At 47.3% G+C, this 71,065-nt stretch overlaps 3 protein-coding genes across 4 annotated transcripts; 1 reads left to right on the forward strand and 2 right to left on the reverse strand.

Annotated features, from left to right (window-relative positions):
* Positions 1–9,457: 9,457 nt before the first annotated feature.
* On the reverse strand, positions 9,458–33,762 carry cry3a (cryptochrome circadian regulator 3a). The gene is made up of 15 exons (XM_085344718.1): positions 33,615–33,762; positions 31,571–31,734; positions 22,695–22,803; positions 22,445–22,587; positions 22,109–22,293; positions 18,434–18,522; positions 16,552–16,692; positions 15,421–15,732; positions 14,974–15,125; positions 12,005–12,207; positions 11,507–11,605; positions 11,296–11,424; positions 11,118–11,195; positions 10,917–11,041; positions 9,458–10,693 (listed from the first exon to the last, which is right to left on the reverse strand). The coding sequence occupies exons 1-15, from the start codon at positions 33,639–33,641 to the stop codon at positions 10,685–10,687; spliced, it is 1,965 nt and encodes a 654-aa protein (XP_085200844.1). The 5' UTR covers positions 33,642–33,762; the 3' UTR covers positions 9,458–10,684.
* Positions 33,763–42,632: 8,870 nt separating this feature from the next.
* Positions 42,633–46,688, reverse strand: LOC146611491 (ras-related protein Rab-29-like). Its single transcript, XM_085344568.1, has 5 exons — positions 46,571–46,688; positions 45,081–45,152; positions 44,427–44,608; positions 44,173–44,294; positions 42,633–42,762 (listed from the first exon to the last, which is right to left on the reverse strand). Exons 1-5 carry the CDS (start codon positions 46,686–46,688, stop codon positions 42,633–42,635), a joined length of 624 nt encoding a protein of 207 aa, XP_085200694.1.
* Positions 46,689–51,633: 4,945 nt separating this feature from the next.
* tmem81 (transmembrane protein 81) lies at positions 51,634–52,961 on the forward strand. 2 transcript variants are annotated; one of them, XM_085345462.1, is made up of 5 exons: positions 51,634–51,888; positions 51,962–52,107; positions 52,294–52,409; positions 52,600–52,793; positions 52,866–52,961. In XM_085345462.1, the coding sequence occupies exons 1-5, from the start codon at positions 51,643–51,645 to the stop codon at positions 52,959–52,961; spliced, it is 798 nt and encodes a 265-aa protein (XP_085201588.1). In that variant the 5' UTR covers positions 51,634–51,642. The 2 variants fall into 2 exon arrangements, with proteins under 2 accessions (XP_085201588.1, XP_085201587.1); XM_085345461.1 differs by having other exon boundaries at positions 51,643–51,894.
* Positions 52,962–71,065: the final 18,104 nt, after the last annotated feature.

A 71,065-nucleotide genomic window follows, 5' to 3' on the forward strand; every position in this document is an offset into this window, starting at 1 on the left:
CCTGGATTATTGAGCACTTTCAGACTTCTTCTCTGGTTTTCAGGCTCTTATTTTGTCAAGTCAGCCTTTGGGATGATCAGTCAGAATAAATACTGACATTTATCACGGCTTAAGGGAAACGACATTTGACCTGATGCAGCTACAACTGATACGACCTGCGTTTGGTTTCATGTCCAAACTGAGCGTCAGTGTTCAAATGTCTCGTTATCCAGTCATTTCCCTCGAGGTTCAAAATTCCCAGGCTCGGGACACCGTGACAGGGATTTCCTCGTCTTCTGCTACATCACCAAAGCGCAGCTTTCCTGGAATTTGACCCGGCCTGACACCCACACACCGATAGAAGTCCTGATGCAAGTGTGGGTTGGAACAAGTAGGAACAAGCCTGCTGCCTACTCTCACTACTTTCACAACACCTGAAGCGCTCACCTAATGAAATTCCAAACAGGCAAAGCTATAAATAGAAATCTTGGAGGGCAAGCAGATACAGGCTTTGGAGCCAAGCAGCTTTGGATTCAGGAAATGTGCGTGTTCATGAACAAAGCTGCACACGCTGAGTTTCATCACTATCCCACACACCTTACAGTGAGAGCAACAGTTTTCTGTGAATGAACCTTATAGTGCAGATTAACTTGAATCCCCAGATTAACTGGGATTGTCTTTTTTTTGTTGCCTGTGCCATTTGGTTCTTTAACCGTCAGAATTGTTGTCTGAAGACCAACAAGGAGACCCAATGGATTTACTTTGCCAAGTGGACCATCACGGCCTTGCCGTATTGGTCCATTTGATCGACCTTTGTTGTTATTATTTATTTTATTTTCAGTTGTTACAGACGGGACAGACATGACTGAGGGACAGGAAAGGGAGAAAGAAAGATAAAGGAAAAGAAAAACAGAGCAACATACTAAACACAACACCATCACGTTAATCTAGCTAAGTGTAAACAGCAGTGAATACTAAATACTGAATGTTGTTGTGTAGCAAGCAGGACCGACAGCGCACAATGTGCTTGTGTAGTTTATGTCTATGAACAGTGAACACCCGTGTGCACACCTGTGTGGATCAGCGCGCTTGTATTCAAAAGGTTTCCCCATGTAACGGTCTGCAAGAGGATGTAGAGAGCCATAGCCCCGTCTCCCAGGGCATGAATCAGGCACGGTCCAGGCTCCAGACATCCAGAGGCCCCAGAATACGAGGACACAAGGAGGACCACCAGGGGGGCATCAGTGCCCCCCTCCTGGGAAGAGCTGAGGAGAGCCCCAGACGAGGGGTCACCCAGCAGCCACGGAGCAGAAGCCAGAGGGGGCTGCACTGGTGCGTCTATCGGCTCTGCCGGCAGCCAGCTGTGCCAGAGTGAACCGAGCCGCAGGCCCAGAGGCCCGAGGGCCCCCCACGCTCCGGAAGAGGCCTGACCAAGCAACAGGCACCAGGCCCCGCCAAGTAGTCACTGGGAGTGAGCTGGTACATACCTGAGCGCCCAGCCCCGGACACCAAGAACCACCAACGCACCGACCCCTGAGGGCATCAGTCACCGGCAGGGAGTGTGGTGAGGGGAGACAGGCCGTTGGAGTGCCTGGGAGTTCCCAGAGAGGTGGAGTCTAAGACCCGACCTGACATATAGACACAGACAAACAGGCACACACAGACACAAACATGCATTCCCACCCTCATGCACACATATACAAACACTCAGCACTCACCCAACGTAAGGATGGACATAAATGGACATGTACACACAATCACACTCCCCAAACAAACAAACAAACTCTATACCCTGGGTCCAGGTACCCTCGGCACCTAGACCCAGGAGATGTTACCCTTTCCCCCGGGTGGAGGCAAGCAGACCGCCCCAGGCTCTGCAGCAGCAGGGAGGCCCCGCATCCCAGATCCCAATCGGACGGCCAACACCTCCTCCCAGCCCCCCCGCCCCGATGGCCAGCAGAGAACGGGGGTGTGTGAGGACCCCATACCTCCCTCCTCCCGCTCATGTGTAGTGTTGCTGCGTGTTGTTCTAAAGTGCATTTAAAACACGGGAGGGCATGGTGCTGCTGCCAGAGAGCAGCAGGTGTTAGCACGGCCCCTCCCGAGAACCCTCAATGCCTACAGGTGGGCACCGGCGTCAGAGGTGGGGTTGAATACACAGACCGTCCTCTGGACGCCGTTAACGTGCCCGCCCTCAAGGCCCTATATGTATGTGTTATGAGAGTGTGAGTAATGTGGATGTCTAAGTTGTGGAATAACTGGGATTGTCATAAAAATAATTGCAATGATCCGACTTGTATTTGTAATCAGACCTTTGTGCTCATCCTCCTGTGAGCTCTGAGTGATTGCGGTTTCACGATAGTTTCATATTTGGACATATTTATTGTAAGATGTCATAGCTGTGACCTTTCTTAGCATGAAGCACAGTATTGATGAATTTCATCGCTCGGGTGTCTCCTGAATGTCACCGATTGCTTCATCAGTGCAGACGAGTGGAGGTGAGTGTGCTTTGACTAACATGCACACAGCCTCCAAACAGCCAGTGTGACCTGTGCTTCTGTAGGAAGTCAGTAAAGTTTATTCAAGAACTAAAGTGGCAAAGTGCTTTTGGGTCTGCAGCACAGTCTCCTTTAGTCACCTGGACCGAGCAAGTCCTGATGAGCAGACCTCAGAGACCTCGCAGTCAGGAGTGGATGTAGGACCTCATTAATACTCCCCAAGATCTGTAACAGTGATCGCCAAAATCTGACAGTAACCCTGAACTTTATGGGGAGCCGGTGTAAAGAGGACACAGTCAGGGTCACGTGGGACCTTTAGGAGGACCTGCCGAAGCCTTCTGCAGCCTCACAGCAGCATCCTGGACCATCTGGAAGTGATCCAGGGATGATTTCCTCAGGCAAAGGAAACAACGAATGACCAAATCAAAGCTTGTATGGTTCCAGTTTACATGGAGACGGATAAACACACGTTTGTACAAGACGGCCAAGATGCTTACCAAATCTGAACAACAGTAACAGCCACACTCCTCACAGCACAGCCCCTTCTTTTAGCTTCATTGATTCTCCTGATGCTGAATTAGTCCCTCTGTTTGTACATCAGTCCTTTCTTTGGGTTTCCCCACAGCACACCTGGAATTACTCCAACAGCAACTCTCCCTGACATTTCAGCTCAGTTGTCCTGCACAAACTCATAAACTGAAGTAATTATCTATTGCAGGAGTCAGAATAATTTTCCTCAAGCTGCACTATATTGTAAAGACCCTACAATAACACAGAGAAACCCCAACAATCATATGGGGAGGAAGAAACCGCCGACAGAACCAGGCTCAAAGACGAGAGCCAGAGATCAACAACAGGTACGATTCAATGCAGAGAGGTCTATTAACACATAGTGAGTGAAGAAGAAGCACCCAGTGCATCATGGGAATCCCCGGCAGCCTACACCTATTGCAGCTTAACTAAGGGAGGATCCAGGGTCACCTGGTCCAGCACTAACTATATGCTTTAGCAAAAAGGAAAGTTTGAGCCTGATCTTGAAAGCAGAGATTTGTTTATACACAGGTAACTACCTTTTATTTAACATAAAGAATCTGTAAAGTTGAACCTACAAAAACTGAATTTCAGCTTCTCATATAAAACGAATGTTGTGGATTTGAATTTGCTCTAAGTGCTGGTGTTTTCTGAACACTTCAGGTGTTGAAGAACATGTCGACATGTTGATAATTCCCCTCGTTGGAAGAATAAAATAAAGGAAACATCTTTCTGTGTATTCCCTTCCTTTGTTCCTCAAATGTCGCGCTGCTCTCTGTGTTCGGGAATCCTGGGGAAGACCTCGAATGTCGTATTTGCATAATGAAAGGTAAACAGGTGGGTGGATGGAGGAAGCAGGAGAGGGCTGGACAATGGGAGAGCGGACAAAAGGCGATCCCACATGCAGCATGGAAAGCATATTCCACAGCGCTGTTCTGTGTTGTTGTCCAGATATGAGGCCTGTGTGCAGGCAGGGAATCCCTCCGAACACTCCCACGCACTTGGAAAGTAAACCACAGGACTTTATGACTCCAATAGGAACACGAATGTTGTTGGCTGTTTGTTTCTCAGGATCTTTGACTGCAGGCCATCACCGACACAAGCAGAAGAATGTATAAATATACACCTACAGGAGTGATTCAGTTTAGGGAACGAAAAGTCACCCCAGACCTTCACACTGTGCACAATCTGTTCATCGGCTGCTCTGTGTTCTGCTATTTTCTATATACAGTATATAAACATATATAAACCACATAGCAGTTGTGTTTGTTTTAAGCACCGTGTGCAGTGTTGATGCCGTGGTTTATCAGCTCACAGCTTAAATGAGCACAATGGTTTGTAGCTGAGTACAAAGATAACGTTATGAAAGCACACGTGTGCAATCTGACACCAGCTTGAAGCCGCAGCTTCTGTATTTGGTTTCAGGTGATTTAACACTACAAGCTGCTGAACGAGTTGGCGTGCTGCTCCAGGCGCAATAACATCCTGACATCGGCGAATTGTGATGAGGCGCTGACGAAAGCGGCTCATTTCTTATGATCCAAAGTGATTTTGAAATCGTGAGTGGAGGCAAATCAGATCTACTGCAACCGTGCAACCCGTCTCAGCTCGTTTACAGCGAATGATTCAGCCGCCGCAGTTTCAGTGAAATTGTTTATGTGAGCGGATTCTTTTAAATCAAAGCATCCACATTCGATGAAAGAGTAACACCAAGTCCTTTGGAAGTTGTCCCATTGTGTGCCTTTCTCCTCTTCACATATATTCCTCCCGTTTGTTATTCATTGCTGCTCTCACCGTGCACATTCCCATTCGTGCAGGTGTGGTGACATCAGTAAAGCCACAGCTGTTGTTGCCGTAGGATCTGATATGCTGTCAGTTCCTCCAACTGGCTCACTGACCACACGTCTGTAGCATTTATGGAGCTGTTAATCAACAGTGTACTTCTTCCCTGCATGTGTCACTTTATGGTTCATATCTAAAGAAGAAAAACATGAATAACGAATCTCCCTCGGGCAGCGGCCCTGAAAACAGGAACAACCAGGCTGCCCGCCTGCAGAAGGGATGAGATTGTTCATTTGGGTTGAACGCAGGACTGTATAGGCGTTGGCTGAATAGCAGTGGTGTTCACCTTGGGGTGTCGGTCAGAACACACAGGACGCACAGATAAAGGTTGTACCGTCTTTACTGTGATTCCTCAGCTTAACAGCACAGTACAGCAACACAGTAATGCAACCGCAGGCTTACAGAGTGGTGAGGGGTGTGTGTGGTCTGTGAACAGAACATATACAGAATACTGAATGTAATAAACATCGAAGTCATGAATTATGATGCATTAGCGTTCTTCGAATCTCACCAGAACTACAAATGGGAATTCCTATATGAACATCTACATGCACGAGTTTCATACACTACTCCCAAACCCTTACAGTACATGACATTGATTGCCAATACACCCAACAACAATATATCACAAACACCAAATCGTTTAGCTTACAGCTAGCAGGTATGTAGCATAACAGGAAGCATTAGTAGCATGAACTAGCCACATAGCGAACAGGTCGATACACATTGCACTTCTACATCCACTAAATGTCTAATTGGCATAAAAGACTAAAACTGTCCTTTTCAGGCATGGCTCCACGTCTACTCAGTTCTGGCCGCTAACTTTCTGCTTCTTAATTCAGATCAAACTGAGGTTATTGTACTCGGCCCTGAAAAGCCTAGAAATATGGTATCTATGGTATCAGATTCTTACTCTGGATGGCATTACCTTGGCCTCCAGTAACACTGTGAGGAACCTTGGAGTCATTTTTGACCAGGACATGTCCTTCAATGCACATATTAAACAAATATGTAAGACTGCGTTCTTCCATTTGTGCAACATCTCTAAAGTTAGAAATATCCTGTCTCAGAGTGACGCTGAAAAACTAGTTCATGCATTTATTACTTCCAGGCTGGACGACTGTAATTCATTATTATCAGGATGTCCTAAAAACTCCCTGAAAAGCCTTCAGCTGATCCAAAATGCTGCAGCAAGAGTCCTGACAGGGACTAGAAAGAGAGAGCAGATTTCTCCTGTTTTGGCTTCCTGTTAAATCCAGAATTCAAAATCCTGCTCCTCACATACAAGGTCTTAAATAATCAGGCCCCATCTTATCTTAATGACCTTGTAGTACCATATCACCCTATTAGAGCACTTCGCTCTCGCTCTGCAGGCCTACTTGTTGTTCCTAGAGTATTTAAAAGTAGAATGGGAGGCAGAGCCTTCAGTTTTCAGGCCCCTCTTCTGTGGAACCAGCTTCCAGTTTGGATTCAGGAGACAGACACTATCTCTACTTTCAAGATTAGGCTTCAAACTTTCCTTTTTGCTAAAGCATATAGTTAGGGCTGGACCAGGTGACCCTGAATCCTCCCTTAGTTATGCTGCAATAGACGTAGGCTGCCGGGGACTCCCATGATGCATTGAGTTTTTCCTTTCCAGTCACCTTTCTCACTCACTATGTGTTAACAGACCTCTCTGCATTGAATCATATCTGTTATTAACCTCTGTCTCTCTTCCACAGCATGTCTTTTATCCGGTCTTCCTTCTCTCACTCCAACCGGTCGCAGCAGATGGCCCCGCCCCTCCCTGAGCCTGGTTCTGCTGGAGGTTTCTTCCTGTTAAAAGGGAGTTTTTCCTTCCCACTGTTGCCAAAGTGCTGCTCATAGGGGGTCATATGATTGTTGGGTTTTTCTCTGTATCTATGAAGCGCCTTGAGGCGACTTATGTTGTGATTGAATTGAACATGTGCTCAATAGTGCAACTGTGCTCTCTCGCCACAAGCCCCCCCCCCCCCCCCCCACAGCTGACAGCCTTTCCAACAGAGATGCTTCACAGTAAACTTGCACACGTCTGTGTCAGCGACAGGCAGAAGCACATCACACATGGACATCACTGACCAGAGGTCAGCCATGGAGAAACCCCACAGAGTCTAACGTCAACCCTGTACTCACTCTACAAAACACAGCTTTAACATTCTGCCCGGTGTTTCCTTCAAACCAGAGCCACAGCACTGTCTGCCCAAAGACACCTCTGAAACACAGTCGGGCTGAAAGCTGAAAGGCTGATGTGTATGAGCCAAGTCACTTTCTGCAGTAGATGTCCTGCCTGTGCAGCTCCACGCTGCGACGTGAGGTGCGCGTCATGACTTACAAAAACGAGTGTTTACACTGGAGTTTAGTCAGGAACATTATTCACACCTGCAGGCTTTTGCTCTGTAAATGTAGCTCAGTGAGAGCTCCCAGAGTAAGGTCTGGGTCTTTCTCTGTATGTATTATTGTAGGTCCTGCTGACAATATAAAGCACCTTGAGGCGACTGTTGCTGTGATTTTGTGCTATATAAATAAAACTGAATTGAATAAAGGTAAACTCTGGGTCACATGTTTATCACAGACAGGTGTGTCCACATCAAAGAGCTCCTGGTTGCAGGTTTCTTCAGATCATCAGCCTGAAGGTGCTTCAGGTGTTTGAAATGAGGATGAGTGCGAGTGCAGATCTAACGTCAGGGCCAACAGGGCAGAGAAAATAACAGATTTACCCCTTCTTCACAGGGTAGGTCTTTAGCATCAGTTACCATGGTGATTTACCAGGAAAGACATGAGCCATGTTCACCGTCCTAGAATGACACTGGATGGCCATGAGTGCGTCTGGTGTTTGGGATCAGTGTGGAGAATGACAAGACGTTTTCAGGTTGTAATAACTTTAATTTCCTGCCATGAACTTGATCACAAAAAGCCTTTCACATCACGAGGAGACAGAAAGAGCAGAAGGTTACAGAGACGAAGGATGGCGTCCGTCTTCGCCTTCGCGAAGGGAAACCAAACATAACAAAGAGCGAGAATAAAAACTTGGATCAACTTTTCCCCCACAGTGATAAAAGCGATCAAACCTAACAATGTACAGACAGAGCTATAATACAGAAACACTACAATACTAAAGGCCCCCCCTCCCTCCCCGATATCAGCCCCCCACGTGACTGCTGAAGCCGAGGGCGCACGACCACGACGCACTAATGCCGACTACTGTACACCCGCCCCTCCCCTGGGTCCGGTAACGGTGCTGTGTGAAGCCCCGCCGCGTCTTCAGTTCTTCACCTGTGCGCTGGACATTTAACCGACTCGAGTCCACATTCTGATTTCAGCCTCACATGCTTTTTATTCCTGTACTAGCCAGAAAAGAACTTTAATTTACCCTGTAAAACACCTCAAACACCTGGGCTCTGTGAGGGCGGGGCAATGCTGCCTCATTTCCCACACTTGTTTTATTAACACGTCAGATATCATCAATACCAAGGTCGGTTTGGGCATTTAGGTCAAACATATATTTTATTATCATTATTATTATTGTTAGCATTATTGGCCAACAACGCACACATAAATGCGACAAAGTTCCAAACAGCCAACTTGCTCGTCAGCGATCGCAGTTACACTGCTTAAACAAAAGGGGGCGCTGATATCAGAGGGCAGGCTGGGATGTTCTCTCCTGGCTAATCATCAAGAAGGCTGTGTGTGTGTGTGTGTGTGTGTGTGTGTGTGTGTGTGTGTGTGTGTGTGTGTGTGTGAGAGAGAGACAGAGATATGGACTATTGTTTTTTTAATGAACACTTTTCACAATAAAGGCCTCTGACTGTTCAGTAGAAGAAGACTTTTATTGTGAAACAACAGGAAGTGAGTTATCTGAGTTTACAGTTGTGGGTGTGATTACAGTTTAAATACAGATAAATTAGCCCGGATTCAAACTCACATGAAGCCTGGTCCTTACTCATGTAACTGTACGCAAATACAGTGAAATTACCAGATGTTTACAAGTATTTACTCTGTACTTTACTACGTTTCCTGTGGGAAAAAAGCATATTTACTGTATATATTTACTCTGTAATGACATGAGAAATACTCGGGTAATCACACTGTAAACTCAAAAGAAAACAGGGTAACTGTAATGAAACTGCGCAGTAATAACAGGTGTGCGTATCTTTGTGTATGTGCAGATCTTTGTTTGTGTGTGTGTAGCTGGTGGTGCTAACATCAGCCACCGATGCTGCTGTGTGGATTTTATCATACATTCTCTGAGTGGGAGTGGCGGTGCTGGTGGAGGGTGGAGGATCCCCACCCCCCTGGACGCCAGCGACCGTTTGTTTGTCGGCCATGAAGCAGATGTTGGGCAGATTTACAGTTTTAATGATCCCGAACAGCCGTGCATGCTTCACGTGTCCCTCCGTGCAGCGCCGCAGGAAACCGTGTGAGGAATGTTGTCTGTGACAGAATGAGGCTCGTTTGGGTCGCCCGTCTCAGCGCGTTGACTCAACTTGGTTTTTAGTCTTTTTTCCTTCATTTTTGTTTAGCAGGTTTTTGGTTTTTATAAGAAATCTTAGAAAAATGTGATGCCTTGGAGAGGAGTCTGAACGACCACCACATCTGCAGAAGGAGGTGTGTGTGAGGGGAACACAGAGGTGAAAATGTGACTGGCCAGGTCGGACCAAACACAAGTGCTAAAGCGCAGCGACCTCAGTAAAAATGTGGGAAAAGCTGCGAGGACGATGGTCCAACAACAGAAACAGAACAAGTCTCAGATCAGGACCTGAGTGTTCAGCCATGCTTCGCCTCCTCGTGCATGACGGCGTCACACAGAGGGCTAAACGACGCCACGGCACGAAGGCTCTAATCTAAGAACGTCACTGTAAACACGACTCAAAGACCAGGAACGGGCTCGGCTATAAATATATAGAGACCTCTGACACTTGTGACTTTAATGCATCCAAATTTCACTTGCATTCGATGTTAGCTGCCGATACGAGTGAGCACAAACCAGGCAGTCGAAGACGTTCCCACGAAGCCAGCGTCGGAAATAAAGGTAGTACGTGTAACATCCTGTTTTTCTAAACTGCTTTAAAAATGCTCAAAGTTAACTGGAGCATCACCAGGATGTGAAGAAACTCCACATCCAAAGCCCCAGCGTAGCGTGCGTGCGCATGTATGGAGCGGTGAGCCGCGCTCATTTACAGCGTGAAGACACGTGCTGGTGAAATGCTGCCCCAGGTGGTGAAAGGGGGAATCACAACCAGTGCCGTTAAGTAGGAGGTTTCGTGTTTATTAACCCGCTGCACCTCCAGTATTAAAAAAAGGCTTTATTTACACAGACAGGAAGTGAAGTTGGCAGGCTGCGTTTGGTGCTTCGGGTCACTCGTGTTACAGCTGCGCTCCTCTGGATGACCTCTTTGTTCGAGGCGTGGCTCGTGGGCGGAGCTTTAGCTGCGTTTCCCTGTTTAAGCCTGTTTGAGTAGAAGAAGACTCTCCGAAGCCTGTGACGAAGGCTCCGCGTCGTAGCCTGGCAGCTGCGTGGCGGTGGCTGCCGTTTAAGACAATAAAGTTTTTATTGGTTTATTTATTTTATTAGAAATAAAGTTTGAGGTCATTTGTTTCTTTGCACATTCCTCTGAGGTCAGAGGTCAACCGATTCGAGCCAACTGACACATTTTCACCTCTGTGTGTGCTCCCTGGGATTTTCTGTGTGTGAGGAAAAGTAGGAAGAGGAGGAGGCGCCTGTCTGGAGCTGCTGTGATTGGAGGACAGGCGGTGATGTCGGGCGTTCCTCTCTCTGCCGGCTCCATGGACTCCGCACGGTCTCTTCTCCATCTGCTCTAGGTTGCCTGCAATGAGACGAGACACACCTGGATTATTGGCAGGCAACCGAGCACGCCACAGGAGTTCTTCATATCTGCGGGGTGGAATGCCGCTCTCTCTTCCTGTTTCACGCACGGCCTAAATTTCCCTCAACAAGGAATAAGTCCTGAAATACGGGATGCCTGGCTTTACGTGTCAGGACTGTTTTGGCAGCTTTTGGACAGAAGCTCTGCCGAGTGGTGGGCTGACCTCTGCGCTCTGTCGCTGCATCTTGTGCACGGAGCAGGACGCCGGCTCTTCTTCCCCCGACCCCTCACGCTCCGACTCGCGCTCCCGTTTCCCTGTGATGCCGCCCCGGGGGTGCAGGAGGAGTCCTGAAGGAAAAGGAGGAGAAAGGTCTGAGCCGAAGCTGACGTGAAACACTTCAAATGCTTCCTGCCCGCGGCGTACCTGGGTGCTGAGGCACAGCAAACTCGTGGTAGAGTCGGCTGCTGGTGTTCTGGCTGGTGTCTGGCACTGAGTGGTATCCTGCATCGCACACACACACAAACACACTATAAATACGACATCGTGCCACTAAACTGTGACTCTGACCTCAGTCCACACAGGAAGCTGCGGCGTCATGTACCATGCTGCTGCAGGCGCTGATGCTGCTGTCCAACGCCGCTGGGGCCGGTCTGTTCTTCGCTGTCAAAGTTGAGAAGGATGCTTCCGCTGCCATTTCCTGTTGGAACGGGGCTCCCCGACACTCCGGGCGCTGAAGACCACAGAAGAAGACGTGACTCAACAACAGAGCTGCCAGAGCAGCTGGAAGCTCGGACTGTGTCCAGAGGCCTTACTGTGTGAACTGTTGGTCCCTGGGTGCTGCTCTCCAGGGGAAAAGGCCATCATTCCTCCATTCCCGTTCCCGTGGGTGGACGGCACTGATGCCAGCAGACCTGAAAGACACACACACACTTATTACTCGTAACTTTGACAATTTGAAACTGTAATAAATCTGAACACTGCTGCTACACGTCACAGACATCAAACTACTGCAGGTTATTCCATCACATAAAACCTGTTTGGAGGAGAAAAACACTCCTGCAGAATAAAAACTAGGTTCAGCTTTGAATTCGTTTTTTTCATGTGCATCTCTCTTAAACTCCTGAAGCTACGACGACTCAAACCTCTGGAAAGAATCACATGAGTGTGTGAACTGAAAGTTTGCGCAGCACGAAGACAGAACTTGGCCTCATTAAATATTCTAAAGTTACTGATAGCTTTAGTTCCTGGAGCGACCGGGGCGTGCTGTGCTGTGGTTTAAGGCTAACGTTTCATGTTCTCTGATCTCGTACCCAGTCCTCTGTATCGGCTCAGCTGCTGGTAGATCTGCTTCATCCTCTCGATGTTGAGCCGGCTCGCCTCTGCGTGGTGCACCATGGGCTTCGGGTAATGGACTCCAATGATGCACTTGGCCGCCGCCTGCACAGACTCTGGAGCGTTCCACGGGTCGTAGATGAACTTAGCAGGAAAACCTCGGAGGACAGGTAAGTATCGTCTGGAAGCAGATGGAGACATTAGACATGCTGGCTTCTGTCAGCACGAGGAGGGGTACAAAGTGCATTGGGGTGGTGGTGATGCAGGGAGGTAAAGGGTTAAGAGGAAAAAATGTCATGTCTGAATGTTTCGGAGCTACCGTCTCAGATATGAGCTGAAATGTGTGTTTCCAAACTTTAGCTGCTGCTGTGTGAAGAGCTGGCTGAGGTTTAGGCCTGCAGCCGGAGCACGCTGGTCTGCAGCCCTTCGTGCTTACAAGTTTTAAGGAAGTCAGCTGCTGCAGAACGAAGCTACAAACAAGCACAACACTGCACAGTAAGGCTACAGGACATGAGTCAGAAGCACTGCGGGCAGTAACCGTCACAGGGCGCTCAGAGAGACGTTAATGCTGCCAAACGTGGTGGAAAACCAGGGGCTGTGGTCCCAACAACATTTACTGTGAGCTGGTGTGACGGCAGCCATGCCACGCACACGCAGAGCGACGCTGCGAGAGCCAATCAGACTGCAGCAAGAGGTCAACATCTCACAACGTGCAGAAGATTCCTTGGACTGTCGTGGAAAGAGAGCCACCTACCTACTGCGCTTGGTCCGACCTTACCGAGTCCGAGGAGGGGACACAGGCGGGGCGGAGGAGAGGGGCGAGTGGAACTGTGGGAAGCGGCACAGTGGGGGCAGGCAGCGGTGCGGCCGTGTGGACGCACGCGTGCTCGACGGACGGAGAGCGCCGTGTCGTTAGAGACATCACTGCTGATTGGTGCCGCTAGGAAGAAGTCTACTGCAACACGCCATTAGAAAGCACAAAGTTTTGAGCCCACCCGCCCAACCCCTCCCACCCCACCTGGACCAGAGCCGGCGTACGGTGGAAAAGATCTGCCATCGAGCTTCCTGTCCGTCCATCGCTCAAAGCTCTTCTTCGGTTTCATTCCTCACAGCTGAACAGAAGAGGAAGCTGAAGCTCATCTGAGAGCTCGCCGTTGATGACAGAAGTCCTCCACCGTACCTCCCAGCTCTGGCCCCACCCTCCCCCAACCTTACCCCACCTCCATCCCCTTCAAACAGCAGTGGACTGAGAAAAGAGCTCAAATCTGCCCCCCCTGCCCCTCTGACTGTGGTGGTTGTCTTTTAAGTGGTCAGTGGGCCCAAAGCCTCTGCTGACTGTCCTCTCCCATCGCCACAGCGCCATACTCTGGGCCGGCACACTAGGGAGCCCCCTCATTTCACCAAAAGGGACCACAACCCTTTTGCCAGGAAGATCCGCGACCTGCCGGCAGCACGCGAGCCGATGGAGGGCGGCGGGTGGCGTGGGCAATAAGGGCTTCCTCTTCCTGTCATGTAATCTTTGATGATGTAATCTTCAATCTGCTGTCCACATTTAGTGTCACGGCTTTGGATTTTCACCTCACGCCTACACTGGCAGATATGCAGACATCTTTAAACATAAAGGGTGGGGCTGACTCTCCCTGCTGCATGTGGTTGGATGTTGGATGGATGTGACTGGGTGGATGATGGTCGGGGAAAAGCCTAAGCCTAGCCATGCGAGGGCTGCTTATCCTCTGCAGTCAGATCTGTATCTCTGATCTCGGCCTGTTTTTTACCCTACGTGATGCACATGTGCACTAGTGATCCACGCCATGTGTCTGAGTGAGCCAGCCGCCGCTCCAGCTCCGCCTGAGCCGCAGGGCTGCATTCACAAAAGCAGAGCGCCACTGAACATTTCACAAAGGGCCTGATGAGGGGCTTTGCCCAGCGCCTGGACAGTGGACCGGCTCGCGTGGCACGGCGCAGGTAACGAGTACCGGCGCCAATCGTGCTTCACTGCGATGGCAGAGCTACAGCTGGTCCAACGCCTCTCCTCACTACCCTCCGTGGAATGCTTCATAACGCTCTACCTAACGAATGCAGGCGAGGCGTTTGCATTTCCCTACCAAGCGGTCAGAATCCCTTTTGACGAAATGAGACGCCACCGAGTCATAAACCTGCTCAGAGGGTGCCGCTGGGGCGCGAGTGCCTCAGGGCTGCACAGGTACATGAAACAAACCGCCATCAACAACGTCCATCCACGGCAGCCCCGGCTGGAAGCGCAGGCTGCACCTGGGTGGAGGGGCGAGAGACCGGCCAATCACCTTAAAAGCAATCAGCTACAATCTACGAAGGGGAGAGGGACCGCTGAACTTTCCCCCCAACCCCCAAAAATCACAAACAGAGTGGAAGGAGGGGGGAGAGAGCAGCAGTAATGAACACGCTGCTGCAGGTACACGTCTACTGATGCATACATGTTCAGAGTCACACACACACACACACACAGACACACACACACACACACACACACACACTGTGAGGTCGTTAGCATCCTGGATCCCAGACTAAGTGCTGAGGTGTGAACAGACAGCTACAAACAGCTGATGACACACAGACAAAGACGAGGAGGGAAGGACGCTGGTTTGTTGACTTACCCTAAGATCTGGACGTCCCCTTTATCCCCCCATCTCTCTCTCCCCCTCTGCTGTCTTCAGCTGACCTGTCCCTGAGCTGACTGTGTGTGAGACACTGACGTCATCAGTAACTGGCAGGTTCCATCAGGTGTAACAGGTGTTACTTTTAAAACAGGTAAATCTGTCTGTGCTTCCCCTGTGACTCACTGCTCTCCTCTGATGACCCTCAACGCTCTAATATCTGTGCAGTCCTGAGAGACAGAGGGAGGAAGGGCGCCAACCAGGTGCGGGCTCAGCTGTTGGCACCAAGGGGCGATAGAAGGAAAGGTACCCACCTGATGAAGTCCCCGTTGGGGTCGGTGCGCCGGCCGAAGCCCACGGGGCAGTAGCAGTGGAAGAACTGCTGGAAGAATGAACTGCAGGACAGCCACATCCAGCTGCCCGCATTCACGCTCCAGTCTGCATCCAGCAGCAGCTCCTCAAACACCTGCAGCAGGTAACCACAGCCCATTAAAACAGGAAGTGCAAAAATAAGCCGACACCTGAGTGAGTAACATCACTTTGTTTTAACTCGGTTGTTTTTATTCCTTAAGCATGAACGGAAGTTACTGGCAAACGTGCCAAAATAATAAGGCCGACACGAAGAAGGAAAAACACCTACGACATTAAACCCTGACGCACAAAAATAAAGGCAGTAATGCGGTCAGCTGTTCCCGTCTGATTCATCGGCATGTTTCAGTATCGGCACGTCACCGCACCATGACCGCTTCCCATGTGCTCACCTTCATTCCTTCCTCCCAGCTTATCCACAGGTCTCCTCTGGTGAGGAAGCAGGCCACGGCATGCCGGGCCAAGTGATGAATCCACCCCTCCTGCCTCAGCTGAGTCATGATGGCATCGATCCAGGGAAAGCCCGTCTTCGCCTCAGCCCACTTGGCGAGCGCCTCAGGATTTTTGTCCCAGGGAATGCGGACGCAGATGGGGTTTCCCTCCATCTTGTCGAAGCGTGGGTTGTTGGTGGCGGCGGTGTAGAAGAACTCGCGCCACAGTAGCTGTCCGTAGAGCGAGAGTGGAGGAGAGCTGTTCTTCTTCACCTGCATCAGTAGAAACATCACAAAAGCATCGGGTTAAAAGCGTTCGGGGGGGTTAACTCTTTCAACCTCGGCCATCGGTTTTATAAAAGTGTTTCACTTCAACGACGTTCTGTTGATCACAGCAGTCAGTCACCGTTCGACCGTCTCAGTGGGTTCAGCAGCACCGACCTGAGCCCAGCGGTGATGTCACCGCCCTTTCGGTGGGGCCTTCATGCCAATATTTCATCTCTGATGGTTCAGATCTGACCAATCAGATCACTGCATCTGGCAAGTGCACTCATAGCTCACACCTGCACTGATATGCAATGATCTGGAAATAATAAAATGATATTATTCCTCTTTGGGAATCGCCTTGTTGGGCCAAAAATCCCATTTCATGTCAAACTGCGTTATATTTGGCGTGTCTCATAGATTCACAGATAACGTGTTTGTGTGACAGCCTGCCTTCTTTAGTTTTAGCTTCTGATTCAAATGTGTTTGTAGTGTTAGGTTGTGTCTGCACACAACAGGCACAACCTAACACTACAACACTGGTTCAGAATGATTCAGAGGTCAGAGTTTAACATTACAAAGACCTCTGGACAACTGTTGCTCAAGAGCACTTCAAAGATTACAGGAACGTTTGTGAAGAAATGAGGGGTGGCTCAAGACTTTTGCACAGCATTGTCTCGTCTATGGAGTTCATTCGTACAGAAACAGAGTAGCAGATGGGCTCTGCTTCATACACGTCCATAAATGAGATCATCGCTGCGGTGCAGTCGCACCGATGCTTCGGGGCAGCACAAATATGCAACAGCAACGTGTGGGTCTGACGCAGACCTTGCGGTACAGGTCGGTGAGCTTGAAGTAGAAGAGGCGGCAGGAGAGGCAGCCGAAGCGCAGGTATGGGCTGAGGCCTGTTGGGCTGGCCAGCAGTGAGTTGGCGTTCATCCTCGGACGCTCGAAATTCGCCACCCACGCCTGGAGAGAGAGAGAGGGAGAGAGAAAGGAGGGGAAGTAAGACGGCCACGTTAAAGTATTCACCAAATCACAGGCGGCTGGTTTGGAAAGAAGCAGGGAGTGTTTCACATGTCTGTGAACCTGAACAAAAGACGTTTTCGGACAGACAAGAACATGACAAGAAAAGAAAGCGAACAGTGTTTGTTAGAGCAGGGCGATATGGCCAAAAATATTTATCACGATATATATTTGAAAATTTGCGATAACACGCAAGAGACAAGATACAACTCCACAACTTTACTAGCGCAAAAACCCATCCATTTATTTTCACTTAAACAAGCAGCTGTTTTTTATGTGCATTAAAGCTATATAAAAATTGAACAGTGCAAATGCAAATTCCTTGCTGAAGGTTTAACCAAAAGCCATTTCCAGTAGAAATGGGCTGACATATCCTGAGCATAACCATGTATAATATCCACCAAAGTTAAAAAGAGGTGCTTTGCAATATTAAACTGCAGTGTGCCAAATAAAAACGTCAAATACGTATTTTTTTGGACCATAAACTGCACGGGATTATAAGGCACATTAAGCGAAACAAAGCAGTCAGATAAATCAAACTTTATTAAACTCATTCTTCTTGCTTCCTCCACTTCTGTACCATTGATTCATTAATGTTGAATTCTCTGGCAGCTGCTCTATTCCCATGTTGTTGCAGTATATTAATGGCTAACCTGGTATTGTGGATGGATTATCTCAGTTGTTCTCCTGACTGAAGTTTGGTCTGTTTACAGCATCCTGCCATAGGATTGCATTTGTCTCTAACCATGAGGAACCCTGAAGTTAACTTTTATCGAGTGGAAAAGTGTTAGCGTTCATCCTCCAGCTTCACTGTGTTTGTTGTGCTAACATAGCTGTGTCGTTAGCGATCACGTAGCACATCATTATATACCAGCTAGTCCAACTTCAGTAACCCTACAAACGTCACTGCTGTTTAGTTTCCTGTCTTATTATATGTTGGAAGTGACAGCAGAGCTGTACGTTTGAATTTGTTCAGAAATCTCTCAGTCAGAACATGCTATATCATGTTTAGGTAACTAGCAAAACTAGCGAGCTAACTTCCGCTAACTTCCTGCTAGCTTCTAACTCCGTTAAGTGTAATAAATCCTGTTTTCATGGATGCCTGGATGTTAAACTTAACTGTTACACCTGGTAAAGCAGCAACGCTGATCATTTTATTAAAGATGAAAGAATTTAGACAGTTTTTTAACTCTGATGCCGCAGTGTTCATTTGACTTTAGGACCTGAAGAGACAGAGTTTAGGACCCAGATTACTCCCAGATTTACGAGCACCTTAGTCCGACAAATACGGCAATAACGACGGCCGCTTGCATGTTCCTTTCTCCCTTCTCATTCTCTGTCGCCGCCATGCTTTTTCGGCCATGTGCATATGAAAACAAAGGCCCTGCGCATGTGCATTTTACCCACATTCTATCGCCATATTTCATTTTCTTATCGTTGCCTAACATTGTACCGGTATTACCGTGAACGGTATAATATGGCCCAGCCCTACTAATGTGTTTACTGAAACAGATGAGTGCGCGTTTCTTCTGTTGTGATGCTGAAGATCTTTAATCTTCCCCATCAAAGATAACAGCCAATGAAAATAGGAGCTGCGTCACTGAGAAGTCCTCAGCGCTTCTGCTGAACGTCATCCCCTCAGAGCTTTCTATGACCACAGCCCACCATCAGCTGCAGTACCCACCTTTCTCTCCAGGTGGCGCTCTATCCTGGTAAGAGCCTCGGTCTCTCCTCCTGGCCACACGGCTGACGGCAGCCCCTCCGTGTCAAAGCCTGAAAGAGACGGTTCACCTTCATCATTGTCCTTAGCAGGTCAACCTTCCATAAACACACACAGCCAATCAGAACTCGGCACCCCACCCACCTGTCTCCCATCCCAGACCTGCTGGATTACCTGAACCTGCTTGCTGTGCCTTTAAGTCACACCTGCACAGGTGAAATTTAAACCCAAGGTACTCAGAGACACAAAGAAATAAGCTTCGACTGGTTGTTGGTAATGGTGTTGTGGTTCTTTTTTGTTTCTTTTGTTTTGGTTTGTTTGTTTTTCCATAACTTGTGTATCTGCAAATATACACATTCTGTATTTTTCATATGAAAGAAACTATACTGTGGTGGGGCTTGCTAATTTCTTGTTTTTGATTTATAAGATAAGATAAGATAGAACTTTATTAATCCCTCGGGTGGGTTCCTCTGGGAAATTCGACTTCCAAAAAGCACAGCAACGACCGAAGTTACAGTATGTATGTTTTATGTATGTTTTGTTTTGTTTTGCTTTACTTCATATGTTTCATATGTTGTTTGTTTAATTTAAGACAAAAAAAAAATAAATGAATGAGAGGTAAAACTTGAGGGGGTAGGGACAAATAAGTGAATACTTCAGCCTACTCCTTTTCAAACAAATAATGGAATGATATTTTGTAATGATTGTGAAGCCACATGTTTGAAATGCTTGAAATAAAAATGAACTGAACTGAACTGACTAGTTCAGGAACAAAAGAGCGATGCTCCGTCATTCCACGACCGCGTGGGTAAACGACCCGTCACAACCCTGTGGGTAAATGACCTCGCCATGACCCCGTGGTTAAACGACCCTGTGGGTAAACGACACCGTGGTTAAACGACCCCGTGATTAAACTAACCCGTAACGACCCCATGGGTAAACGACCCCGTCATTTCACTTCTGTAACCTCTTGAGAACGAGCTCAGAGTAAACGTCTGATTGGTTTGAAAATAAAGACTGAAGATGATTTATTTTCATGTTTTATCACCAGAATAAAAAGTTCAATATTTCATTTCTGGACTTTATTGACGTTATTGATCAGATCTGCTCAGATGCGGCCCGTCAGTGAACCTGCTGTAGGATGAAGCAGAAACCGAACCCACCTGCCAAACCCGAGGACGACTCGGACTGAGAGAGCGGCGTGGGCCTGACGCTACGACTCGTGACAGATTCAACTCTGAGTGAGGAGAAGTCATCAACGAGCACCAGAAGTTACTTAATTGGGATCAGATTAGAGTTATATTGGGCAGGTGTGCATCACTCTACACGTGACCTGAGCGGCAGCTGTGAGTGGCAGATGGAGGCGGAGCTTTGTGGAGCAGCAGGTTTCTTTGAATGGGGAGCAGACTGAGGATCAGCACGTTCATTCAGGAGCACAGAGCTCCTTAAATGTCTCAGGGTCAGGTGCTCCACAGCAGGTGCTCCACAGCAGGTGCTTGCATGAATGGACAGAGACAGATGGCTTCACCCGACTCAGAGCTTTAAATTAGAGAGCAGGTGACAGGTTTGGGGTTTAATTATGGGAGGAGTTCTTCTTTCGGCATCAATCAGCTGACTGCAGTTTCTCCTTAAAGCTGAATGAGTCCAGAATCAGATCCACCAGGCTGGAAGCTCTTTTCCTGCGTTTAAAACAGCTCCAGCAGAGGGCGCTGCAACAAGTGTTTCATGTCTGTTTGTGGAGCTGCAGAGGCCTTCGCTCAGGCTCGGTGCCCGGGTCACACACAGGAACAAATAAAATATGACAATGAAGTCGAGGGACTCAGCAGAGAGGACAACTAAGCCAAAGCCCTGTTTGGGGTGGGCTGGTCCCTGTCGTCTGAGAAACAAATCAGTGTTTCAAAGTGAAAAAAGTTTCAGCCAAATATCTTTTATATTATTTCACTCCAGACACTCATCCAAAGCTGATGTGTGTCATCAGCTTTGGATGAACATGCAACACTCAAGAGCTTCAAGCGTCACAGCTTCACTCAGGAGCCACGTTTAAGGTCTCCTGGCCCTTACTTTGATTTTAAAACTCTCTGGGACAAAACCTGCAGGTGTGAAAGCAGCAGCTGACTGACGGACGCTGTGCAGGAACGCCATCAAACTGCACCGAAGCTGTGATGCACACAGCTGCCACAGGGGGCGCTGCAGGCCTGCTCAGCTACACTCAGTGTGAGAGAGTGTGCGTGTGTCTGTGAGAGTGTTTCTGTGTGTGTCTGTGAGAGTGTGTCTCTGTCTGTGAGAGTGTGTCTCTGTCTGTGAGAGTGTGTCTCTGTCTGTGAGAGTGTGTGTGTCTGTGTGTGTGTGTGATTTGATCATTGGTCGATTTTTATGGGCTCAAATTGTAGTCATAAATATTTTGTACTTGTAAATCAGGTTTGTATGCGTAAAAAGAATTTGTGTGTGTGTAAGCAATACGCGTGAAACTCTATTTTTCTTCCTTTCATCTGATTGGTCAATGTCATGTCAATCACAAATTTAACAGTCCAATCAGAGAACAGATGGGTTTGGCTGTTGGAGGGGTTCTTTTTTTGAACTGCAGGTCCTTGAAGGGTGATACAGTTTGAAGCTGGAGGATCTCTGTATAAATATCCGATAGCAGTCAGGTCCCCTTACTTTCCGCAGCTGTTGAAAGGATAAAGTTGTGCTATATCAGTGGTTAGAAACACCATCATTACTTTAGGATTAGTTTAACACAAAGTCAGGGCTGACCCGGGACCATGGCTGTGAGTCACAATGCGCAGCATGAAGGTCCTTTCACATCGGACGTAACATGTGCTGCTAATGCTAACTGCTAACTAAAAGCAAAGGATCCAGAATTTGTTGCGCTGGCTGCTGAGCTCTGTGGGGTTTTACCTGTACTAGATGCACCTGCTCCTTGTCGTTTCTATCTCTGACTTTACGTCCTCTACAAGTGTTTCAGTTTTTTTATCTTCAAATGTTCAATAAAAACATGTATGCTAATTCAAAACAAAGAAAGCTTTGTAACTATCCCCACTAGTGAAGACTGTCATTTCCACAGCACTGCCTGCCCCCCAGAGCTCTGCAGCACTGTTGAAAAGGCTCTGGAGGTCCTTTTATTAAGCACGTAAACCTGTGACACAAAAATCACCAAACTCGGACCGCCACAGACAGAAAAAGCTGGGCTGGCATGTAAAAGGGCATTTACTCCCTTCAAGGACCTGAAGCTCCATAAAGCACCCCTCCAATAGCCAAACCCATCTGTTCTCTGATTGGATTGTTAAATTTGTGATTGACATGACATTGACCAACCGGATGAAAGGAAGAAAAGTAGGGTCAAAATTCATACTTGTAACCTGAAACTTCAGTGCAGAATTTCACACGTATTTTTTGGCCACACACAGATCTTTTTTACGCACACACAAATTCTTTTTACACATATAAATCCTGATTTACAAGTACAAAATATTTATGACCACAATTTGAGCCCATAGATCTTCGCCTGTTTGTTGTTGGATTTTGGTTTTAGGGCGTGGATGAATAAGTACACGGAGATTCTGATTGGTGCTTCAACTACGAGAAACGCTGTCGGCCATCTATGTGGTTGTTTTCTTGTGAGTGTGTTTGATTTCTCACCAAGCTCCTCCAGCGAGGGGACGCCGTACTTGTCCCCGTGGTCCTCAAGGACGGGCGTGACGCAGTGCCCCATCAGTGTGTCCGTCAGCATCTCCACAGGCATCTCCGGAGGATCCAGCCGGCTGATCAGAGTCTGGAAACGCTTGTAAGTGAGCGGAGGCTGCCCGCCGTTCAGCTCGATGATCCTGCGGAGAAGCAAAGAGGAATCTCATGACACATGACCGTGATCATGTGACCTCAGGCTCCATGACGGTTTGAAACAACCCTCCCTGAATGTCCTTACAGCGTCGCTGTGTTCTCAAGGGTCCGCGCTGTCGTTAAATAAAGCTCACTCACTTGTCAAGGTCATACAGGGTGTGCGATATTTTGACGATGACCTCCACGCCCGCCTCCATGGCCAGCTTCTTGATGGCGGCGTCTCTCTCCTTCCCAAAAGGCTCTGAGTCGTATTCAAAGGTCAGCCGGGAGATCTTCCACTCCTGAGAAACAGAGAGAGAGGATTCCCAACAGGCTGCAGGAGCAGCAGAGCAGAGCGCCCTGGTCACATGTCTGCCCTAACCCCGGAGTAGGATTTCCTGCATCTCACCTTAAAGAGCCGTGGGAACACGTTGGCTGGTTGGCCCCTGATGACGAAAAGGCGAGAGTTGAGCTTGCGAAGGCTGGCGTCCAGATCCTCCAAACACTGGAGAAGAAACCTGAGGAGAGACAGGAGGACAGAAACGAGATGCATGACAAAGCGAAAATCATTGACCCTCATCTAGGACGGGAACCCAGGGATTCCCAACACCTGCGCCCCTGCCCCGCTGGGCCGCGAAGCTGGAAATGCCCTCTCAGAGTTATCCACTACAAAAACACTTTAGTAATAATTACAGCTCACAGGAAGATGCTGGATCCTACAGGTGAAACTCGCGCTTTTAAAACCCGACCCAGATAAAAATCATTTCGCTGTAATGAGACAGGCTATGATCCACAAATCCTCTCAGCTGCCCCCTCTAGGGGGCGCCACAGCGAAACCCTGAGAAGTTTCTTGGTTTTTGGAAAAGAAAGCGTGCATTCATGTGTGTAGTGTCTGAAGCTGATGAGCTCTGAGGGCGTGCTGGGGTTCTGATCAGGTGTGACTGCAGGTCCAACAGACCAGACAGAGTCTGATCGTTACAGCTCCGTCCCCCCGTCTGACCCCATCGTTAAACCGCCAAAGCTCTGCCTGCTCCCAATCTGTGTGCGGCGGCACGTGAGCGCCTGCACACACTCAGCCAGGAGGTTTTATAATCACCGTCTGCTCTTTTTATAGCTCGGTTCAGTCTGCAGCCACTCGGGCCTCCGAGCAACATGATGCCTGATTTCAGGAGAATAAACCTGCCCGACGTTGACTTTACAACGAGCGCAGAAACGGCTCGACCAAGGCCGCAAAACCAGCGCAGTCATCAGATTCAGTCAGTCAAACGCAAAAGTCCCCCGGACCTGATGTCCAAGAACGACTGTGAGCGAGCTAAAGACGACGGTGCTCACACAGCACAGCGCTGTGGTTTCTCTGCAGTCGGCGCTCATGTGTGCAGGGACTCAGAGGCTCAGTGCAGCCCTCAGTGTGGCCTCCGTTATTCTGTGCCTGAATCCATGGAAGTGAAACACGTTCTGATCACTGAGGTTTCTGCGTTTTCAGATGGTGAGAATAAAGAGGACAATGACCAAAACAGTGAAGAGGCTACGAGCCCGAGTCCTGACCCTGAGCCACGCGTCTGCAGTCACAAAGACAAATGGCAGAACGGCGCCCCCTGGAGGAGGAACACTGACAGTAAAAGACTGTTCTGAGGAAATCCTCATTTCCATCTGACTGGATGAAAACCAGCCAGACGCTCGGCTCCTTCGTGCCATCAGCTGTTATGTGTGCACACGTGAGCACCCTCATGAGCGTACACGTGCAGAGAGTGAACCTGTATGACCACGTGCACTCAAGCAGGCTGGTATCTTTGATGGGGAAGCTCGCACTGCTGCTCACGTACATGCTGGTGAAAACACAGGGAGGCGCTGTGTGTGTGTCACTGTATGTATGTGTGTGTGTGTGTGTACAGCCATCCTTATATAACTGTTCTGGCCTACATCTGTCAGAGCAGACACACTCAGCTTCGACCGCTCCACAACACAATCCCTTAGCCCAGTAACCTCATTCCTGTCGCACACACACACACACACGCGTGCACACAGAGACACACACACCTGTAATGAGTCACAGGCTGAATCGAGAGCAAATAGAAACACTGTCCTGACTGGATGAATTTGGTGCTTTGACACTTTCACGCAAAACCTTCAGGATAATTATCATGAAATAAATCCAGACGTTGTGTTTTCCCTGATTCCTTCAGCACGAGTCACTCTGCAGGCTCACACTTTAACACTTCAGAAGATCTGATCAGCTGGAGGCCTGAACGGCTCACAAACTGTAGAAACCTCATCAGGTGTTGGAGCTTTGTGCGTAACATCATTGTTGTCCAGGAGGTGTGAGTTTTAGAGCATTTGTTTCTCTGTCAGCAGTAACAGCAACACAGACACTACAGGAAGTCAGGTGACAGAGTGAACTCTGACCTGATCACTCTCATCCTCCATAGTCCGCTCAACGCCACAAACACGTTTAAGAGCACAAAGACCCTCCCACTGTGTTTGGGTGGGCTCATGTGCTGTAGTGCGTTGGCTGTATCTCTCCAGCTCTGGTTGGAGTTCCCAGGCTTGGTTCAGTAAGGATGAATTGTTTCAGAAATCTCTCAGTCAGAACATGCTATATCATGTTTAGGTGGAAGCTAGCGAGCTAACTTCCTGCTAACTTCTAACTCTGTTAAAAGTAATAAATTCTGTTTTCATGGATGTTAAACTTAATTGTTACACCTGGTAAATGGCCTGTATTTGTATAGCGCTTTTACTAGTCCCCCCTAGGGACCCCAAAGCGCTTTACACACCCAGTCACCCTCACATTCACTCTCACATTCACACACTGGTGGAGGCAGCTACGGTTGTAGCCACAGCTGCCCTGGGGCAGACTGACAGAAGCGAGGCTGCCATACAGTTTGTGACGCCACAGTGTTGGTTTGACTTTGGGACCTGAAACAGACGGAGTTTAGGACCCAGATTACTCCGCGAGGCTCCAGACTACGGCAGCTGTAATGCTCCGACAAGCAATCAAGCGGTGCAGCTTCGTAGCTTAGCAACGTCATACTAAAACATTTTTGACAGCTCTGCGTGTCGTGTGCTACAAAATCGGTTCGTGGTCAGTAAGCACAACCAGAATTCACACATAAGGCTCACTGTTGATTTGTGAGAAAATTAAAGGATTTTAAGTGCGCCTTATAGTGTGTAAAGTACGTTCTACAGAAGATATGATATGGATTTTAGGCCATATCGCCCAGCTCTACGAGCACCATCACAGACCTGAAACAGATCAGGACTCATTCTGGAAAGCTTCGCAGCCCATAAGCAGCAAGTCCAGTTTGACAGTATGGCAGCTGTGTTTGACGAGTAGAGCTCGCTGGCTCTTCATCAGGGAGAGGGAGACTCAGGCCTGATGGAGTAGCCGCCAGCCTCGCTCAGAGGGAATGCTCGGCATGCCCGACGCTTACGTAGTTTAACAGACTGTTATTTAGTTTGATGCTCCTTTATCTTTTCCTGCTCCTCCAGCATCGATCAGCTGTGTGTACGATTGAATAAGAGCCACGTGGGAAAGCCTCCCCTCATGTAGGTCACCATCACATAACCGCTCATAAGTTTACCGCACTGGCACACTAACCTACATGTCTGCACAGACTCTCACATTTCCCTGAAAATGGCAAAATATCTGGTCCCACATTAACAGGCCACTGCTCAGCCTCTGCACTCACACGGCGCTGGTGCACGCTGACTGCTCCGCCTCTTCGGTCCTTCGCCAACCAAGCAGAACCAGAACCGAGCGGGAAACTTGAGCACGTTCGAGGACTTTGAAAACAAGTGTCTGAGCCTCTTACTGTGAGGATGATGGTAATGTCAGAAAAATCTCCATGATCATCAGAAAAATAAAAGCCTGTAACAGAAGCGTATCGATAAAAATGAGTCCATATACAAAATGTGACACTTTCTTTACTGTTTATAGATTTAATCTTAGGAAGACCCCCCCCCCCCCCAAAACGTCCACTTACATCCTGGACTTTTAGGGATGGCGTGACTTTTTACACACATTGAGATATAAAGGGAGCTTTAACATGAGCCAGTTGTGACTGATTAATAAATACAAAGAGGACTGTAGTTAAATGAAAGCTGCAGAACGGGTCGTGGATGTGCCGGTGGGTTTCTGGCTGAGCACAGCAGGGGAGGCAAAGCTGAACACAGTCCAGAGAACCAATGCCAACAAATAAAGAGTGAAATGTGGAGCAGAGCAGCAGCAGAGCAGCAGCAGAGCAGAAGTGAGCTGAAGAGGAGGAGAGGAGCCACGGAGGAGCAGTGTGAATGAGACGCTGCAGGCTGGTGAGTGTGAAATCTCTCAGCAGCTCAAGTGCATAATTCAAGCTATGGTGGCTGCTACAGGACAAACATGTTTTAGTCTGACACGTTAAACTTGGCCCTTTAATGACCACCGGCGTGCTTCTGAATCTGGATCCACCCCCAAGTGTTTTTCCCGGCTGTGTGGGCTGGCAGTCTGCTGTTTACCTCAGCTGTCAATGCACGTGAGCAGCGTCCATCTTTCTTTACACAGTCAGAAGCTCACTTCTGACCAATGACAGCGATACTGAGGTGTGCTTTTGAGGACTCGCTGAATCAGTAAGCACTATTGTTAGCCCGCGCTAGCCTCTGTTCGCCCGCGCTAGCCTCTGTTAACCAGCATTAGCCTCTGTTCGCCCGCGCTAGCCTCTGTTAACCAGCATTAGCCTCTGTTCGCCCGCGCTAGCCTCTGTTCGCCCGCCCGCGCTAGCCTCTGTTAACCAGCATTAGCCTCTGTTTGCCCGCGCTTGTCTCTGTTAACCAGCGTTAGCCTCTGTTCGCCCGCGCTAGCCTCTGTTCGCCCGCGCTAGCCTCTGTTCGCCCGCGCTTGCCTCTGTTCGCCCGCGCTTGCCTCTGTTCGCCAGCATTAGCCTCTGTTAGCTGGCTTTAGTGAAACTGTTGGACTCGGACTCTTACTGAATAAACTTTCATAGGATTTGAGAATATAATCAAACTGTTTATTGGGGGAAAGAGTGACTTCTACGATACTACAGCCGAATATTAGCTGTTATAATGTTAAATCGTAACCAGCAGTGGTTGTTCAGCTGGCTCTCTGGAGACGTTTTATCCAGATGTCTGTGCAGGCTCGTCATCCAGGTCATGGGGGTCTAAGGAGCTGCAAGAGAAAGTGACTGGACTTCAAGTTTCTTGAAGACGTTTAATCCAACAATAAAATATATGATCCTTTAGTCTGAAGATGGCACACAAAGCCTACAACCTCTTCTCCATCACCTCTGCTGGATGGTCAACGTTATTAGTGAGAAGGGAGATGTCCTTCAAATATGGTGGGGGAACATGGCGGCTTCCACACACTGCCAAGTATTTTGCCTATATTAAATATACGTTGAATGAATGAGTTTGTTGGGAGAATAATTACACACTAATCTATGTATAATTATGAGCACAGGATCCTTCTTCTCTTAAATATGTGATTGACACATGTTTGTTATAATCTGTGTTTATTGGTGGAAAATATAAAAACCTTTATGATCTGTAAAGAAGTCGTTTGTAAAACTGATTTAAGTGTTTATTCTGTCAAATCTTAGGACGTTTCAGCTTAGTCTGGTTTGTTTAAGTGAAGCTTGCAGCACAGATTAGATCTGGGTTAACAGTAACCTACATCTCAGGCAGCTCTCTGGTTTCAGCGTATGTTATCCAACGTGATCGTCTCTGACCTCTATACGAAGTCCTGCAGCACACAGAGGATGTGGGTCGGGAACACAGAAAGCTTCAGAGGGTTCTGTTCCATCAAGTTTACTTTCAAACATGCTCATTCAGGAGACGGAGCCATTTAATCCCGGTGTGACTCGAGGTTTCAGGTAAAGATAACGAAGCTAATGGGATGATGGGCTGCCATCACAGAGCTGCAGGTGTCACAGCAGCTGAACAGACATCTGCTGGCTCTCATTCATCTTCTCCCAAAGCAGGACATTAAAGCTCAGAGCAGCTCATAATAGAAGGCTTCAGCGACGGCGCACTTCTAAGCCACGGTCTGCAGATTTAGTTTAAGACGCGAAAACAAAACCTCAACAAAATAAGCTTCTCCCTTCAGAGTCCACATCCCCTCAGCTGCAGCACAACCCTGCGAGTCCTTCTGCTTCTCCTCCCCTTACGACTGACTCAGAAAAACCTTAAATGTGTTTGTTGGTCACATGAACAGAAATGGCAGGAAAACGCAGATTTTAGCTGTAACAACACAAACTCACTGCTATTCCCTCTGCTGCCCCACCGGGAATCCTTTGGAAATTCTCCAGGTTTTCATCCCAGGTCCCTGCATCATGTCTCAGATTCAAGGCAGACTTTGATGCCACGCAATCATAAAGTGAATATTCAACACAGGAAAGTACGACAGCTTTAAGAACTGGTGTCTGAAAATAAGAATAAAACCTGTCTCACTGGCATCAAACACACTATCAGGGCAACCGTGGCTCAGGGCGTTGGGAAGCTCAGCTGTAACCGGAAGGTTGCCGGTTCGATCCCCCTGCAACACACTTCACCTACTGGTGTTGGCCAGAGGGGCTGATGGCGCGATATGGCAGCCTCGCTTCTGTCAGTCTGCCCCAGGGCAGCTGTGGCTACAACTGTAGCTGCCTCCACCAGTGTGTGAATGCGAGAGTGAATGAACAGTGGAATTGTAAAGCGCTTTGGGTGCCTTGAAAAGTGCTATATAAATGCAATCCATTACTACAGGGAGTGCTGAACTATTAGGCAAATGAGTATTTTGTCCACATCATCCTCTTCATGCATGTTGTCTTACTCCAAGCTGTATAGGCTCGAAAGCCTACTACCAATTAAGCATATTAGGTGATGTGCATCTCTGTAATGAGAAGGGGTGTGGTCTAATGACATCAACACCCTATATCAGGTGTGCATAATTATTAGGCAACGTCCTTTCCTTTGGCAAAATGGGTCAAAAGAAGGACTTGACAGGCTCAGAAAAGTCAAAAATAGTGAGATATCTTGCAGAGGGATGCAGCAGTCTCAAAATTGCAAAGCTTCTGAAGCGTGATCATCGAACAATCAAGCGTTTCATTCAAAATAGTCAACAGGGTCGCAAGAAGCGTGTGGAAAAACCAAGGTGCAAAATAACTGCCCATGAACTGAGAAAAGTCAAGCGTGCAGCTGCCAAGATGCCACTTGCCACCAGTTTGGCCATATTTCAGAGCTGCAACATCACTGGAGTGCCCAAAAGCACAAGGTGTGCAATACTCAGAGACATGGCCAAGGTAAGAAAGGCTGAAAGACGACCACTGAACAAGACACACAAGCTGAAACGTCAAGACTGGGCCAAGAAATATCTCAAGACTGGTTTTTCTAAGGTTTTATGGACTGATGAAATGAGAGTGAGTCTTGATGGGCCAGATGGATGGGCCCGTGGCTGGATTGGTAAAGGGCAGAGAGCTCCAGTCCGACTCAGACGCCAGCAAGGTGGAGGTGGAGTACTGGTTTGGGCTGGTATCATCAAAGATGAGCTTGTGGGGCCTTTTCGGGTTGAGGATGGAGTCAAGCTCAACTCCCAGTCCTACTGCCAGTTTCTGGAAGACACCTTCTTCAAGCAGTGGTACAGGAAGAAGTCTGCATCCTTCAAGAAAAACATGATTTTCATGCAGGACAATGCTCCATCACACGCGTCCAAGTACTCCACAGCGTGGCTGGCAAGAAAGGGTATAAAAGAAGAAAAACTAATGACATGGCCTCCTTGTTCACCTGATCTGAACCCCATTGAGAACCTGTGGTCCATCATCAAATGTGAGATTTACAAGGAGGGAAAACAGTACACCTCTCTGAACAGTGTCTGGGAGGCTGTGGTTGCTGCTGCACGCAATGTTGATGGTGAACAGATCAAAACACTGACAGAATCCATGGATGGCAGGCTTTTGAGTGTCCTTGCAAAGAAAGGTGGCTATATTGGTCGCTGATTTGTTTTTGTTTTGTTTTTGAATGTCAGAAATGTAGATTTGTGAATGTGGAGATGTTATATTGGTTTCACTGGTAAAAATAAATCATTGAAATGGGTATATATTTGTTTTTTGTTAAGTTGCCTAATAATTATGCACAGTAATAGTCACCTGCACACACAGATATCCCCCTAAAATAGCTAAAACTAAAAACAAACTAAAAACTACTTCCAAAAACATTCAGCTTTGATATTAATGAGTTTTTTGGGTTCATTGAGAACATGGTTGTTGTTCAATAATAACATTATTCCTCAAAAATACAACTTGCCTAATAATTCTGCACTCCCTGTATTAGCAGTTTCTGCGTGGACTCTAAACTCCATCTTTTATTAATATTTATTCATTTTCATTAGTTTGAATGAAAAATGTCCGTCTGGGAATTTCTGGAAAGTTTCTGGAAATCCATGAGAAACAGTCACAGAGCGTCACCCATGTGCACTTCCTGTCTCGATGCCGAAACTGCTGACCAGTTTACACTTTTAGCATTGCAGTCAGCTGGATACGAGCGGGTCACTGCCTTCAGGGTGGATCGTGCTGCGCGGCGACCAAGAATAGCAGTTCAACCCCGCCGGTCTGCACGTGAAGCCGAGCGGCGAGCAGCTTGGTCTGACCACACGCAGCCTGGACAGCGATCCTCTAACCTACTTCTGCTGTAACCTGCTCATCGCGCCGGCTGACCTCCTTTCCTGGGATTATGCAGAAGTGAGCGACTGTGAAAGCAGCTGAGCGGGCGTCTCCGGGTGAAACCCGGCGCAGAGAGACCACCGACCCATGGAAAAAAACGTCTGCCGTTAAATAAAACTCATGTGACTGACATCAGAGAAACGCTGACATCATGCTGCGCCTTAAGGAACTGCAGCTTCGCCCAGCACCGGTCTGCTCATTTCCTCCTGCTGGACTCATAACGACAGGACCACCAGATCGTCATGGAAACATGTCAAGTTTGTCAAACGCACGCGGAACAACGAGCAGCATGATTCCAACACCTCTGCTGTTATCAGGAAGGATAAAGAGGTGATTTCTGTCCTTACTGAAGAAACAGCGAGATGATGCTCCGCAGAGAAGCATGAAGTGCTCCTAAACAACACGCCGCTCTCTCGCCGCGTGTTTCTCAGTAAAGACATGAATGATGGAAAAACAGAAACTATTTAAAAACATCCATTTTAAACTCAGTTTCATCATCAGATCATTTGAAGTCCAGTTAACTTTAATGGTTAAAATCGCGTCCTGATAGGACTCAATAACAGATTAATAACTGATAATCTGATTGTAACTTAAATCCTCTTACCTCCACCTGTTGACCCCGACGTTGGACGAGCCCGCGAACCACGGGTCCAGGAAGTAAACGCACCGCACCGTGGACGCCCCTTGGACCGCCTCCCGCAGAGCTGGGTTGTCGTGGAGACGGAGGCCCTTCCGGAACCAGTGGATGGAATTTAGGGCCATTTTATTCTGAAAGGAAAGAGGAAACAGGAAGAAGCTTCGGTGAGTCTACTGAACCGAGCGGTGGGAGGCGCGTCTCGGCGAGCAGTGGCGTGGGATGGGCCCACAATAGAAGCAGGCTTTTACTTTCTGCTGTGGGTAGAAACAGTCACAACAAGCTCAAAGCACAAGGTTAAAAAAATCTTCAAACCTTTTCCTGTTTCCTCACTTCCTGTCGTACCTCATAATCTGATATTGAGCTCGGTGAGTGCAGCTCACTCATCACAGAGTTCTACAACCAATCAGACTAAAGAGCTGAAGGACGGGCAGCACCGACCCCCTCCATCGCACCTGTCCCACAGGTGCTCGCAGGATCTGTCAGCTGCGAGAGAAACGGTGAGCAGAGTGTTTACCTGCTGAGAACTTAACCCGATTACTGACACTGAAACATCAAAGCAGCAGGTGAGCTTTACCTGCAGCGCGGACAACTTTTACTGCCTTTTGTTTCGTCTGAGCTCGTCTTCAAAGGTGAACTCGCCGTGCTCAACAAAAACTCAGCGCCTCGAAGATTCACGACAGACTCAGAGCGCACACAGAGCTGTGAGACATGGACGCACGGTTAGCGTGTGGTGTTTGTCTCCACACCTGGACGTTTGCTGCACACCTAACACTGCACACCTGTTTATCACACACACGCCATTATTTAGAATGTGATGTAAACAGTGTCATCAGCGTGGAGGAGATATTTCAACCAATCACCAGCTGGAGGCTCGCTTCAGAGGTTGAGTCGTAGTGTGGTGGGCTCATTTTCACTGAGGACACAGTTTTACAAAGATGCGTTTCTTTGTTTTTTAAATATTTTGAGTGTTTTTTTGTTTTTTTTTTTACTGTTCTGCATGAAAAACATACAGACGACACCAAACACCAGAAAACAAGAGCAGCCAATCATCGCTCAGTGAGTCCAGACTGCTTCCACGCAGGCTGATTTGAAATAAACGTACAAAGACAAAACTTATTGAGGTCAGATGACAAGCCAAGCTGTCCCCTCCCCCAGCTTTAAGCAGCATCATCACACTTTCAATATCAAGAATATTAACAATGATGACGACACTCCCAGGGTGCACCTGGGTGAGGGAGTGCCGCTGGGCTGCAGGTCGGAGCTCCTGCTGCTCCTCCTCCAGATGTCCCAAACACACTAGATTATAATCTGAGCCTGGTCTGTAAACTTTCCAGCTGTGCTGCGGGTCTGCACTATGTGCGGCTTCAAGGATCATCTCTGGGGCGAACCTCCTCCTGTGCAACCCGCAGCGCCGCTCCGACTTCTTCCTAACAACAACACAAACTTCCCACTGACCCACTTTCCCCCCGACTCAATCAAACCATCAGCACACCGACCCCCGATCAGCCAGCACAGGAAGCTGCTGGTTCAGAGATCAGCTGTGGGATCAATCCTGGGATCCAGGTTGTGACGACTGCGGTCAAAGCTCCGCTCTTGTGATTAGTCGGCGGATCTCAGACGTTTCTGACCTTCAGGATGTCCAGCGGCTCCAGCCTGAACTTCTCATCCTCACACTCAGCCCACGCGATGAAGATGAAAACATAAACGCTGAAGCTTTCGGCACGCCAACAGGCTGAGATGCGTTCACGGACCCTCCAAATGGAAATTAGGTCACGGAGTTTTTTTGTGAATGGGCTCTCCGCCTCAGCGCAGCTCCGGCTGAATAAAACCGGTGCGAATCCAAACCACATCCACCTGCCCCTCACACACCGGGGAGACCCCCCACACACCTGCCCGGGACGGCACACCCGATACGGCCCCAGAAACGGGGTCACCGGAGCGGAGCTTATGTAACCGGTGGCGCTGTATACGCCGACCTCCGTCTCCCCCCAACCCGCACCCACCCGCTCACCTTGTGCTGGCTCCCCGGAGGTGACATCTATGTGAGGCCCAGGGACGGGAGCATGTCTTCGGGCAGAGCGGGGAGCTGTGCCGGGGTATAAGTGTTTGCGCGCTGGGTCCCTCTGACTGTCTGCACCTCGAGCCGCTGCTGCGCTACTTTGTTTCATAACACTTTGGCTCAGTGCGCATGCTCCGCCCTCTTACCCACAGCTCAGGCTGCGTTCATGGAACGATGGAAAAAAAGTGCACCGAGAAAATAAATGATTAAAGTCATAAAATAAATGAGGGGTGGTCATCAGGAGGAGCTGAAGAGACGCTGCAGAAGCTGCCCAGACTCAAAGACTCCAAGTCAGGAGGGTGGATTTCTACAAAGGAGTGTCTTGTTGTCTTGTGATGGACAGGTGCGAGGTTATCGACGGTTCCAGCCTCGTACAATAACGATGCTGTATTACACACCACATCAGTTAGTTTCACACGAGGCGTTTATGGAGGACACAGCAGCTCGTCCTGAAACCACAGCTGTCATCTCCACATTTCCACTAATACGCCGTCGTCCTATTCTTTCCTACGGCACTGGAATGCAACACAAGCACTGTTGAACGCGCATGCTGACGTGCTGCAAATCCGGGCTTCCTCAGTGGCTGGTTAGCAGTGACGTGCTCCACGCCGAGTCACGTTTATTAGGCGTGGAGATCCGGAAGTCCATTTAAGCTGGGCAGACGCTTGCTGTGTCCCAATTCAGGCTCCTGAATAAAGTGGAGAGTTTCCATCTGAAGTGGGATCCATATCTGTCCAGAATAAAACGAACAGACTAGACCTTAGAGTGGGACAGACATTGGAATTCTGACGAAGCACTCTCAGGGATGTCAGAGTGTGGCATGCAGTAAGACCCACATAGTCAAAGGCTGGCTGTTTTTGTTTTGTTCCTTTCGTGTTTTTTTTTTTTTTGTTTTTTTTTTTTTTGTTTGTTGTTGTTGTTTTTTTTTCATGCTTTTGTTTATCTCTTGCTTTGTTTGCCCCCCTCATTTTGGTTTGGTATTCTCTACTGTTCTGCTGCTATGCTGATGTTTTTTTATGTGATGTAATCTGTCTCCGCAGTGGACTGTAGTGTTCTAAAAGTACAATAAAATATTAATCACAAAAAAAAATGTAATCTACATGATACAGTGCCCGTGCAATAAAATATACACAGGAGAAACATCGCGCCCGCTGAAAGATCGAATTAATGAACACAAAAGTTCGATCAAGAGGAGTGATCGAACCAGCCCTGTTGCAAGACGCTTCAATGATAAACATCCATATTCCCCATTATTTTTTCTAGGCATTGAAGCCATTAAACTAAACCAAAGAGGTGGTCATATTAATTTTATCCAGACAAAAAGAGAAGCATTTTGCATGCTCCACTTTAAGAGTCTGCACCCCAGAGGTATGAATGAGGACTTTTCTATCAATGAGTTTTTGTGAACTGAACCTTTTTTATTTTTTATGTTTTTATTCTAATTTTATCAGTTAAATTGTTCTCACACGGGTAATGTTTATTTAATTAATTGTATTTATTTTTTCAGCCAAAGAAGGAGTAGCATCTACATCTCATCTTAAGTCTACATTTTAGAGACATAAATTAGGACCTTTTAACAAATATGTTCCCATGTGATGATGTCCTCTTGTTTTTAATTCAACTGCTGGCCCAACCTCCTTTTATTATTAAATACTGCCCTTTGTCCCCCCCCCCCCCCCCCCTTTTCTTTTGTACAGTCATAGTATTATTATGTATTTCGCGCATGTGTTTTTTTGAGATAGGTGGGGGTCATGTCTCCTCCCCTTGCCCTCATCATTAATGATCTAGTCCAGTATTTACTATTAACCAATTAACCAATACCTACCTGTTATATGTCAGCTGATCTATCTATGAAGTTTTGATTGGTTAATTTGAATTTTTTTCTGTTTCCTGTAACAGGTGACAGAAGACAAGTCAAGAAAAGGACAAGCCCTCAGGGACCATTTAGGCTTGCAACTTATTGCCTTGTTTGGAAGGTGTGATAGAAAAAGGAACTTCTTTGTCTAATTTTAGGGGTTTAAGATTGACCATTTACTGTAACTGTCTGATGCATATCATGTTCATTTGTGACGCATGAAGGGGCGTAACCCTGATGAATGAAACCATTCTGAATTGAGCTGTTCGGGGAAGATCGATGCTGGTGTTGCAGTATACATCTTCCCACGCGTGTACTCAATAAACCATTGTTTGACTGAACTTTTCCGAACCCGTAACAGCCACAAACTGAAACGCGTTGGTCAATTATTAAAGTTGTTCATCTTCCCTTAAGTGTTGCTGGAGTTCTTGCATTGTGAATTCTTTCATCCTCTCCATGCACCTTGGAAGTAGCTGAAGTTGTGCCAGAAATCGTTGCTGCTAATGCATAAAGCCCCAGATGTGTGCACTGCAGCCTCTATAACCCTCTAATAAACTGTACTTCAGCTGCAGTCTGCTGCCTGTGTGGGCTTGTTTACATACACCTTGTTATGTGACGATGAGCAGGATGACACCTGTGCATTCAGTGCATTGGGCCGGGTCACTGCACAATATAGGCCATAATTATCAGCTCCAGTATTTGGGGCTCTCAGAAGCCTCCTGCAGCCCAGCCACCTGAATATGTGGGGCGAGGCGACCTGTCCATGAAGCCATGATGAATCCTCTGCGACCATGTAAAATGGGCGAAAGCATCTTTAGCAGGGCCCCCTCAGTGAGAGGAGGAGAAAAGCGCTCTCAACACTGTGTCCATTAACGGCTAAAGAGCCCCTCTGAGGAGCCTGGTACTGCCCCCCCCCTGCTGTGAGCTGTGGGGTGGCCATGACAGGCTGACACACAGACAGGAGCTCCATCTGTCCAACATTCGGCCTCCTCTCTGAGGGTTTCCAGCTCTGAGCTCAGAGCTCACTGGTGAATATTAACGCCTCCAGTGACGGGGAAACATTTAAAGTGTGTTTAATCAGTTACAGAAACCTCACACTGACTGCAGACCGTCACGTTGCCTCCTGATTTATGACAAACCAAAGCTGCAGCAGTTTGATTGTTTTTAGAAAGAGGACCGCAGAGAGGGTGGAACAGTAAGCTAAAGGAGCCAAAGGAGAAGATCAGAAGGAAGGATAATAATCACACGCTAATAAGAGCAGGAGGAAGACGAAAGGAGGGAAGAAAACCACACAACAAACCTTCAAAATAAAACAGGAAGTAAACTAATAGACTGTGTAAACATAAATGAATCTTCTGGGTCTGAACAATGAAATTTTTTTTTCTTTTTTTTTTGCCTGTCCCGTTTGGCTCTTTTGCATCAGAATTGTTGTCTAAAGGCAAAGAAAGATGCCCAACGGATTTACTTTACCAAATTGACCATCCCAGCCTTGCCGTAATGGTCCATTTGATTCACCTTTTATTGTTTATTTTATTTTCACTTACTGAATACGGGACAGACTTGACTGGGGGAAAGAAGGGGAGAAAGAAAGAGGGAAAGAGAAACAGCTGAGAAGAGGGACGGGGGAGAAGGGCAAAAGACAAAAACCAACAGAACGGGCAGAGAAAAAAGAAAAAGAAAATGCATCTATCGATCACCTGGATCACCTGCTGAGAAAGAAAAAAGAAAACAAGCAGAAGAGAACAAGAGTAATAGAATAAACAACATCACAATGATATAGGGCTTTGGAGCGTGATGTCACGGGGGTGGGCGTGGAAAGGATTTTGGCCCGATCCGCCATTTTGGGGGTCTAAGTAAGGAGCCAAAGCATAGCCATGGTTCGTACTTGCTGTGTGGTCGGCTGCAATGTTCAATCTTACGACCGGCACGGGAATAAGTTTCGATTGTCTTTTTATGCTTTCCCAACCTGGAAGCAACATGAAGGAGCTCATGTATCGGATATTACCAAACGAAGGCGTCTAGCCTGGATAGCAGCCGTGAGACGAGCTGATATCAAGTTCTGTTACGTCTCCAGATATCAGCTGGTGTGCTCAAGACATTTTCATTCCGGTAAGTTCTAAATATGTTCACATCACACTTTATAGCTGAATAATATCATCGTTGGTGGTCTCGGAAGTTATAGAAATTGCGATCAAACATCAAATGGAGTGACTTTGCAGACATATGTGCTATGTAAAGATTCGCAGGAGGAGACAGGGAGGACACAAATTGGCGTTAATAATTTGCCCGATTATCAATGTGTTAATTTGCATCTACTTTACAATTATGGGCATATAATATGGTAACGATATTTTAGCAGTTTACTGATAAATGTATAACATTAATTATGGTGGGGGGTGGAAAATGGCTATTTCACTCGGTGCACTCCAGCTGACTTACTTTGACGACGTACTCAGAGTTTGGCGGCTTGAAAATAGCCAAATCTTGCACCCAGCCATTTGTAAATTGGATGTGCGCCTCCAGTGACTTGTAATTACGAAACTGGTTCGCTGTGTAAGCGCTTACTCCACAAACAAGATAGGTGAAGATATCGGGGTAGGACAGTGGCGGTAAGTCGTCTGGGTCTTTACTCCACTGCCGTATGTCGTATGGGTCCAGATTTGCGATGCACTCTATTTTTTTTCAAATACCGCTGCTTCGCCTCTGGACGCAATCGGTCTCTATACCGTCCGTTTTCTTTTGAGCTGCTTTTAAACATGTTTCTTGTCGTCGTCGCCGTTCCAACAGTGAGTTTGTTTGGATCGTAGACCCCGAAAATGGCGCCGCGCTCCCACAATGCATTGCGGCGTGACGTCAACTCCAAAGCCCTATATGGGAATATGACCGTAAATACTAAATATTAAACATTATTGTGCAGCACATAAGATCAACAGAACACAGTGTGCTTTGAGGTAGGAGCCAAAAAGGGTGTAGTTTGTGGGTGTGATCACCCGTGTGTACACCTGTGAGCATGGACGCGCTTGTTTTTAAAAGGTTCCTTCATGTAATGATCTGCTAGAGGGCGTGGGGGGGCCACAGCCCCGTCCTCCAGGGCATGAAGCAGGTATGGAGGAGATCAAAACTCCAGACATCCAGAGGCCCCCAGAACACAAGAGACCAAGGAAGACCAACAGAGGGGCAGCCACGCCACTGTCCCAGAAAGAGCTGAGGAGAGTCCCAGATGAGGGCTCACTCAGCAGCCGCGGAGCAGAAGCCAGGGGGAGTTGCGCCCGTGAGCTCCGCCGGCAGCCAGCTGTGCCTGAGTGACCGAGCCCCAGGCCGAGAGGCCGGGAGCACCCCACCTCCGAAGTGGCCCGAACGAGCCCCAGGCTCCAGGCCCCGATAAGCGGCCGCCAAGGAGTGAGCCGGTGTGTACCTGGACGCCCATCCCCGGACACAAAGAACCACCAACGCACCGATGTCTGAGGGAGTCCGCCACTGGTAGGGGAAGTGGTGGTGGGGGGAGATAGGCCTCCAAACCTTGGAGGGCCTGAGATGTCCTCAGAGAGGTGGCGCCTGACACCCAACCTGACATATAGACACAGACATACAGGCACACACAGATACAAACATCCATTCCCACCCTCATGCTCTCATATGCACTTACTCCACACTCAACCAACGTGGAGACAGACATAAAGAGACGCTGTACACATGATCACACTCCCCAAGCGTACTCTACAAACCGGGTCTAGGTGCCCTTGCCCCTGGAGGGGGAACTGCACCCAGACCCAGGTGGTGTTACCCTTTTCCCTGCGGTGGGGGGAGGCAGACCGCCCCGACTCCGCAGCAGCAGGGAGGCCCCACACTCCAGACCGCAGTTGGACGGCCAATTCCTCCTCCTAGTCCTAGCCCCCCTGCTCCAGCAGGCCGCAGAGAATGGGGATGAGAGAAGACTCCAAACCTCCCTCCACCCGCTCATTGTAATGTTGATGCATGTGTGTTCTAAGGTGCATTTAAAACCCAGGAGGGCATGGAGCTACCTGCCAGAGAGCAGCAGGTAAGCGCATAGTCCCTCCTGCTAGCCCTCAATGTCTACGTGTATTTAAAATTGAGAGGTGGGCAACGACGCCAGGGGTGGGGTGTACACCCTGATGGTACTTTGGACTCCGTGTATCGTGCCCACCCCCAAGATCCTATATGTATGTGTAATGAGAGTGTGAGTAATGTGAATGTCTAAGTTGTGGGATAAAATTGAGGCAGAGACAGCCAGAAGGGGACAGAGGGGGGTAGCCTCCTCTGCACCCTGGTGACATACCCCTACTCCAAGGCCCTGCATGTGTGGGTGGTTGTGGTGGAGCGGGAAGAGGGAGGCAGCTGGAGATGGGGTGGGAAGGAAGGGAGGGGCAGGTGACCCCTCCCCCGCTGACCCCAGTAGGCACCCCCATACTCCGCAACCCGGAGTATGGGGGTGCCGAACAATGAAATCTTAAAGCTGCAGGATGCTAATAGCTGTGGTTCCACCTTTATGGCTTCTGCGTCGCTTTCCACTGCTGTTCAGATTTAGATGCTAAAAACTACCTGAAACCCAGTTCAGGAGCTAAAAACGACCCGCACGACCAAGCAGCAGGTATATCGTCACCTTGATGTCCACCTTTGTTGTATCGCACATGCGAGACGTGTTGCTATGACAACAGCCACACACGTTAGGTAGTACCAGATTGTAATGGAAAACCAGTCGATCCAAGCATACAGGAAAAGGAGCAGATCATTGTTGGACTCTTCAGCTAAACCCAAAGACAGGTCAAAAACATGGAAAGAAAAACTTTATACTTCGATAGAATTAAACCATCTCAAAGATTCTGACTCTGGAATTAAATGGTTTTCTCACCGCTATGACGTCCTCACGCCTAACGTGAGAATTCATTTGAGTTGAAAGCCCACTCAGCCAGTGTGATAAGAGAAGACAGCCTTTAGCCTGTATTAGTCCCACAGCTGGAAGTTATAGAAGCTTCCAGGGTTTCTGTTTTCTGCATGTAAAAGATGCATGATGGATCCAACCATGTTTCAACACTTTTCAGCAGTTTCCTTTTATTTCTGGTTGTCGTCTAAACATGCCTGCGATGCAGCTTTTCAGCGGCAACAACAATAACTCTGGACCCAGTCCACTCCTTTTATGCAGGGGAGGCGTGATGAGCTGATTGAGCTCAGGTGTATCAGCTGCAGCCGCCCCACGCCCCGTCACACTGGATGTTTTCTGAGCTCTGTTTAAAAGTGAACCAAAGAGTGCTGGCGATGGAGTCAGTTAGGTCGTCCTGCAGCTGATGGGACATTTTTTGCAGTAGCTTAAAGTTGAAATACTTTAATCTGCATGAATTCAGATGTTATCAATGTTCATCGGGGAAATTTACATTGACTTTATGCATAAATTCAGATGGACTAAAACAGCGTGAGGTGGTGAGGGTCTCTTTGAAGCTGAAGTAGTTTATTGATCACGTGGCTGTGGTTTCCTGATATTACTCACTGCAATTGTTTGGGGGATTAAAGTAATTTTACCAAAGCTTAATATGACCATTTTATGAACCTGCTCCAAATCCAAGCTAAGAATTTCTCAGGTTTCTCTGGCTCTCACTGAAACAAATGACACCCTGGGAGGATAAGCCTGATTATCTTTACTTTACTTAGTTGGGTAATCATAAGATGGTATTTGACTTTTTAGCATGTTTATTAATCAGATCTAGAAAAACAGTCCGAAGGCCTTCTTTGAAAAATGTTTCTGTGCTACAACTGGATACAAATGCAGATGACATCAGGTCAGGCAAAAGGAAATACACAAAGCATGCTGGTTATCCTGGAAACCCCCAGAAAGTCCAAATAAGCTCAAAGGAATCAACCTGAGGCACTGAGAAACAGAAGGGAAACACAGGAGGAGGGAAACAGACAGAGGCAGGAAGTAAACAAACTGAAACGCAGAGGGAAGGTAACTGCCAGAGTAAAACAGGTAATGAAACAAGGAGACAACCTGAAAAATAAAAGAAGCTAAAAACTGTCAGCAAGAGTAAAAGTGTAAAAATTCAAAGCAGAATTTCTCGCAGCAGGTCGGAGCTCCCGTGCATGTCCCACTGATGCTGTGCAGCACCCACTCACACACGCCTCGCCGCCAGCACGGGGACGCCACGTGTCGGGACGACTCAGCGTGATGGGAGATGATGGACGGCTGCACCGAGCACGCTCTGCACCTCGTTCTCTCACGATACACTCACCTTCCATGTGCTCCTTCTGGTCCCCACGCCTACGCTGAACGCCACCTTTCCGTGTTCAGCCTCTGCTTCGCATTGCTTACCTGGGTGGCACACCTGCTGATTCCCAAACACGAATTTAACCTTTTCAGTTTAAAAGGTTTGAACCAGACCTTTTCTTTTGTTAGCTCGTGTGCCTCTGCTGGAGGCTGGAGGTGTGTGTCATTCATTATTTAGTATGTCATCATCATTTCACTTCTTTTCTTCGACTTCTTTTACTCTCCAGAGGTTTAGTCAAAGATCAGGTTTGGGTCCCCACCCAGGACTCTCAAACTCATGTGGATCAGGACTGACGAAGCTGAAATGAATAAAGTTAATTGACGAAGGTGTTTAATATGAATGTATGTGAGTGTTTCTGGAGCTTCAATCTCTTAGTTTCCTTCTCTGGGCACCTTGGATGTAGGTGAAGTTGTGGCAGAAGCCTCGACTGTGTTTCTGCTGTGTGAGGCTGGTTTGTTCTCATCAGGGTGCAGCGTACAAACCGCTAAACACGCTAAGGTCATGTGCTGTGTGTTTGAAAAGCTTTTCCTGTTCACCATTGTCTCCAGCACCTTTCCTGTGCTCCCCACTCAGCGTCACGTCATCGGACCTTTAACGTGTCTCACCTGTTTCTGATCACAGCAGTGAAACATATACCTGTGTTTGTCCTTAGTGTTGCTTCTCGCTTTAGGCGAGGCCCGGATCTTTATTTGAACTTGGTTTAATTTACACCTTTAGCTCAAAATGAAACTATTAAAGGTGGGAGAGCCAGAATCAGCTCCGAGACAGTTCACAGTCCTACACTTCACGTGCACATGAAGAGTACTTCCTGCTGTGCTCCGAGTGATGCTCGTGGTTTCAGCAGCAGCCTCGTTCTCCTCCTGAGCTTCTGTTGAACTCTGAGTCCGGGTGAGGATAAACTCGGACTTCAGGTCTGTGAATCGGGTCCATGGTGGACTGAACCGACAGAATCTCCTGCACCAGCATCCTGAAACGCCACAGATTTCACAGCTTTAATGATGTGTTTTCCTGATTGATCAGATTGAATTTTCTGTTTAATACTCTTTTTCTCTCTTGTTTTAGATCTTAGATCTTTGTGTCAAAGGAAAGACGGCCTGGATACCTCGATAATGTTCAAAAACATCTCAGCTGTTTCCAGCCAAAACCACCAAAACCCGCGAGACGATGACCTGGTCAGAAACTCTTTGAGCTGCTCGCTCTGAGCTTCAGTAATTTCAATGATCGGAGAAAACAAGCTGTTGCAGGACGTCCCTCCAACATTCAGAGCATCATCTTTAAAGAATAAAGCCGTCGTTCCATTTAAACCAGGGAAGCAAATATGAAGTTGTTAGCTATTTAAAAGCTAGCAGACAGCTAGCAGTTACAGCTGGCTGTGTCAGTGAAAGAGGCCACGCCCCTAATAATACAAACTGGTGAGTTATAGAAACGCCCCCTCCCCCACAGGTGTTATTGAGGAGGAGGACCTCAGAGGAGCTACAGACATGGCTACGTTCACACTGCAGGCGAAAGCGCATCAAATCCGATTTTTTTGACCCTATGCGACCCATATCTGATCATGGTGTGACAAATCCGATATTTCCAAATCCGACCTGGGTCACTTTCGTATGTGGTCCTGAATCTGATACATATCTGATGTTTTAGAGAGCGACTGCTGTTTGATGGTCACGTCGTATTAAATCCGTCTTTTACGTCACTGACACAAGACAGACGCCAATTATCAGCGCCGGAGAAGACATCGAACGCTTCCTGTCCATCCAGTGAAACTGCTGGGAAGACAACGTTGGAGAAACGTGAACATTTTCTTTGTTCTGTATAATCTGCAGATTCTGACATAAATCTGCAGCTATCCTTTGAAGCACCGCTCCTCTAAAACAGCAATAAGGATCATTATTAGGTTATCTACATTATTATGTAAATAAAAAAATAACTTAAAGCAAAAATTGGGAAACATGAGGTCCGAAGTCTTTATATTAAGGCCATCAGTCAAACAATACTGTTGCTCTGGGTCTAAACAGAGCGCATTGTGTGTGACGTCTGCTTTTGCGCATGCGGCCGCTTTGAGCGTTCACACTAGAGCGCGTTTGCTGTCGCATTTTATTTGTAGTGTGAACGAGCAGACAAAAAAATCTGATTTGATCAAAGAATCTGAATTGAGCATCAAGACCTGCAGAGTGAACGTAGCCTGACTCTTTAGGTTGATTCCAGCTTCAGCAGGTGCTAACATAAGCTAATTTCCTTCTTGCATGTTACATTTTATTGAATAAAACTGCACATAACACAAAACTGAGATGTGGGATTCTACTGGATTGGTCCAGGTTTAACTCTAAATTCCTAAAAATGAATTCTCTGAGCTCTGCCTCTGATGTTCTCTTCCTACCTCGTGGCTTCTCCAACGTTCTTGTTGTCTTTGACTGAAGTCTCCATCCATGTAATGAAGCCGTGGGCTTTGCTGAACTTGTCGATGGTGTCTGCAGAGACAGCCCTGTGAGCGAGGTCGCACTGCAAACAGACCGAAGCAGAAAGACTGAGTTTATAGTCAGGTGACTCACTGCATGTTAGCAGCCTGTGCTCATTAGCCTGAACCTCAAAGCTTCCTGGTGGATCCTTCATTAGCTGGATGCACTCAATCACCTTGTTAGCAACTAGGATGCAGGGGATGGAGTCTCCGTTGGGCAGCATGGCCTTATTGTCCAGGTCCTCTTTCCAGTGGCGACAGCTGGAGAAACTGGAGGAACTGGTGACATCAAACATCACCACACAGCCCAGCGCCCCTTTATAGTAGATCCTGGTCATGGATATGAAACGCTCTTGGCCTGAAGAGACAAGGCAAAGGTCAGTGTGTCACCAATGCATCCATCCATCCATGACCCAGTCAATAATGCAGAGGCGTTAGATATTTTGAATTTAATTTTTATTTTATTTTGAACTATTTTTAATTGCTTTCAGTTTTCTTCCTGTCTGAAAATGTTCAGTTTAGTTTTTTTGTTTCATTATTTGTTTGAGTGTATTGTTGTTAAACAGATTGAAGATGTTCAGTTCAAACACAGCCCTTTATGTCAGGTAGACAAAGCAGTTTCTAAACAGGTGCACCAAAGCCTCCAGAAGCTTGTAGAGCACACTGACTCAAACTTCAAACGTTTGCTGTTGTTCTACCTGCACACCGTGTCATGTCTGCTGGTTTTAATCTTTTTCTCAAGTCGAGTTTTTGTTTTACGTCATTTAACCAGTCTTAGCATCAGCTGACCCACTGAGCTTAAAAAAGCTGAAGCCAAACTTTCTTTGTACCTGCGATGTCCCAGAGTTGCAGTCGGACTTTCTCTTTATCCGACCAGTGCAGCAGCTTAACGGAGAAATCCACTGCAGAAGGAAACAGTCTGTTTTAGAGACGCAGCAAGAGAGAAATGAAACGCCACTGAAGGCACATCTACACAGGAAAATATGAAAATAAACTCAAAGTTTCACTTTGCTTCTTCTGAAGTGAAACCTCTGTGAAATTAGTCATTAAGCGCAAAGAAGTGAGAGCTGGTTTCGTCCAGCTGAACCTGCACTCATTCTCAGTTGCTTCCAGGTATGTATAAACATTGAAATTAACAACGTGTCTCATCCTGTAATTATTCATTCAGTATTTTGTACACCTGGGGTCTGAATCAAGTGACTAATCCCCAGTTTCTAATCGTGCAAACAGATTGAAGGCTGTGAAATAATCAGTGATCTCCTCTTCATTTGATTCAACTCGTGCAGAGAGACTGTGAACCTCATTATTTCCTGGAGCTTTGGTTTAAAAGGAGGAGCGCTCCTGATGTGATGGGTTCAAATGTAGCTGTAGAGACCGGCGGACTGAAGTCGCCAGTCAAAGCAAACCAAAGGACAAAGTCTGAAAATCAACTCCAGCTATTTGTGTAAGAAACAAAGTTTTAGATCATAAAGTTAAAAACAGCCGAGGTCCTGAGATGAAAAATACATTTTGACCTGACGGTGGTGCTAGAGGACAAGTTACAGAGCTCCTTCAACAAAGAGAGAGCAGATTTCTCCTGTTTTGGCTTCCTGTTAAATCCAGAATTCAAAATCCTGCTCCTCACATACAAGGTCTTAAATAATCAGGCCCCATCTTATCTTAATGACCTTGTAGTACCATATCACCCTATTAGAGCACTTCGCTCTCGCTCTGCAGGCCTACTTGTTGTTCCTAGAGTATTTAAAAGTAGAATGGGAGGCAGAGCCTTCAGTTTTCAGGCCCCTCTTCTGTGGAACCAGCTTCCAGTTTGGGAGACATATATAAGTTGAAATGAATTAAATTAAAAACCCACTTTGTGTGTGTATAATAAATATAAGGTCCCTTGAGGAACGGTTTAAAGGGAACTCCCACAGTAAGCAAATTTCCTTGAATAACACGACTTCTCTGAAAAATTTCTAATTCAGGAAGAGGTGAAGGGAACGAGACAATCGTGGTGGGACAGATAAACGTTAAGATCTTTTAAGTCATGATCTGGTGTAACATGAGCCCAAAGCAGGAGCTGTGCGACAGTCTGATGGTTTTTGTTTTCTCAGTCAGGACCAAAGTGGTGGATCCACTTTTATATTCCATCTGTCTTCAGATTTTACATGAACATCAGTCTGCTCCTCTACGATATAAAAACCAGTTTCAGGTTAGTGCCTGCTATTTCTAACATGACTTCTGAAGTTTTCTGATGACCATGCAAAGTCTCAGGGCACCCAAACACACCACGCAGACCCTGCCAATGTTTCAAAGACTCAAAAGAGTAAAGCAGCCCTACCTCCCACCGTCATCTTGTAGGTCTTGTTGAACTGTCCGCTGACGTAGCGATGAACAAAGGAAGACTTGCCGACGTTTCCATCACCGACAATGAGAATTTTCAGAAGGTGCTCCGTCATCGCTGTCCTCCGTCACGCAACAGCAGGTGACAGACCTCAGCACGGAGAGCTCAAAGTTCACACCTCTGCTCAGGAAACACCGTTTATGAGCCAGACACACATTTTACTCACCTCTAACTAAACAACACCACACATACATGTTCTGTGTCTTTAAATTACACCACATTCAAATCTGCCCAGCCTCAAACCCAGAGAGGGGCCAGGCTTACACCTCGAAGCTAACTGTCCAACACTCTGCTGTTTCCTGACAGGAAGTTGCTGCAGGCCATAAATATGAATCAGACACATAAACCACGCCTTTGTGGACGGCGGGCTGTTAGTGACTTCTGTTGGTTTCTGTTGGTTTCATGGCAGTCTGTGATTACCTGCGGCCAGGTAATCACAGCTGTGTTAAGAGTGGGTCTCCTAATCGGAAGGTTGGTGGTTCAATCCCCGGCTGCTCCAGTCTGCATGCCAAATATCCCTGAGCAGGATACCAACCCAAGCTGCTCTCTGATGCGTCTCAGAGCCAAACCACCAACCTTCCGATTAGACCCCGGTTCCTACAACATGTGTCAAGAAGTATTGATCAATGGTTTGATAATAAATCAAATCCGTTTGATAGATTCCTGTTTTTGATTAGATTAGTGCTGGAGTGCCTCAGGGTTCTGTGCTGGGACCAGTACTGATTGCTGTTCTTGTGACACAGCATTTTTATCCATCATTGTCTTTTTTAAACAGTAAGAATACTTGAGCCTGTTTGCTTTTTAAATCTGTAACTAATTTTACTTCAGGAAAAGTTGTGATTAGTTTGGGGGGCTAAACAAAGATGATTTGTTTTTTCAATCACATTAACTTTTGTTTATGTCTAAGTTGTAAGAAATGAATGGGTTTATATTTTAGCACGACGCCAGTGTCCGGCAGCCTCGCCTCTGTCAGTGCTCCCCAGGGCAGCTGTGGCTACAAGGTAGCTGCCATCACCAGTGTGTGAATGTGTGTGTGAATGGGTGGATGACTGGATATGTAAAGCGCTTTGGGGTCCATAGGGACTACGTAAAGCGATATACAAATACAGACCATTTACCATTTACTTCATATTATTAGAAAACACTGCATTTTCTTCCATATTCAAACTGAATGCACTCGGTTACGTTTTTCCTCTGTTGTTGATGCTGTCCCAGCTTTACACAGGACACATAGAGCAACAGTAGACGTAGAACCTGCCCATCGTCTCATCAGCATGTTTCATGCTTCAGCCTGTTTTCAGCAGAAAGTCAAACCTCTCTCATTGGCTGCTTTCTTTTTCACAGGATCCAGCATCGGTGAGGATCTAGCTGACCTGCTGGCAGGAACAATGAAACATTACTGCCAAGGAAAACTACACAGGCTGCGGCATTTCAAAATACAGATGTACTAAAGAGCAGAGCATTGACTGAGAAATGTTACTAACATCAGAGGAATCAGGCTGTGCATCGTAACCAAAGCTGCAGAGTAAACGTGAACCATCAGGACACTTTCATGGAGGCTTCACTGTCCCCACCATCATCTTGGTGATGCAGGGAGAGTTTATCTGCTTTTACTTTGTGGTTCTTCCTTCTCCACCCTCGTCCTGCTGCATCTCCTCTTCATCTTCATCTTCCTGTCTCTGGGCCTTGTGGAGTCGAGTTTGACAGTTATTGGTGGGTGCAGTCGCCATGAAGCAGACTCATCTCTGTGACTCCGTCAGTGTGTTTCCAGCCTTTGTCTTTATCCCAGCAGCAGAAGCAACACAGGGACTTTTTAAGGTTTTGTGTTTAAAACGCTCAGATTGTCTGTGGTGTGGGAGGGTTTCTGTGTTTTTAGCTACAGATGTTTTCATCTGTAACGGATGCTGTATGTGACCTGTTCAGGGTTAGGGTTTGTAGAGTTTCAGGTGTAATTCTTTGAAGGCTCTGATCCTCCCAGCAGGTGTTTGGCTGAATGATGTTTCAGGTGTTCAAACCAGCAGCTCCCACAAAACAGCCGAGCTGCGGATCGACACGGAGGAATCCACGGTGGATCCTGAACGTGACGGATACAAACGGACTGGTCCTTGATTTAGTAATGGAGGCAGGTGAGTGTGGTGACATGCAGGTAAACAGAGGGATGGCGCTCCCCAAAATGGAGTAGAATAGAATAGAATATCTCTTTATTGTCATTGGACACGTACAACAAAATGATGGGTGCTCCACGGCAACTGTGCAGGAATTAAATATAAATAATGAGACGGCAGAATAAAGGACAGACAGGAGAAATACATCTAAAACAACAGAAAGGCACTCGTGGGAGAACAAAGTGAAGGAGGTGTACAAAGGTCTGAGTCTGTGTGTGAGTGACCTGACTGACCTGAGGGCAGCGGGTCAGACAGGTGGTGGACAGGGTGCCTGGCTTACCTGAGACAGGAGGATCTGGCAATGGCCTCTAGGGGTGTCAGAGGGCAGCCGGTGATGTTTTGGCGGGTCAGTGACCCTCTGTGCAGGCTTCCTGTTGCCAGTATTAGCCTCTGAGTACCAAACACCAGGCAGGAGGAGAGCACGCTCAGTTTGTGTTGTTGTGTGAAAGCAGTGCTACACACAGAAACTTAACACAACATGTACCAGGTGTGCTCACACGATCTGCTCACACCATCAGCTGGGATCCAGCAGGTTTCCATCCATGTGACAAACTCTGATTTCTGAAGTAAGCCAACACCAGCTGATTAACTGTGTGTTCTTGACTCTGCAGGAGATCTCTGAGTCCTCACAGTAGAACGACTCTCCACTAGGGATGGGTACCGGTGTCCGGTGCCATGATGGCACCTGTTCTGACATAAACGGTAGTAACCAGACTGAAAAGCAGCGCACATTTCGGTGCTTTTTTTCCCTGAGATGTCACACACTTTGGATCCTAGCCAATCATTTTACGTTTCCCAGGATAGTAGGCGGGCCCAGGTACGTCCGTTCTTTTAGAGCAGAGCTACAGATTAAAAACGCCCAAGGCGAAGCGGTCAAAGTCCTGCTGTACTTCACAGCAAAATATGCAAACTCAGCAGCAACAAGAGCTTTAAGCTGATACTGTGATACTGTCAAAGGAGGTAACACCTCAAATCTAATGAAACACCTGGCGACGCATAGCGTTTTGATAAAAGCCGAGAAATGCGCCGTATTTGATAGCTTGCTGCGAGACCTCACACCGAGCGCATCTACTGCGGGTGTGGTGCCTGTTATCGGACCCGGAGTTAGCAACATCCCCCAAAAACCCGAAGAGGAGAGTCCTGGCCCCTAGCCCTGCCAGTGTAGCAGAAATGATGAGGATGATGATGCAGCAGCCGTCCTTCTCTGCGTGAGTAGCTTCATGTTGTTCGTGTGTAATTTACGTTGAGTAGGCTAACCACGTTATTACATTAATGCATGTAAGGTGAACTAGCAAACATCATCATAGCTACATGCGGCTGTCTTCTTGTTTGATGGCAGATACTCCCTTCACCCTGGCCAAAAAGGCTAAAATGACCAAAGAAAAAGTGGGAAACAACAAACACACAGACACACACACACACACAGACACACAAACACACAGACACACACACACACACACACACAGACAGACAAACACACAGACACACACACACACACAGACACACAAACACACAGACACACACAGACACACAAACACACACAGACACACACACACACACACACAGACAAACACACACACACACACACAGACACACACACAGACAGACATACAGACACACAAACACACACACACAGACACACAGACAGACAGACACACACACAGACACACACACACACACACAGACACACACACACAGACAGACACACACACACAGACAGACACACACAGACAGACACACACACACACACACACACACACAGAGACAGACACACACACACACACACACACACACACACACACACATCAAAGGCTCTGATAACTCTGCGTTCGACTGTCACACTGTGACTGCAGCAGCTGTGCTTATGTTGCACATGTTGGGACCAGAAAAATCACGGTGTGTTCAAGGGGCATTGGAAATAACGCTATAAGGCGAAAAAGGAACAGTAACCATGTCTATAAGGGTTACATATAGATGCACAAACAGGCGATTTTCAGATATTTTGGTTTCCAAGGTTACAAAGCTCACACCTACACGTCTGATTTACAGGTACAAAGTATTCCTGAGAAGGTCTCCACCCTGGAGCTGTGGTCGTCACGACAACTTTACATTTGAATGTAAGCGCTGTTGGTGACACACTGAGCTTCACCCAGCAGGTGAGTTCACCTGTTTATCCAGTCTAAAGCTTTCTGTCTGCTGCTGATAGAGCTGCGACACCGTCCGGCAGACGTGTCACGGTTCCACTTTCCTGAGATTCAAAACCAAAATCAGCAAACTGAGACTAAAATCAGGGAATAATCAGAGTCATGAAATATTCATGAAAGAGAGAAAATAATGATGAGCAGTGAAATTAGACGAGGAAAGCGGATCTTAGCCACGAGCTGAAGGAAGCTAAAAGTCACAAAATCGTTGTTTGATAGTTACAGGCAGCCCGGCAGCGAGCTCCCACGTTTCTTATCTCAGTGAAACGGAGTCACTGTAAACGGGTGCTTCTTTTTCTTCTACCAGGACCTCTGACAGAACGGAGACCTTCAGGCTATCCTCCTGACAGCATCACCTCCAACCACCACGACGCTTCTGCTGAGCTTTAACGTCACTCCCATCATCTGCTGGAGGTAAAGGTGCCATCCAGGGAGAACTTCCTGTCCTAAACCCTTAACCGACCAATCAGCACGCGTTAGTATGATGGCATGGTTTCTGGCACGTGACCCACGCTGGGTTCTCTGAGCCACTGAACAAATCGTGACCAAACTTCCTGTCAGGATTCAAAGTAAAAGTTGTGTCTTCATCATAAAATGAAAACAAACAGTCTTCTTCTCTGCAGATTCCCCATCGAACCTCAGAATGCAGAGCGTCGGGCTTCAGCGCCGCCTCCTCGTCTCTGTCTGCCTCTTCCTCCGCCTTCTGACCTCAGCTGAGTCGCAGCAGGTGGAGCAGCTAGTGGAGGAGGTGCAGAATGTCCCAGTGGAGGTCATCACTGAGAGCTCCCCCTGCAGCGCCACCTGTGGGCTGGGCCTCCGGACTCAGACTCTGTGCCTCCTAAATGACAGCAGGGCAGCGATGGAGGAGAAGCTGCCGAGCGGCGGTGAAGCAGAGGTACAGACGCAACACTGCTGAACACAGGAAGAGGAGGACGTGGTGACCATCTGTGTTTGACCTGCAGGTGACGGAGAAGTGCCGCGTCCGGGCGGTGCAGTGCATGGACACGTGGCAGTGCGGACTCCAAACCATGACAGTCACATCCGGACAGAGGGTGGAGGTTGACTGTGTGGGAGACGTGATGGAGGCCACGGGGAGGTTCTCCTGGAGGTGAGGAAGAGGTCTCAGTTTTAAACCAACCTTTGGGACGGCTGGACCAGACGGGACGTTTGGACAATGAGACGACAGGACTAACCTGCCCGAAGGCGGGCCCTCATCGTGTCCTTCAGTTTTAGATTCCATGTTTATTTTATTCTGATCTTCAGTCGGACTCTGTCGGCTTCTTTTACGGCTCAGGGTGTCGTGGCGTTACGCCCGAGGGATCATCAGCACTGACGACGCTCTGCTCGCCCGCTGGGACGCTCCCGAGCTGGACCGAGTGGTTCTGGACCCCGTCAGAGAGGAGGATGCAGGTGAGCGCACCTCTGCACGTGCTCAGTCAGACCCACATTGTAGAAGTGACGTGATTCTGCTGGGATACACCGTCTTTATTTGTGGGTCACTAACCTGTAAAAGCTCTTCTTCTGTGGTGACGCTGACACGAAAGGAAAATATTTGTGAGAGTGAAACTCGAATCAGACTGACTCCTCCCATCGTCCTCAGGGACGTACCGCTGTGACGTGCAGGACGCCGCCTACCGCAGGGTCAAACGGGCTTACTGGGGCATCCGGGTTCTGCCCGTCGGCGTCCTCAGCCTGGACTACGACAGCTCGCTGGCCCTTTGGGATGAAGGCGAGAAGAACCAGACCGAAGAGGAGGAGGAGCAGAGGAAGATCTTTCCCTTTGCTCTCCTTGCGGTACGTTTGGTTTGGAACACGTTCATTTAATGCTTCTTTGTATTCAAAGTTTGGCTGCTGCTTTGGTCACAGATGGGCGTCAGCGTAGCGGTCGCTGGCGTCTTCGCTGCTCTGCTGAGAGGCTACGAGGCGATGAAGAGGATAAGGAGGAGGAGAAGAGGGATTTAAAGGTGTCTGGTTCCTTCTGAATCTGCCAACCTGCTTCAAATAATTGAAAATCGTTTTTCAGGAGTTTGTTATTAAAATGAATGACAAATAAAACCCAAACCTGCAGATACACGTCACCAACAGGTTTCAGTTTGGTACGCGCTTCATTCTGCCGGGTGCAGTGCGGCTGTGTTCCTGTAGATGGCAGTGTGGGCTCAGCCCTGATGAAGCTCTGCAGCTCATAAATCAGCTGCTGCATACAAAGCTTTTTATCCACATTTTAAAATATTCTTTAAGAGTTGTGAAAAAACTAGTGTTCCTTTTTTCCAGCATTCCAGGTCACAGCTGGAACATCTGTGCGCTGAGGTGCATCCATGTGTGTTACAGGTGTGTTTGAGTCTCAGGCTGCAGGGCAGCTCCAGCCAGGCAGGGAAAGCATTAAAGACTGCCCTCCGTAATAACCAGCATGGTGTTGTTGGCAGTGCTTTGGTGCTTCCGTGGAAAGGCGTCTCCTCAGCAGTGATTCTGCTTCACAATAAGAAGCTTGTTTTAGCACAGGTCAGGTGAACGAGGCCACGATGCTGTCGAGCTGAGTGAGCGAGCGGGCAAAACAAACAAAGTGATGATGATGAGCTCGCTGTAACGGATTCATGTCCTGGTGGAAGCAGCCCTGCGACGAAGCACGGAGGGGGGTCAGGTAGGCCTACGTCAGGACCATTTACTGTCCTCAGCAGGGAAACAGTCAAATGTAATGCACATGTGGTTCATGACTAATGCACCCATCTTATTGTTGTGACTCAGACGTTACATGGTCTTCACTGCACCCTCTAACTGGTCAGACTGGTAGTTGGTGTAAAAATGCAATGAAACTGGTTTTAAACGATGCCCCAGTAATAACTCGTCTTCCCAGGATCGCTGTCCCGTTTTTTAAAATGATAAGCCACCCTGGGGTTTGTGATGAGGACCCAGAGCAGTAACATCTCTCTCTCTGCGGGGCTCTCATTTATGAAATGGAGCGTCTCACTCTGAAAAATGTCGTCTGTAGCAACGTCCAATCAGTGTTTGAGCATGAAAACCCAGCCAACGGCGCTCTGATCAACACATCTCCAATCAAAACAAACTGATCGCACCTTTTGATTCCCCTCTATAGCGTTTCCAGCCATAGACCAAAAACATGACCACCAATGAGCAACATGTTGACTTAAAGGGGAGGAGCTAAAACAGCTTGTTTCAAGCAGAGGTGAAGTGAGGGGCTCGTACCTGCAGCCGAGCGGCTGATTTACCAAAGAAGAATAAAAAGAATGAAAAATATGAAAAGGTTACAAAGGAAGGAAAGCACAGCTGCTGCAGAGAAATCAGACATGTGAGAAGAAAAGTCGCTGCACATCAGATTATTCTTCCACGTTACTAAAAGTGAGACTGAAACCTGGGAAGAAGCCAGCCAGAGGTAACGGACTGATCAATATCAGCCCTCTGTCATTAAGACAGGACAATCTGATGGATTACAATCATTATTTCATTAAATGAATCATCAAGAGACACCTTTAGTGTTCATTCTCTCAGCTGCAGCCTCAGTGCTGTTGAACAGTTTGAGAGGAAATAAAGTAAAATCAAATAACATTGGGTTGTAGTGTTTTAGGGTTGTATCGAAATACTTAAGGAACAATAATCCTGTTGTAAAATTTAAATATATATAAACAATATATTTAAAAAATGAAACAACAAAGCTGACTGACTACCATACAAAGACAGTAAGCAGCACTGGCAAACTGCCGGCCCTCTGCAGATCTTTACTCACATAACCTGCTGTTAGATGTTAGCTTTGCTGCATTGCATGCAGATGCATCCCTGTAAGGAGTAAAGCACCGTCGCAGTGCAGAAGTCCCAGGATGAACATCTCACTCTTCATCACTAAGTGAAGAAAATGAAACCCGAGGTTTCTCCTCAGCACTGCTTGTTTTTGTCTACTTATGACATTTTACTTGGTGGTTGTTTGCTGCTTCTGCTAACTGTACAATAAATCGCTCCTTGGGGATAACAAAGACGTCCTCGAGCCCCTCTGAAAGCACACACCCGCTAATCAATCCGCTGGTAGCAGGGGTCAAATGAGAGTCGACAATCTTTTCAAGTATAAATCAATGAGTCAATTCATCAATGTTTGAATAAAATCTCTAAATAATTCATTAAATCTGAGAAAGTTATAAAACATAAACATTGCACAAGGTCACCTGGTTCTGCTGTGTACTCTGAGGTTTAATGTTTGAAATATTTAAAGTGTGGATTAATGTTTCCTCTTCTGTAGGGAACAACGTGCCTCATGTTCCACTGATTATCTGTAGACGTGTAGTATTCAGTTATTGATTAGCACACATGCAGGTCAGGGGTCAGCTGTGGGGCCGTTTATGACCGCCTCTCTCGAGGACACTCATTTCTGCCCCAACTCTTGCTCCATACATTATCTCTGACTGCCCCCGAAGTCATTCTGTCCTCTCTGTCAGAGGCAGCCGTCAACATAAAGAGCTCTGCTCATGCGGGATTTGCAGACGGGTTTGGGTCTCCTCAGCGTCACCGCCGATCCGGGTTCGCTGATGGTTTGCTGACTGGGCGACGTTAGATGGATGAGCTGTTGGGTCTGTTCAGCCACTGCAGACCCGGCAGCTACACTGTCTGTGGATTAAGGAGTCCGCCGTGACCCTGCAGCTGTAAACTGCTGAGCTGGGAGCACCGCCTCCTCTGTGCTGTCTGTACCACGATAAACCTCTGTGAATCCTAAAGTCCCCTGACGGCGAGTCATCGCAGTGAGGAACCATCCTCTGCTGTCCCAGGGGATGATGGACGGGAAGCGTTTCCACCACTTCAGAGCGGTCTGATGGACGGATCGTGAGCCTCTGCAGACACTTCTCCTCGAAAACCAATTAAAGCTAAATGTAAGCAGCCCTCTGTCACACTATAATCTGAAGATTAGAGCAGGAAAGGCGACTGATGGGGCGATCTCCAAACACAGCATGAACGTGTTACTCTGCAATTTAATCCTGAGTGAAGGCGTAATTACAGCTGTCAGCAGCCATTCTGTGTCAACCACTGTTTAATGGCCTGAGATGACTCTGAAGAAGCTCAGCAGCACACGCTGGCTTTAACGAACTTTGTAGAAATCCTGAAACCTTCTGCTGAAGTCCCACACAGCCCAGTCTGAGCTCTGCAGGCAGTGACGCTGACGTTGGACTATGCCAGCTAATCAGAAATCAGCAGTGTTGGCCAAGTTACTTTGAACAAGTAATTAATTATAGATACTAGTTACTTCTTCAAAAAAGTAACTGAGTTAGTAACTGAGTTACAATATTCTAAAAGTAATTAATTACTTGAAAAGTAACTATTGCGTTACTTTAAAAAACATTTTAACCCTCTGGGGTCCAGGGTGTAATCGGCCATTTTTAACTACTTCTGATGTTTCCTCCACATTTCACCTTTAAAAACGATTTACTTTGTCTTGTTTGGTCTCATCAGCACAACCTCACGTGTCTGAATCTGCAGTCATGCTTTCATTTTGACTACTGTAGTAACACAACTGATCTCTGATGAATTAACCATTTCAAACTGTTTACACAACAATCAGCTGTTCTTCAATAAGATGCCACAAATTATTTGTGCCACTCCAAATATTTCTGTCCACTATAAAGGAAACATCACAGCCTGATACCTGCAGGTCTGACAGCAGCAGGTGTGTCACTCCTGTTTCTACCTGGAGACAGCAGTCGCCTCATTGTTCTGACACACAACACAACACTATCCACAACACTACACACTAACTACACAACACATTAACTACACACTCCAAACACGCTGAACGTCACAAATCTCTCACATCTCAAAACTCCACAGCTCCTGAAACTTCCACTGTTTTAGGAGCTGTGTTGTTGTTTTTGCTCATAAGCAGAGAGCGTCGCTGCTGTCCTTAGACAGACGTGACGAAACTATTGAGGAAGAACACGCGTATATCTTGTTTATCATCACTCTGGTTTTACTGGCCTATCAGTTTATAAACTGGTATATGTCACCTTGTTGCTTTGTCTGTAAGTGGTCATGTGATTGACCACGACTACTTTACTCTTCCTCAGTCAAACAGCAGCACTCGTGCGATTGTTTTGCCTGCTGAGCTCCAGCTGTTGTGCCAGACAGAGATCGTGATCACCGTCGGCGGGAGCACAGCTGCTTAAAGCTGTAGCGCCCAGATTACTTACAGCTACTTCCTGCAGCTGATATAAGCTGCTGTAAACTGAACACAGCTTCAACGTCTGATTGTTGAAAAATAGTAACGGACCTTGTTAGTAACGGTAACGGCGTTGTAACGACAGAAATAGTAATAAGTTAGATTACTCGTTACTGAAAAAAGTAAGGCTGTTAGTAACGCCGTTATTCCCATCACTGGAAATCAGGCCATTTATCCAGTCTCCATATAGCCACGCCCACATGTCTTCATAAAAGTAGGCGTGTTTACTTGGAGGAGAAAGGAGCGATGCTGTTGAGGACCTCTGTGTCCTCCTCGTCGTACACCTCGGGACGGACGGCGGTCAGGAACAGGAACATGGAGCAGGAGGAGCTCAGACGGACTCTCTGCAGCTCAGTCCAAGAACAAAGAGTTTCCATGTTCATGTTTGCTGGTATGAGTCTGTTCATGGAGTGCGGTTGCAAAGCCACGTGCAGGCTGAAGGAGTGGAAATAGCGCCCCCTATGTGACATTTACCAGCAGACTGTGGGCTGGCAGGGGCAGGCTGTTCATGTTTTACCTCCGTTCTCCTGCGCAGGGTTCTCCACAGACCAAGCTGTCTCACGCTGAGCTCAGATCAGGGTCTGGAGGAGTTCTGAGTTGGTCTTAAAATGAACCTGAAATCTTGGTAAATAACCATCCCAAGAACCAGACGTTTTCTCTGTGTCAGATTAATCTGAAGCATGTATCGATCACATCACGATCAGGAGTCTTTCTCTGAACAGATCCGTCCTGTTTCCTCTCATATTTCTGTCAAGTTGCTTCTTTCAGCTCTCAGTGACAGACTGGAGACGCAAAGTCGCTGCAGAGGGACACATCAAAGCAGCCCGAGGCTCAGACGGCAGCTCATCACATGGCAGACTTCAAACACCAGAGCGAGGGAGGACCCTGATGAAGAGGACACGTTCTTCATCATTTCTCACTCCTCGAGTCTCTCCCAGCTCACTCACAGCAGATAGAAATCAGCAGCCCAGAGCTCAGAGTCGAGCCACACAGGTCCAAGAGCACCGCACAGAGGAAACACGGACACACAGATATGTTCGATTTTTGTTTTTGTGGAACATTTTTAAGATGGAATTTTATTTGCATAATCACAACAACATTGACCTCAAGGCACTTTTATATTATTGTGTGGTAAAGATGCAACAATAATACAGAGAAAACAGAGACAAACCCAACAATCATATGACCCCCTATGAGCAGCACTTTGGCGACAGTGGGAAGGAAAAACTCCCTTTTAACAGGAAGAAACCTCCAGCAGAACCAGGCTCAGGGAGGGGCGGGGCCATCTGCTGTGATTGGTTGGGGTGAGAGAAGGGAGACAGGATAAAGACATGCTGTGGAAGAGAGACAGAGGTTAATAACAGATATGATTCAGTGCAGAGAGGTCTGTTAACACACAGGAAGTGAGGAAGAAACACCCAGTGCATCATGGGAATCCCCGGCAGCCTACGTCTATTGCAGCATAACTAAGGGAGGATTCAGGGTCACCTGGTCCAGCCCTAACTATATGCTTTAGCAAAAAGGAAAGTTTGAAGCCTAATCTTGAAAGTAGAGATAGTGTCTGTCTCCCGAATCCAAACTGGAAGCTGGTTCCACAGAAGAGGGGCCTGAAAACTGAAGGCTCTGCCTCCCATTCTACTTTTAAATACTCTAGGAACAACAAGTAGGCCTGCAGAGCGAGAGCGAAGTGCTCTAATAGGGTGATATGGTACTACAAGGTCATTAAGATAAGATGGGGCCTGATTATTTAAGACCTTGTATGTGAGGAGCAGGATTTTGAATTCTGGATTTAACAGGAAGCCAAAACAGGAGAAATCTGCTCTCTCTTTCTAGTCCCTGTCAGGACTCTTGCTGCAGCATTTTGGATTAGCTGAAGGCTTTTCCAAAAAAAAATAAATGTTGGAGTCTGGTGCCTCCATACTTCTTTTAGCTACAGTCTGTGGTTCCACCTCTGGTATTTGTCACGGTTGATGATGGCCGACCGTGGGGATGTGAGGAAGGAGGACCCAGGCGCGGAGCTCTGAATGCAAGCAATGCGTTTATTTACAGTGAATGGAAAATAACAATAAATCCTCAGTGCGTTCCCGACTCCTGTGACATGTCCTCTTCCCGGTGTTAGTGTTCTTTGTCCCCGCTCCTCAGTGTCTGAGCACCTCATGCTCGCTGCCCTCGCGTCTCCACACTTCTCCCGGGGAAATAACAAAGAGGCAGCCGTCAGACTCACCACAACGCAGCAGACTAAACTTACTAACTGGCCAAGAGACTAACGTGAAGCCACGCAGTGATCCAGCATCGGAGAGAGCTCCACCACAGTCTTAAGTAGCTCCTCTGAGGAGGCTTGATCAGCTGTGTGATGGTCTTCAGGTGTGGCCAACCACATGGCAGGGCCACACCCACCAGGTCTGAAGGTGCCTGTAAACAGGTGCTCCCAGATACACCTGCATCCACACACACATACCTGCAAGCAGGGAGAACGAGGGACAGCAACACCAAAAACATATATAATATAAAACAAGTCCATAACTGCTCAGGGACCCTGGGTCGCTCAGATCCAGGTCCCTGACTGTATTAGCACTGAAGAAGAAAAAGAAGCATAAAAAAGAAGCACAAGAACAGAGAAATCCAAAAGCACAGCATGCAGATCGTGAATGTTTGCGTCTCCTCTCCATCCGTTCCTTTCTCCCGAGGAACAGACAGATGTACAGATGTGGTTGAAATGACACGTTTTAGGTTTTGTGGGTGTTCTTGGGCCATCGTCTCATCCCAGACTCTGAAAGTGATGAGTTAATAAACACTGCAATGGCAGCTGGCTGTGTGATTTGATTTTCTCTACACCTGCACAGGAGACAGAGCAGAGGCAAAAACGGGTCGTGAAGTCGACCAATCACAGAGCAGATCTGAGAGGCCTTTGTTCGAAGAAACAATGGCGACATTTTGAAGTGCAGGGATACAGAAACCACTCGAGCTCAGCGCCCTCGGAGGACATGTTTAACATTCAAACGCCGCAGAGTTCGAGGCCCTTCAGTGAGATCGTGATTATTAAATACCCGACACTCAGCTCGAGCGTCCCTGGAAGCCTGAAGCTCTGAGAGGCACACGGCCGCTCCGTCCATTACGCAGCAAATACTCGCTTTATTCCTGGTTTTACTGATTACACTACACATGCTGGTGTCCGGACCGTCTGTAAGCAGGATTCCTCTCTAGCCTTGCCCGTGGTCTGGTTCTTCAGGTGATCCAGTCTTCCAGCTCCTCACAGCTTTCTGACATAAAACTCTGAAAAGACTCTGGAGGGTTATTTTCATGTCAACAAATCCAAATGTAAACACATCCATCAGCTGTCTTCTGAAGATATTTGGTTAATTTGTGTATTGTTAGGACGAGCAGTCGACTGTCGGGGAAACTTGTCATGTAAAGTTTGTTTAGCTAATCTGTGCAGGTGAATTTGTCCTGACTAAAGGCATCAGGAGAAAAGCACCGGGCTGCTCAGTCACTACTGTCACGAGTGTTATACTGTCAGAGCAGCAGGCTGGACTTCAGGTGCAGAGTCCAGCCTGTGTTCTGTCTCCTGTCACATCTGTAAGGACAGTAACACACTTCAGTAAGTCCTCATTAATCATTATAACGGATTAAAACAAAGCCCAACATTTGTGTACTGAAACGAGCTAAATGTTAACTCAAGCTGCCAACATAAGTTAACATTTATGTTTCATTTTTCCAGAAGAAGAGCTTCAGAGTGTGAGCACAGAGAAGGACCAGCTTTATTTCAGATTTGAGATAAACTTTCAGTTTGTGGTGGTTCTGTTGTCTTTGTGATTACAGGAGCTGCCCTCAGATTCAGACCTCAGCACCACCCAGTGACAGCAGACAGATCATCCAACATGTTCACATGTTAACTGCAACATGAACTGATGCAAACAGTACAAAGGTTAAAGTGCCACACGTGCTGCAGTGAAAGCTGCAGCTGTTTTATTGATAAAGTTAAAGACAAAAAAACAAAAGGATGAATCACTCCTGTAACTGTGTCCCTGTATATCAGCATTAACAGGACCTCAGCTTGGTGTTTCACAAAGCTGCTGATCTCAGACCTGCACAGCTTCCGTTTTAAACACTTCATGTACTCAGCTGCATGAAGAGCACGTTTGAGTTTCTCTGACACAATTAAATAAAACCTGATGAAGGTCAAAGGTCGTCACTTGTATGTTGAACTACAAACAGTTTTTTGCAGATAGTGTTTTTTACCATAAAGTGATGCAGAGTTATTCATACCAGAGTAACCAGAGAGGATCACATATTTTTAAATATATAACTTTGTACAGGACTGAATATAATATCTTTATGTAAAAGTCCAGAGCCTCTGGGGAGTATCCGAGTATTTATAACATTACTCAAACCAAAGGTCTCCATCACAGTGTTGATGAAATGCTGGGTTTATCCATCTCCTGGGGCGGGCCTATGGAGGAGTGCTGAAGATTTCCCTGTGAGGGAGCTGCTGGTGAAGATGATGAGTCCTGCTTGATCAATGCCATGAGCTTCAGTCTTCCTGGTGTTTCTTAAATGATGCCTCTCTCAGTGGGTCAACAGAACATCTGGCACAGGACAGCTGTGATGGAAGAAAGGCAAGAAGTTTCTCCAAACCTCTGGACCCAGAAACCCAGCTTGGTGCTGATGGTCTCCCTCACTAGTTTCTCTCCAGGGTGAATGTAGCTGTTGATGATGTGGACTCTATTATTAATGAAAAGAACAAACTACACTTGTATGAAACCTGCTGCTGTTGTTTTTAGTCCCCTGGCTGTAGAGTGCCAGTCTTCTGTTAAATCTCAAAGGACAGCATTATTCTGATGTTAACAGTAACTCTGGGCCTCTGTGGAGTGAGCAGCTGAGCTCATCTCTGTCTACCAACGGGTAACAAAAACTGAGGAGTGCTGAATCATTCACAAATATTAGAGTAGCAGCAACAGCAACACAGTGCGTATGCCAAGAGCTAATCTAGCAAACGAATTACCCACAGAGTGACTTTAGAGGAGCGATGAGCAAACACATGCTAACTGCTTTCTCCTCTTCCTCACGGCCTCTCTTCCTGTCCACCTGAGTTATTCGTCCAGTGTCTTTGAACAGGTGCGACAGGAGCGAGGCTACATGCTCTTTGAACAACAGTGTTTCTGGGTGTGAGCTCAGAATGAGACGTGAGTCCTGACGTGTGCTGAGATGGTTTCACGCTTACAGCTGTGTGTGAATAAAATGGGAAATCAGTAATAGACACAAACGTGTGAAATAAAAAATGTGTAAACACTGATCAGCTCAGAGTCCAGCGCTCACAGAGACGGGAGGGAGGAGGGGGGAGGCGAGTCCTCACCTCTGATTTCAGTCAGTCACTTGATTTCTATGGACCAAACGCTGAGAGCACAGAGCTGCTGTCAGCAGACGAAACAGGAACGACCGTCTGAAACCATCAGCCATGATAAATAACAAGAAAATGAATCAATTACAGGAAGGAAGTAGCTCCATCCTCTCACTGCTTATTAGCTCGCAGCGCCGCTCTGCACGCCAGCATGTCAGCAACTGCACACTGATGTTTCGTGTGTGTGTGTGTGTGTGAGTGTGTGTGAGTGTGTGTGTGTGTGTGAGTGTGTGTGTGAGTGTGTGTGTGAGTGTGTGAGTGTGTATGTCCTTTCACGGGGAACAAAGCAGACCTGCTGTGTTTACTGTGACGAGCAGAGGAAATGAATGCTGGACACATCAGGCTGATAAAGGCAGACACAGTCTGATCTCTGATTCTCCGTGAACACACGGCTCTGTCTCCTCAGAGTCTGTTGCTCCTGTTGGCAGCTGAAATCTGGCCTGTGAAGCATCATCACAGACAATCAGGGAGTGGGGAGCGCAGCCTCTTTAATCTGCTGTGGGGTAAAGCCACACAGCCAAGCAGCCCTTTTATTTTGAGTCATGAATGTTAAGCAGACAACATAAATGGAGCCAAAAAAAAGCAGAAAACTTGAAGTGAAAGGCGGTTAGAGGTTTGTCATCCTGCCTGCAGTGATACCTGTGATTTCAGCTTGTTCTCATTTCCATCCAGTTGATGCTGTTTGTGTCAAAGCTGTTGGCTTTAAATCTCCAAACAGAAGGTCACCTCGTGTTAACAGCTTTATCTTCTCAGCGTGTGAGCTAAACAATGTGATTAAATAAACTCTTATGTAATAACCTTGAACACAACTCAGAAACGAGCAGAGAATAACAGAGCAGAGCCACCAGGTAACTTTACACTACAAAGAACTTCAGATATATGCAAAAATTTCACCTGCAGAAGCTCAAAGGCTGAGACCAATGACTGTAACTGTATGGTGACCAATAAGAGGGCCAGGAGAGGGGCGAAGGGTTTCCCTTTGCCAGCAACAGAGGAGGCAGAGACCCATCCACACAAGACCAGAAGCAGAGATGGCCCCTCTCTGGGCTCGGTCTCTGGCTCTGGGTGCTGGGGCAGTGCAAGACTCTCAGCCTCATGCTCAGGGTCTCAGGCTTGGACTGTGCCTCCTGCAAGGGCTCAAGATCCAGTTCAGCCTGCAGGCCAACGTCATCTTTTGCCTCAGGAAATGGAACATCAAGGTGAAAAGCTCAGGACTGTGTGTCCTCTCAGGGTAATCAGGTGAAGGGGAACAGCTGGGGACGAGACACAGGTGGACAGAAGCAAAACTAGAAGCAAGACACAGAAGACAACTACCAAATTACTGACACATCATGGTAGAAACACGCACACATACATGACACACGTATTTGCAGAGTGGTTACATCCAGAATAAACTTTGAACTGGGTGAGTCACATGACCGGTGATGAAGAGTAACAGATAACTGAAAGTCTTCACGTGTCCTCAAACGTTTCTCAGAGTTCGACGTATTGAGCGCGTTAGAAGAAGTCTCATGTTTTCATCGCAGACGTTGACGCTCCGAGCAGCCAACCGCTCGTGTTGGCATGAACATCGGTTGCTAAGGTTACCAAGCACTCAGCAATTAGCAAGGTCTCAGCCGTTTCTGTGACAACCGCTTCCAGCATGCATCCATCCACCAGAGCCGACTGAGACTAAACAAAGAGTTCACCTCAGCACGGAGCTGGGAGCGTCCCGGAGTTCACAGAGCTCTTTGTGCCATTATGACATAAGTCACGTGGAACCATCAGAAAGTCCGTCCGACTTAAAGCACTCACTGTTCCCAGATCTTCATCTTCCTCTCCTAGCTTTGGCCTCATGGCTCCAGAGAGCCGACATCACATCCAGAGTGAAGCTCAGGAATATTCTGTGTCCTTACTCGCGAAAAGTCACTGCGTGTTTGTCTCTGCATGCTCAGCAGGCGAATATGAGATCAGAGAAACACAACAGCTTAGCATAGGCACACAGTGTGCCTATGCTAAGCTGTCCTCACGTTTAAATCCAACGTTCAGCACAAAGTGAACTCGACTAAGGTTTCTACACTCATGGATTAAACACTGATACGGGGATGCAACATGACAGACACTGGGAAGTGAACGAGGAAGAGGAGGCAAAACACGCAACCAAAGCAGGTCAGACTGGCCTTCATCCCCACACTCATCATCACTTCCCTGTACGAAAAAGACCTGCTGCACTGATAACAGTGCACACACACACACACACACGCACGCACGCACACACAGATTTCAGGATCGTGGTTAAAACGGTGTCTTCGATATTTTAGCTTTTTATGGCGCTCAGATCATATGACCGCGTCCGTGTGGCGTTATTGAAGCTGCAGTTCTGTGATTATGAGGTAGCGTGCAGCGCTGCAGCAGGTTCAGGCGGCTCTAAATGGACCGCGACACGCCTCGGCATCCCGCCTCGGCGCTGCATCCTCGGGCGCTGAGTGAGACACTGAGCTGGACTCTTTACAACCTCATCAAACCCCAATCAGGCCTCTGATGATCGATCTGCAGTCGTCTCCATTTAATCCAACACACACACACACACGCACACACACACGCACACGCACACACACACACACACACACACACACGCACGCACACGCACACACGCACGCACACGCACACACACACGCACACAGCAGTAGTTCAGCCCACAAAAAGCCTCTTTACGGATTTCATGTGCTTCTGTCCATGACAGTACACCATGCTCTCCTTCACTCACAGCCTGATCTCCTCTGTCAAAGGAGGGAATGACGCACTCACAAAGCAAAACTGGAGTGTGGCCTGTTTCCTCACTGCTTCCACACTAAAGCCTTTCTGTTCCCTCTCAGCTGGACGAGGTGGCGCCTGAGGGAGGAGCTCGGGGTCGATGACGGCCATCTGTCCTTAAAGCTTCACAGCCTAGTTCACGTTGGCTTCTTGTCTCCGATTCTTACATGAACCATGGAGTTTACGTTACACCCAACTAAAGGTGGACAGAAAAGACAAAGATGCAAACGAACAAAGATTAAAGCCACGCACAGAGCAGGTGTGAGGAGGCGCGACATCACCGATCTGCCCTCATAAAAACATGCATCTCTAACACCTGATGATTAGGTCAGCAAACATCGACACTACATTGATTACGGGCTCGCGCACACCGCGCACCCATGCCCAGTATCCTGCTAGCCAATGTTCAATCCATCGAGAACAAGCTTGATGACCTCAGAGCCAGAATCAAGTTCCAGAGAGACATTCGGGACTGCAACCTCCTCTGCTTCACCGAGACTTGGCTGAACCCAGCGATACCAGACCACGCCGTGCAGCCGACGGGGTTCTTTTCGGTTTACCGCATGGACAGGACAATGGAGTCGGGGAAGAAAAGAGGTGGTGGAGTGTGTTTGATGGTGAACAACAGATGGTGCGACAGCACAAACATCTCCCCACTCACACGCTCTTGCTCGCCCAATCTGGAGCTTTTGATCGTTAAGTGTCGCCCTTTCTATCTCCCTCGGGAATTCACTGCGGTCATTGCCTGCACTGTTTACATTCCGCCTCACGCGGACTCGGACACTGCCTTATGTGAGCTACATGAGGCTCTCACACATCAACAAACACTTCACCGAGATGCCGCACTCATTGTTATGGGAGATTTTAACAGAGTGAATCTCAAACGGACATTTCACAACCTTCACCAGCACATCAACTGCCTCACCCGGGGCACGAGGACATTAGACCACTGCTACACCCCGTTCAAGAACTGTTACAAGGCTCAGCCCCTGCCGGCATTTGGAAAATCGGACCATTCCGCCATCTTCCTCATGCCTGCTTACAAACAAAGGCTAAAGCAGCAACCACCAATCAGGAGGGAGGTCGCTCGCTGGACGGACCAATCGGTGGCCGCGCTGCAGGACGCACTGGATGACGCAGACTGGGACATGTTTCGGCGCAGCTCTGATGACATCAACATGTTTACGGAAGCGGTTGTGGGATTTATCGGGAAACTAGCGGACGACACAGCAGAAAGAACTATCATCCGAACGTTTCCCAACCAGAAGCCGTGGGTGGATAAAAACATCCGCGACGCTCTGAGATCACGCACCGCTGCCTACAATGAAGGGCTCGTCTCCGGTAATATGGACCTATATAAGGCTGCGTCCTACAACGTGCGCAGCGCTGTCAGAAAGGCAAAGCGGAGCTACGGGGAAAAACTAGAGTCACAGCTACGACAGTGCGACTCTAGGAGCCTGTGGAAAGGACTGCGGACTATAACGGACTATAAACAACCAGCTTCTTCAATGATGAATGCCGATGCTTCACTGGCTGATGAGCTGAACACGTTTTATGCTTGCTTCGACGCCGCAGCAATTAAAACAACAAATGGCTGCGCGCGCTCGGAGTGCACCAGTGAAGAAAATGCATTCGTCATCACAGAGCATGCCGTGAGGAACACCTTCAGGAGGGTGAACACCAGGAAGGCAGCAGGACCAGATGCAATCCCTGGCCGGGTCCTTAGAGCCTGCGCTGACCAGCTAGCGCCGGTGTTCACGGAGATCTTCTGTCACAGTCTGGCGAGGGCAGACTGTATGAATTGAAAAAGGACCCAAAACGCAGACGCCAAGGAACAGGGAACAGAACTTGAAATGTTAACAAAAGGCGAGCCGTTTAATAAGGCTAGTAGAAGAGGTACAAACAAAGGGCAAGGCAAACTGAAGCAAAATTAACACAAACCTAAACTGGGGAATCTAAACAAGCAATAAGAAAAACCTAGGCAAGAAACTTGGAAGCATGGCATGGGAAACATGGCGTGGACAACAGACGACCTGACAATCACACACTGAAAACAGAGGACTTAAATACACAGGAGGTGATTAGGGGAAGTGGAGACACATGAGGAAACAGCTGGCACACATGAACATAATGACGTCACAGTGGGAGAGTAAAACTGAACATGATGAACACAGAACACCAGACCTCTTCACAATAAAACAGGAAACATAATGAGACATAGACATGACAACCCGAACTTGACAACGTAAGACACAGACATGAAACGCATGAAGAGCAGGGGAGATTTAACATGGTTGGAAACACGAGGGGAAAATAATAACTAGAAACACTTAGGCATAATAATACAAACTTGATAACATAAGACACGCAGCATGAAACACGAAGGGTGAGGGGAAGCTTAAATACAGGGGAAGAAAACACAAGGAGTCTAATAACCAAATGAACTTAGATAACCTAATGAACAAAATAAACTCAAACTTAAAACGCTGGGTCAAAAGACCCAGGACCATGACATCTTCAACCTCTCCCTGGCCCAAGCTGTGGTTCCCACGTGCTTCAAACGGTCCATTATTGTCCCTGTTCCAAAGAAACAACAGCCCGCTTGCCACAATGACTACCGTCCAGTAGCACTGACTTCAATTGTGATGAAGTGTTTTGAAAGACTGATGAGAGATCACATCACTTCTTCACTTCCTCCCACCATCGACTCACTTCAGTTTGCTTACCGGACTAATCGTTCCGCAGACGATGCCATATCTCACCTGCTCCACACATCCCTGAGTCACCTGGACACTGGCAGAGGGAATTATGTTAGGATGCTGTTCGTGGACTACAGTTCAGCATTCAACACAATAATTCCCTCTAAGCTTTTCACCAAGTTGACGGATCTAGGACTCAGCTCATCACTGTGTCAGTGGATCCTCAACTTCCTCACAGACAGACCCCAATCAGTGAGGGTGGGAAACAAGTCTCCCCCTCCATCTCACTCAGCACTGGAGTGCCTCAGGGCTGTGTTTTAAGCCCCCTGCTGTACTCACTGTACACTTATGACTGTGTAGCCACATCCGACACCACCTCCATTGTCAAGTTTGCTGACGACACTGCTGTTGTGGGCCTGATCTCAGACAACATCGAGACGGCCTACCTGGAGGAGATTAGGAACCTGGAGACCTGGTGCCAGGAGAATAACCTCCTCCTAAACGTCAGCAAGACTAAGGAGCTGATCGTGGACTTCACTACAAAGCAGGCGAGGAATTACAAACCCCTCATCATCAGTGGCACGCCAGTGGAGAGAGTGGACAGTTTCCGATACCTGGGTGTCCACATCACTCAGGACCTGTCATGGTCCTGTCACATCAACACCCTGGTTAAGAAAGCCCGTCAGCGTCTCTTCTTCCTCAGAAGACTTAGAGACTTCCATCTGCCACTGAAGGTGCTCAAGAACTTCTACTCCTGCACCATCGTCCTGACGTCAAACATCTGCACCTGGTTTGGGAACAGCACCAAGCAGGATAGACGAGATCTGCAAAGGGTGGTGCACTCGGCAGAATGCATCATTCAATCAGAGCTCCCTGACCTGCTGTCCATCTACACCAAGCGGTGCAAGTCCAAAGCTAGGAAGATTATGATGGACCTCTCCCATCCCAACAATGGACTCTTCTCACTGTTGAGGTCTGGGAAGCGCTTCCGCTCCCTTAAGGCCAAAACAGAGAGAATGAGGAGGAGCTTCTTCCCCCAGGCTATTCGGGCCCTGAACCAGGTGTAGGACTGGACTCTCCCAAACACGTCACTATAAGACTGGACTCTCACACACGTCACCACACGCACCACCACACATTTCCTATAATCCTATAATTCCTATAATTTATAATCCTTATCTTTATAATCTCTTCTGCTATTTAATATATAAATATTTATATATTTGCACATTCTTTACTGTAAATTCCTAAGTTAATTTGTAAATTCTGTAGTAACCTGTAAATTGTAAATATTGTAAAACTTTTCTTCTGTCATTAATGGTCGGGCATTGTACAGCTACAAGCATTTCACCTCCATGTCATACTGTGTATGGTTGTGTGTGTGTGTGTGACAAATAAATTTTGAATTTGATTATAGTTTTCAAACTCGACTGAAATAAAGAGCAGCCTGTAAGTCGCTCTGACAGTAAACGTTCAGCAGTGTTTAAGGAGCTTCCAGTAAAATATCTGATCTTTGTGTTTTAGCGGCACTAATAAACACAAAACAGAGACAACACAGCACATTTCCAGGGGTTAGGGTTAATTTGTAAGGTTAGGGAAGACAAAACTAAAGACCTGAACTGGGAAAGCTAAATGACAAACCTGAGATGAAACAAAAAGGGAAGAGAGGCAGAGAGACGAGCAGGACACCGAGGAACACAGACTGACGCGGAGTTACGCAGACGAACCAGCAACAGGCAGGAGAACACACAGGGCTTAAATACACACACCAGTAATCAGGGGATGAGAGACAGGAGGGCAACACAGCTGGGAGGAATCTGGGCTGACGGGACAGGGGAAACGTAAACTGATCACACTCACATACGACACGGACCTTCACAATAAAACAGGAAACTCAGACACATGGAACCAGACAAGACATTGAACTAAACAGACAGATTCACAAACAGATGGGGAGACACCAAAGACAGACAGATACAGACGCAGACTCAGAGGCAGATCGAAAATAACACAGAACTTAAACAATCATCTAGAAAATGATAACAAACTAAAAGCGCTGGGTCACCGACCCAGGACCATGACTACAACTACCAAAACACTTCATTCAGGTCTCAAATAAACTCATTCTTCCAGAACACTAGCAAAGGTTGACAGCCGACAAACACACTTTGTCACCCACCAAACAATGACCTAAAAAACACTAACAACATGTAGCATTACAGTGTTTTCTTGTGTAAAACAAGGACACATCTCTGTTTATAATTTCAATATATGTTACTGGAATGAATCAGACATCATGCAGAATTTGTTAATATTTGTTTATGTATTTTTATTTTTTTGCACTAAGTAATCCCAAAATACAAGTATTTATATACACACCATCCACTGATACACATACAATAGTAATGCTAATCTACTCGGTCTTCTCTATTTGGCCACAGGTTCTCATCCACATCACATCTTATGTCATCTAGGGCAACACACCTAGGAAAGAATCTTCTGGCTGCCAGAATTGAAGGAGTTGAAAAATTGAAGGAGTAACACCTGTGCAGATGTTCATCCACAATGAGAATCAGCTGTGGCTGGTTAAACTGCATTTTTAGATTTAAAATATGTTTCAATAAAATATTGCTGTTGCATTTTGCTGTCTTTTCAAGTTTTGCATTGTGTTATTGTTTTGGCCATAAGTTTAACAGTTTTGAAAACAGTATGTAAGCACATGCAAAATGTCCTGTACGTACAAAGATTTTTGGCAGTTGTTGTGTCTGAGTGAGAAGATGATTCATGAAATTTGACAGATGTAGTCATTGAATGCATTTTGTGCCAAAACAATGATAACTGGTCCTCAGTTTAGCCCACATAGACTTCTGTTGTGCTCACTGTGTGAGGAGTTTTGCAAACGTGACCTAAGTATTGAGAAATGTGTCCTAGCATCTGTAAAAAACTGTAATGACCTCATCCTACCATA

The sequence above is a fragment of the Diplotaxodon limnothrissa genome, linkage group LG20 (genome assembly GCF_057381915.1).
Source record: "Diplotaxodon limnothrissa isolate DT_005_m linkage group LG20, D_limnothrissa_male_GT1.1, whole genome shotgun sequence".
Lineage (NCBI taxonomy): Eukaryota > Metazoa > Chordata > Actinopteri > Cichliformes > Cichlidae > Diplotaxodon > Diplotaxodon limnothrissa.

What these genes read in the sequence shown, in the direction of transcription:
- cry3a (XM_085344718.1), bottom strand. Translation starts at nt 33,641, where the DNA reads ATGTCACCTCCGGGGAGCCAGCACAAG. An exon ending in AGCGCCACCTGGAGAGAAAG is followed by an intron (nt 16,693 to 18,433) that starts GTGGGTACTGCA and finishes CTCTCTCTCCAG; the next exon opens with GCGTGGGTGGCGAATTTCGA. An exon ending in AGGGACCAACAGTTCACACA is followed by an intron (nt 11,425 to 11,506) that starts GTAAGGCCTCTG and finishes TGTGGTCTTCAG; the next exon opens with CGCCCGGAGTGTCGGGGAGC.
- LOC146611491 (XM_085344568.1), bottom strand. Translation starts at nt 46,688, where the DNA reads ATGACGGAGCACCTTCTGAAAATTCTCATTGTCGGTGATGGAAACGTC. An exon ending in GCAACTCTGGGACATCGCAG is followed by an intron (nt 44,609 to 45,080) that starts GTACAAAGAAAG and finishes TTGTCTCTTCAG; the next exon opens with GCCAAGAGCGTTTCATATCC. An exon ending in GCATCCTAGTTGCTAACAAG is followed by an intron (nt 44,295 to 44,426) that starts GTGATTGAGTGC and finishes GTCTGTTTGCAG; the next exon opens with TGCGACCTCGCTCACAGGGC.
- tmem81 (XM_085345461.1), top strand. Translation starts at nt 51,643, where the DNA reads ATGCAGAGCGTCGGGCTTCAGCGCCGCCTCCTCGTCTCTGTCTGCCTC. An exon ending in CGAGCGGCGGTGAAGCAGAG is followed by an intron (nt 51,895 to 51,961) that starts GTACAGACGCAA and finishes TTTGACCTGCAG; the next exon opens with GTGACGGAGAAGTGCCGCGT. An exon ending in TTCCCTTTGCTCTCCTTGCG is followed by an intron (nt 52,794 to 52,865) that starts GTACGTTTGGTT and finishes CTTTGGTCACAG; the next exon opens with ATGGGCGTCAGCGTAGCGGT.